Source organism: Parus major, chromosome 7 (assembly GCF_001522545.3).
Source record: "Parus major isolate Abel chromosome 7, Parus_major1.1, whole genome shotgun sequence".
Classification (NCBI taxonomy): domain Eukaryota; kingdom Metazoa; phylum Chordata; class Aves; order Passeriformes; family Paridae; genus Parus; species Parus major.
The window spans coordinates 21124365-21196453 of record NC_031776.1 but is presented as its reverse complement, the minus strand read 5'-3'; the positions used below and the strand labels follow the sequence as shown (position 1 = coordinate 21196453).

Genomic DNA, 72089 nt, shown 5'->3' with positions numbered 1-72089 from the left:
GTTATGAGGCTTATAGGAAGAAAAATAAACTGCCTGCACCTCTCAAAAATATTTTCAGTGAAAATGTGCAATCCCTATTTCTATAATTTTTACTCAGATCTAATCCAGAATTAATGTAAATTACAGTACATATTAAGTAGAATGTGGGTGCAACACATTACTGTTATGATTGGTATTGCCTTACAGTTAGTTTTAGCACTTCACAGTGATAATGCAAGGTGAACAAAAATCAGCCCTCAAAGTGATTCCTCATCCCACAGTGAATCACTCTGAGCAAAGCTTTCCCATCAAGCAAAATACAGGTCAGCAAGGGAAAAACACAGAACACAATCTCATAGAAACAATACTCTGAATATGATAAAATGCTATCCACAGGAAAAATCAGAATGCTGTAACAGTTCTCATTTTCACATTTGTTCCATTAAAAAGAAACACAGTAAGTTTCTTCCTTTTTGCTTCTATATTTCAGAGATACATGTCCTTGTATTTTTTTTTATTTCTAAAAAGTTTTCTCTATCATAATTTGAACTCAAATATTTTTTATTACCAAACAAAAGAAATGCTTGTAAAAAAATAAACCCAAACATCCTATTCCTTCTTTATTTCTAAATACACTCCAGTTTCTTCTTCAGCTAAGGCAAATTATTTTCCTGAGAAGAAAACTGCTTGGAACTTAAGCAAGTTATCAGTAAGCAGCTTACATGTTTCTCCCTTCTCTGTTTTGCTTTAAATTATGTTTCAGATTTAAATTAAAATATATATTTATATATTTTACTTTACATTAAGTGGGAACCTTTTATTTAGAGACTAGCAAACCATTGAGATTGCTTTTCTGAAAATTTAAAATATGTATGTGTCAAAATATTACAGCCAGGTGATGCATTTCCTCTCAACAAAACAGGTTGCAGGTTCCTGTGTTTTATGTCTTTGTGTTTTTGTTCACTGTATGGACACAGGGGAGTCCAATCTTCAGCCATGAGCTATGAAAATAGTTAATACATTTATGCAGCAACATTTTTCATACAATAAGGAGTTACTTGATGCATTTTTTCACACATCTTCTGATTTTAAGGAGAAAAAAAAAGAAAACAAAAAGTAGAAGAAAAGCTTCACTAATTTGTGCAATTACTATTGTCCTATTGTTATCTTTAGAGATGGACAAAATTCTGCACATACAAAAGATGAGGAAAACAGATTTGTTTTGACAGGCTATTATACTACAAAAATATTTTTGAATGTAAGCTGCAGTAAAGTTCAGTCCTAGAAAATGCAAACCCGGTACACTATTTTCACTAATGTTATAGAAAAGTATGGAGAAGTGAATGTAAAATACTCTTTTGGGGTTTTGCTATATAGGTAAGTAGCAGGATAACATTACAATTTACTATTGAAAGAATTTTCTTAAATGTCATAATTTTCACAAAATTACAATATTTCTTGCATACACTGTGAAGTGACCACCCTTTATTTTGCAATCAGAGAGCAGAGCTGGCAGAACTGAAGTGGTTTGGCAGCTGCTGAGATGAAACTGAACTGAACAAACAGTTTCTTAAGTGATGCTTGGATAGAAGAATTTGGAAACAGTTCAGCTTTAAAAAAAAAATCATTTAAATGTGTGAATCCTGCTTGTTACATTCTTGGGAGTAATTTCTATATATATGGCACAGTAGTTATTATACCGCTAAGGAAAGAAAAGCATAAAAGTATTAGAATAAATTCCGGTTGCAGAAAAAGTACAGCTCTATTTACATAGATAACTATAGATAACACATACAGGCAACAATATATAATTTTGGCAATACTTTTATGTGCCAAGTTACCAAGAACAATCACTTATTTCTTTTATTCTGACCCAGGGCACAGTTGTTCATAATAAAGAAATCTCTTCCTGTGCTGGCTAGATTTGAACTTCTGAACATCCATATTCAGCAAAAATGGCTTGGAGGGCATGTTGAGAAATACTTTGTGAGTTTTACATTGGCTATCCATCAAGGGCTACAAGCGACAGCCTCATCAACCACTTTGCAGTGCACCCTCCTGAATAGCAGAGAGCTCTATATAATTTCATATTACTTTCTGCAGTAGGAAATATCTACTGTAGTTTTCAGTGAAATCAGTATTTCATAGAGTCAAATGTCTCTACAGTTCCATAGCTTGGATGCTTCATTTTGATCAACTTCAGTTCTTCATAGTGTGCACATTCTGAGCTTTTCTGGTCTCAAAGGGACAGGCATAATTTATTGCTTAAATTTTCTGTTCTCTTGTGAGTCCAGAAAGAAGAAAATGAATATACTTGCAAAGAGTATCTTTATCTCAACAACAGCTTCTCATTCAGCATGAGGTCTTCAAAGCAAATGAAGATTTTTGGGTTTCTGGCATTTTGTCACCCTAACAAAGGCAGCCAACTGGCTCTGGTTTTAACACATCAAAACTTCTGTTAATTTTTTTTTTTTTTTTTTTAAATCTAGATCTGCTATATTGTTTGAAAAGAAAAAAATGGCTCTTTGGATGAGGCTGATTAATTTCAGCCACCATATTATGGACATTATCAGTGTTATGAACTCTGGACTGTTTACCCAGCATCCAGTATTACGCATTCGTGTCTAGTGCGTTTCAAGGAGATAGACTGCATATGTTTGCTATCCAGAGACACTGGGAATTACCACAAAGTTGACATTAACCAGAGGTCATGGAAAATTCTGGGTCAAAGTTTGCAATTTTTTTACTTACACAAGTTAGCAAGAATTAGTGTGCCTCAAAAATATAATAGCAGGCCCAGCAAATGTACTCCATCATGTGCTGTCTAATATAAAGTAATTGTTCTTCAATTACTTTAGATAGTGAATATACATTCTATATATAAAATATATATATTCAGACACATATGTATATATTCAGTGAATGTATCTATTTTCACCACCTCACTATTTAGGGATTGTGGAACATCATGGTTTCTATCTCACCCTCTTCAATACAAATGATCCTAAATTTACATATTTTTTCATCAGCAGATCTCAAAAGTAATGCTTTCTATTCCAGAATGTATTTTCTGGAAGTATTCGGTAAAATTAAATAATTATAAAAAAAATTATTTCCCTGTGGTATTTTAGATTTTCAATTTTAAGTAGTTCTGTGGATATTGTATCCCATTTAAATTTAATAGCTGAAGGACAGCTTTTTGATAATTTTATTCAGGAAGAATGTGTTACAATCCAGGCCAAACCCTATATATAAAAAATGTTTTAAATGCTTCCTTCCTCTCACTTTGCTGGCCTTTGTACAAAGACATATGAAAAGAGATGGACAAGATCAAAACAAAAAAATATATAGCACAAGCAAATAAACCAAAACAAGCAGAAATGAAATTACTGACTTAGAGAATCTGCAGAAAAATGCACCAGCTTCCTGACAGTTTTAAGGTTTACCTGCATGCTTGCTTTTAAAACATATATTTGTGTTTCTGTGTGTCTGGGCTGTCACCCATCTTGCCTTTTCCATCTCCAAGCACATGTTGCATAGGTTTGGGATAGGAAGACTGGCAGATTTGCTGTCAAAGTTTTCTGGCAATTCTGTGTACCTTTGCACACATCTATTTGTTTAGTGTGAGATATTAATTTTCAAAATTAATGCACTTGTTTTCAATAGCATTGCCTAAAATAGACTACACTGATGGCAAACAACTAAATCCCACAGTGAATAAGTACTGCTAACCTTTTCTGATGGTCCAGGAATCAGCACTACCTGTGCTCCTTTACTCCATCTAAGACTGTGAAGCAAAGAGGATTCAAACCCACGCTCTTTGCTGTGCCATCAAAGACTAGCAAGCACCTACAGACAAGGCTGCAGTAGTAGGTTAGCAAGGGCAATTTGAACAAAATTATCCCCTATATGCTCCTGCTTTGGGAAGGTGCCACTGCCCATAACTGAGAGTGATAACAGTTGAGGGAAAAGGGACAACACTAAGTTAAAGCACAGCACATTCCCAGAATATGAATCTGAATCCTAGATTACATTTCTTTGGTATGCTGAGGACCTACTAGAGATATTTCAATGAAACTTTGAGGAAGGGGAGTAGCACAAAAATCTTTGTCATATGTTAAAAGTTCAGTGCTGTATTTCTTATAGAAAGAGGTAAATTTGAATTATTAATGCTGGAATTGTTACAACAGAGCTGTTTTTCAGAAGATGATGCAAGGCGTGGTATAAGCTTATCACTTATCAAGAAACCATATCGCTTACAAGACCCCATATGTTTCATTCATATGAGCAAAACCAGCAACCGGTTAAGACTATAAAACAAACATCTCACAGACTTTTCCAATTTTGCAATAGTTATTTGAAACAAATATTAAAGGATCATAGGTTCAGTGACCTGATATTTCTCTTCACGAAGAGTCTCCTTTGTAACACAGTCACATCAAGATGAGCATACAGGTCTGTGGGTGGCAAGCAGTAAAGTACTGCTCCAGACACAAGAATTACAAATTCAAGTGGATTTATATGGCAATAAAAATCTCTTCAGCCCTCATTGCTAGACAAACCTAATTTGTATATGTTTCTTCTGCTCTGGAAACAACAGTGATAATTCTTTCTTTCCTAGTGGGGGCTGCCTCTGAGTTAGTTCATGTTTGCTTGACTTTTCTTCTACTGCTGGCAGAGGATATCTCCTCTTTAAGAGGAGCTTGACTGGTCACATTCCTGTGTAGGAAAAACCTCATTTGGTGTCAGTGTTTGGGCCCTAAAGTCTCCTATTCTCCTATATAAAAGCAGTGTGATTCATTCACTTGGTGGAAAAGATGTTCATTTCCCCTTTGGACCTTCCAGCTTGAAAGTGTGCTAGAATCAATAATCTTTCACTCTCTCTTTCATTCTAACTTGGCTGTAGCTTTTATTTTCATTAAACATTCACCTAACTGTGATCATACGATACAAAATCTTCTGAGTAGTAAGAAAAGAAATGAAAGTATTCAAAAACCTCCTGATGTTTACTCAGACACTTTGAGAAATGCCTCTATTCTGAATCCAGCAGTAATATTTTTCAAAGTTGTTTCATATGATTTGGCACAGCAAATGTAGTTTTTAGAATTGGATATTCATAATTCAAAATCCACACTCACTGTTTGACAGTGATTAAACTAATAAAATACTGACTACTGTAAGTCAGTATTATTCTTTGAACAGAAATAGGCAGTTCTTAAAGACTGCAATAATGAAATATTTTCTAAAATGCCACAGGCAAATTTATTCCACCTAATCACAAACTCTGTCTAATATTGTGTGAATATTAATGAGGTTTGTATTCAGTTTAGGCAGTTTTCTAGAGAAAATATGAAGTAGAAGGAGAAATCTGGGAAAATTCTACAGAAATCTAAAACTAAATTGGATTATATTCAGGACAATGACCTATGTCAGTGTGATTTCATTATGTTCTTCTAGAACCACAGCTTTCTGGCTTTGTGTCTCATTTTTAAAAGTATAAGTAGCCAATAATCAAAGAAAATAGCTGTGCAAGGTTGGCACCATCTGCCACTGTCATGAATATGCTTGGCTTTTTGTTTTCACTTCTGTCCTCCGAGTGAAATAAAGGAAACATGCATTTTACTTTTTTTACATATGCAATGAGCTAGTCATCTTCTCCAGGCTGCTCCTTTATCTCTTACTTGATGAAAGAAACCAATGTAGGCAGTAAAATACCAGCTAATACATGGCTGGCAGCATTTCTTGAAAGTTACTTTAACAATCACTTTTTGGTTACAGGCAGATTTACTATAATTACTGCTTTTCTGTACAATTTATGAATACGATTATGCAAAAACTCTCACTTTTGCTGTTATTGATAAACAATTATAGGAAAAAATATTTTGTACAAGGAAGACAGAACTGGTGATCTTCTGTTACATGTCATGCAAGAATGACATGTGGGTGGATGTTGCAGTTCTAACGTTGAAATATCTTTAATTAGAACTGTTGGGACTTTCCCTCTCATGTTTCATTTACAGTTTCTTCTTTCTTTTATCTTTTGTTGCTTTTTTCCTTTTTTCTACCAAGAGCTCTCAAATGTCAGTATACATTGATTTCAAATTACTGAACTAGAGGGTTGTTGTCTTTCATCTTCTATTAGTATGATTATAATGTATGTTACAATTCACATTCCATTCTAGAAATATATGCACATTACTTATAAAAAAAAGAATTATCAAAGTAAAAACATTATTAAATCATTATACTAAATCTTCTGAAAAATAATATGCATTTCACCTTTAATTTAATATTAGTGGAGTCAGTGCTGCACTAAACATGAACCAAATATTCCAGTATTAACAGAAGAATTATGTCTAAAATAACAAGGTGTTAATAACTTAAGATTACTTATATTATATAACTGCAGTAGGCATAGCCAATCTTAAAAATTAGTTTCAAGGCTGTTAAAATAAACATCAATTCTACTGCTAAGTGTATTTTCTTAGAATGTAGTAAAATATATTTACTACTTTTATGCTAACAAGAATATTTATTAAACAAACCATCAGCAGCACAAAGGCAATTATTTTAAAGGTCTGGCTTTAAAATATTCATATTATTTGTATTACTTCATAGAAAGTACTCTTTAGTAGCTATTAGAGATTGAAATTTGAGACTAAATATGAGGTTAATTATGTGATCTCTTTAGTTCAGGTTCTGCAAAACTGCACAGTGGATTAAAATCTGAATCCTTACAGTTTCTAGATTACAGTGTGAAAGTTAAAATAATTCACATGCTTTTCTTTGTCTATCAGAGTGATGAATTGCACACCTCAAAATTTTAATAAAAACCATTTATCCATCCATTAGGATGGATAATGGATATCCTTACAAAGACAACAGTATTTTGCAAAACAATTCATTTAGGAAACAGTCACATGACCTTTTTAACTGCCTTTAAGATAGCAATAAAATTGGCTCAGTCAGCCAGCCCTAATGAGGAAGAGAGAGAAAACATCAACCTTTTCCCTTTCCTCTATCTAATTATAAACAGCATTGTCAACTGACTCCAAGATCAACCGAATCCTAATTGACCTCAGACACCGTACAATATAAGATAATGAGAACTGCCAAAATGAATGTTAAAAAAATAAACTGTAATTAGTGTCTTAACTCATTTTTCATTAAATTTTCCTGCTCTTCACAATCACAGCCCTTTCTTTAAGAGTCATTTTTAGGCAGAAATTTACCAAAATTGGGCACATGCTAGAAAGTCTATATGATGTGTCCCTGAAAGGGAACAGTGAGTGAGACGGCAAAAATTCAGTGGGAGATAAACTATGGTGACTGTGAAGCACATCATTTAATATCTCTACCAGTGATCTATGAAATTATTAACTTTTCTTTGAAAACAGCATGCTTTTACCCAATCCGCCAAGTTTTAGTTATATTTTCAAGAGCTTCTTCAAGGACTGTAGTCCTCCAAATATTTAAATGAATGCCTTAATTTAATTCCAAATTGCTCTCTTGTGCTTAATATAAACTGTTGAAACTATTCATATCAATAGGAAGCATGACTTGGTCCTAAATCTTCACAAGGTTTTACAGTTGTAATGTTTTTAATATTAGTTAATGGAATTGCCATACACAGAATTTATACTGCTAAGTAGTTTACCTAGATTTGTAGCTACGTAGATGAGGCACACATCATCATTTTTATTACATAACTGCATTTGCCATAGCTATTCCAAAGACAAACTTATAAAGGCTGAAGCCTTTCTCAAATCTTGGCTTACAGATGAAATCCTTAACATGGGTTGTATTCTGCACATATTCCCTATATTTACTTTAAATTATATATTTATACCTAATTTAAATATCTGTCTCATACAAAATGAATCTTACCATACGAAAGCTTTTAGAAAGGTTTAAGAAATATAATCATCACCTTCCAACATTTTATTCATCACTTGCACCTAGCATCTATCTTAATACAACATCAAATCAATCCAACTAGACCTTATGCATTTGCAAGATAAACATTGCATTAAGACATAGCTAAGTGTTGACAAAAAGACTTCTTGTTTTTAACTCCAGATCTTAAAAAATGTCTTTTTTTAGTTCTGATCATTAACTGACTAGCCCTCTCAAATTTAGAAATAGGTTGCTGCAATTCCATGTTTTCATCTTAGCCCTCATTACTCACTTACTGTAATGATTTCAAATTTTATATTGCCATCCTCCTACAATTTCATTTGTTGTATTTTTCATCCATTACTACCTGAATCTCATTACATAATTTCCTACATGGCACTTTAGTAATGCAAATCACTCTCCAGCAGGGACAATGCTTCTAATCTCAATTTGCATGATTATTCAGGTTACATGATGATGAGTCTAGAAAATCAGGCTAAAGTGGTCACTCTTCTCTAGCCCTTGAAAGACTGAAAGGAGGGTACATAGTTGAGGGAAAAAAAATGGTAATAAGGAGGATGACAACTTTTTTCTATGTTATTACCCCTTCAAAATCTCCTTGACAGAGTCATCTTCTCTTGATCTGTCATTTCAAAATTTAATTATTTTCAGAATTGCTAGAGGCCCAGCAGAATTCATTTGTTTTAAGATTATATTTTATTTATATTTATATATAGGTTATATTTTCACAGCAAATGAGAGCATAATTTGATAATACATTAAATTTAGCAGCATTATTGGCTTAATACATCCACTTTAAAAAAAAAAATAAAAGGGAAATTAGTCTTATACTCCACAATCAACTGTATTGCCACAACCAAGAGGTGGTTATGGAGCAGGAGCTGGTGATGGTGCAGTCAGAAATCAAACTGCTCTTAGTGCCTAAGGCAACCAGTGCTCAAGCCACAGTGTCAGCTGCAATGGTAATATGCACTACTGTAATCTGCATTATCTTATCCATGTTACTTTACAGAAGTGCAATTGCAAGGGTCCTATCCTTCAGCAGCAAACAAATTAAAAAATCTGTCAGGCTTTGGGGTGGCTAACAATTATCACTTTTTCTGCTGTGCTTTCACCATGATTAGTAGGTCTACAAAATTACATCTACAGGAATAAGTACTCGTTTCATTTATGGCACAAATACATATCCATCTTTCTGCTCCATCAAGCTTGTAAATTGGTTGGGATTTCTAAACTTTAAAAAGTAGGGTGAGAGTGTTAGTAATTATTACTTCAGGCAATAAGTGATTATTGACTATAATTGTGTATATTACTGCTGAGCAAATAAATAATAGCATAAAGAAAGAGGATGAATTCATAGTGAAATCATAAAATGTATATTTCTTACATTAATTTATGTAAGAGAGAAGTTTCTGTAAAAATGCAGATATAAGCGTTTTTTAAATTAAGCACCCTTTTTAAAGCGTGTGTTTTATATGGCTCAAAATGTGTCTTGGTATTTTTAATCTTAGGCCAAGTGGTTAAAGATATTTTGACACAAATGTTTCAAGTGTGAAATCCTCCACATAATTTCTCAACAATCTCTTCTGAGTTTAAAAAAATAAACCCCTTATTTCTATAATTTAAGATGTGCAATACTAAACCTTGTAACAACAAAGTCATTATAGATGCAAAGATCGCTAGATAAATACCAGTCACAGATACTAATGTCAGTATTACAAGGACAGCTAGTAAAATAATTTTATATGAAAATAAAGCTATTTATGAGTTAAAATCTTAGGTTTCACCACATGACAGTTTGCACAAAAATCTTATGTAAGCCACCACTTTGTTTCTTTTTTCTTCCCCCTCTAACGTGACATTCTTAGGCTTATTCTTTTCAAACCAACACCATAACACAAATGAAATTATATGACACCATTTTTATGTTACAGGCTATAGACATGCATTTCTATGAATTTCTAAAATTGTATCTATCAAGTCATATCTAATCAGTTATACTGATTGTAAAATCAAAGCATTTTTTATTATTTTGGTTCTATTTTCCAGTTTATTGCATTGTTTCTTCTAAAAAATCTTGTGATGTACTTAATAATAATGGGAAAAGCATAACTGAAAGTGAAGACACTTTGTAGTTAAAACCAAGGGATTCAGAACACAGAATTTATTTTCTGTGTGCCTTCTCATAGTTCTGTAATGCCAAGTAAAATCACAGCTAAGTATCAGGTAAATCCAAGTTTCTAAATGCTTCCTTCCAAATGGGAGGATAGATGTTATTCAACACTTTTTTTAGTATGATGATTCTTTTCAGGTAGGATAAGGATTGCAAGAAAAATGAATACCAAAATCAAATCCTAGCATCAGATAGAAAGGAATTTTAAGATAACAACCAAAAGAATGACTATGGGTATGTGAAACATTTGTTTGCAAGATACAATGGTGTTTTAAGCACATACCTAGTGCTTTCTCCACATGCTGAGTAACCAGGCTAATTAAAAAGCCCATACAGCTCTTGTTAAAATCTGTTCAAATTTTTGGAGCACCTGTTATAACAGAATGCCCACAGACTTGATAGTTTAGAGCCAAGACACCTGCTACCTTATGTCTCACAGTATGTTCAGTTTTATACTGATAGTGAAAAAAAAGTCCACTTTCTGACATTTAACAATCTCATAAATGATGAGAAATAAATTGCAAAATTTCGTAATTTAACCCTTGAATGTCACTTCTCTTTACCTATAATTTCCTGTGAGCAGGCAATACAATATGCTTTTGGAACTATCTCGTTTCTTTGTTGCTGAATTTATTCTATGTTATGCTACACTGAGCATAGTGTATAATTTGTGCTTTGCTGTGCTCCATACATTTTAAAGGTATGGCTAGTATAGAAGTAAATGTAGCTTATCTGAAAAGGGAATGTGCTTCACACCTGCAGTAAAATCCAGCTAGTCGGTATTTGTGCCTCCTTGAATGAGACTTTCTTCTCCACTAATGATCAAAACCAAAATATGCTAATTAAACAATTACATTTTATTTCAGAATTTTGTTTAAATATGATTTGGCAATATTAATAGAAATGTACCCCAGCACACAATTTTGTTAATAAACATGTATAAGCCCCGATCTCTCGGGAGTGGAAGAATTTTTGGAATTCCAAAAAAAGGGAAAGTTATTAACAAGCAGTTACCAACAGGTGTAAAAAGTAAAAATTTTATTATTAAAAAAAATCGCCACAATAGCCTTTTGACAGTGACTCAAACCTTGTCAATATTTATGTATGTGACTAATTTTGCATGCAAATAGAGAGTGTGAAAAGCTGCAGGATCATGACATTTACCTTTTGTAGGTACCTGTGCCATGCTGGAATCACTTCATGTAACTGATTGCGCTGGGAACAGGATTTCATCTATGGATTCTACAAGATACTGTTGTACTTATGTAGCCATAGCTACTGGTTTCATCTGACTTTAGTATTTAGAGAGAAATTTGGAATGGAGAGACTCCATGAGCACATCTTGAAGTCAGTTTACTTTACTATCCTGTAGTTTAGGCCTATAAAAATCTGGATTTAAATATTTTTTCATATAATAACGTTTTAGATATACTGATGAACAGAAATACAAACCTCTCAGGTTCAGAACTACATTTTCTTGGATGAATATTTGAGAGCTCACACACTAAGTGCTAGATATCAAGCTATTCCCATACTAGAATGTACTACAAACTTGGACAAAAATGTGAAACAACACTCTTTCAAAGCACTTTGTATACCTCTACATTTGTTATTTAATATTTCTATATGAATACAAGTAATAGTGAATGAAAATGTGGTCCTCAAAGCATAACATTAAAAAATACATGAAAGAACAGAAATGAAGTAAAAATGACAGAGTAATAAACCAAATTGCATCGGCACAGTTCTTCAACAGGTAGATTTCATTCACCCACAACATTTACAAGTGCACAGTGAATATTTTACTGAGAATAATCAACTAACACTTGAATAATTATTTTAATTCTTTAAATATTTCTTTGTATTTCAAAACTTATTTTCACATAGTTTTTCTACGTATTAGAAGCATAAATGTTATCGGTTTGTACATCCCATTTCGACTTAGAATTTATCTTAAGCCAGGAAAACTAATTGGTAACAGATATTAAAAGCTCTTGCAAGTTTTGTTAACTGTTAGTTGTGGAAATGGCTTTTTTTTTTCTATACTCTGCCTATTGATTTGCCTTTAAGATAAAATACAACAAGAAAGCAGGTGATAAGCCTTTGTTAATGCCTCTGGGATGAAATGCTGCAGCTACAGATAATGTTGATAAACAGATTTTGAATTAATTAGTTCTGCATAATTATCTGAGTTACCAAGTCTTAAAATTGAATGCAACTGGTCTTCATACATTTGTTTATATACCTCCTGCCAGCCATGAAAAATGCTTTTGTTTTATAAAAGATCATCAATTAAAAAAACTAATTTTAAAGAAGATAATAATAGAATAATCTGCTACTGTACAATGGCATATGGCTGAAGAAATATTAATTGCAGTTATTTTTGTCGAATTCCAGAGGCAAGTAGGACAGCTAGCTCTGTAAAATTCAGGTCACTCTGTTGGCAAATGAAAAGATGGGCTCTGTGCTGGTAATTCTTTTAGAATATTTACATTGAAAAGTGAGACACTTAGACTTCAGAACTGAAGCGAATGAACAGAAAGGCAGTCTGTACTTTATTGACTTGGAAATCATGGATTTGAACCATTTCAGACTGAAGCAATTTTAAAATATTGAAACATTACAGCTATGTCCTTCATACTGTTTTGAAAAATTAGGTGTTTGGGATATTTTGGGTTTGTTTATTTTTCTGCTAAAACCTGACTCCAAAGCTCAGGGTCACTCTTGCCAAATACTAGACTGTTGTTAATATACAAAACAAGAACAGAAAGCTGTATTCTGCAACCATAATCTCCATTTAAAATTGCTTATTCTTTTTTTATTATTTTTTATTTGTGTATGTCAAAGACAAAACATACAGGAAAAAAATAAAAAATTCAAAAGGGTAGAACATAAAACATGAAGTCCTGACAGATATAGGTAAATTGTATTCTTTAAATATTTAAATATTTAAATTTTAGTGTGTATATTGCAATTTATACAAGTTACATTTCCACTAATAATTAGGATTTAAATCGTAGAAGTTGGAACAGCATTTTTGCCCAACTTCTTTGAAAGACCAGAGGAGAAAAGTTTGCTTGAGTTTCATCAATCTCAAGAATTTTAAGGAACCAATGATAACAAAACCCATAAGAAGACTGTGACTTGTATTTAATATAAGTAAGCTCTGAACTTCTCTTTAACACTTTATACTGAGCTTGAGCAATACACATGAGAAACAAATCAGGAAAAGAATCAGTGTTACCTTCACCCCTCATGTAAACTCTAAGAAGAAAATCCCATGATTTATGACTAAAAATTTTGACAGAATGTTTGATCCATTAAGAAACAAACTATTGGGTATACAGTTTCTCTGTAGATCACTTCCCACCCATCTCCTACTCTCAGTTTTCCTTTTCTGCTAATCTCATTAAATTTTCTTCTCCAGTTCTCAATTCTCTGGCTTATTCCAGCTGTTGCTTCCTTTTTCATTCAATTTTTCATCCAGTATTTTCTTCCTTAATATTCACAATTATAGTAGGTGTTTTTCTGAACCAAAAACATCATAAGAGAAATATGACCACACTAAACAAAAAGAGAATGTGCTTATCTTAGGCCAGTTGCACTAGCTTACAACATATATAGTTATTTTGTGGGGATGGATACCAGAATAAATACAAATATAGATGATATTTAAATTAAACAAATTGATACCTAGATTGAGGTGTATTCAAATATTTTAAACTGTCAGAATATCTTTAAAGAACAGTGCCAAACACCAAACCCTATATTTCAAAATCTGCCCATATAACTCCATATAGTCCTCTACTGCGTTAGCTATTTCCAGGATATTATTCTCTTCTGCCAAAAAAGAACCATAGTTTCTAAGCTTCACTTTCAAAAAACTGGGCTTTTCCAATTTTCACTGGGAGCTATTAGAACACAGTGATCCTGGTTTACTTTGTGAAGTAGCAGAATAGATTTGCAGCTTAATGAGGGTGTTAGTATTTGTCATTCAGTGAGATAAAAACATTGCACACTTAGTACACTTTATGGTCTGTAAGTAAAGAAACTGGACATTACATCAATGAGATTTAATTATAAAATTAAGGAAAGATTAGAAAAAATACATTAAAGTTCAGTATTTATACAACTTATGTTGCAAATAATATTAAATTATTTTTATTTTAAAAATTTCACAGTAGTTTAAAAATTTCATAGCTTAGCTGATCAAAAACATCCTCTAATACTGGGCATTCTTAGGTAGTTGTTTTTGTATTTTGCATTTATTTGCATACATTAAACAAATGGCAATTTTGGATAAAGTTCACCCCATTTTCATGAAGTTGGTTTTTAAAAGTGTTAAGAGCTTGAAGTGGTTAATATTTTTTAATATGCCTTCCAAGTTTCCTGAAATGACTGTAATGTGACTATATTTTGGCTTGATAAGAGTGATTTAGTGATTTGTAAGACTCAATAAGAATTTTATAAAAAAATTTGCCTGAACATACACTTTTGCTGTCTTGGTATATGGATACAAAAGACTTTTTGTCCGTGTCTATGGAACATCTCCAGTACTACAAAGCCTGTGTGCTCAGCTGTTACAGCCTGCAGACTCTGAGAGCACGTGCATGGCTAGGCCTGGGCTGGATTTGATGTGCAATGCAAATCACACACAACAGCTCAAAGCCAGGAACTGCTAAGGACAAATAAAAAGCCCAGTTTGAGTGCTAGAGTGTCCACATTCATTGATCCAAATGGAAAAAGCAAAAAGATATGCAGAAGTTCAGTCAAACAGAAGACCCCAAGATGAGGAGCAGGCAGAAATGAAACAGATTTAGGCAGGATGATTCCAGTCAGAATGAAGGCTAAAGGATTAGAAAGTCAAAGCTCTGATTCCAGGATGAGGACTGAAAGCAAATCAGAAACGAACCAATACAGTGAGTCTTTCTCTCTGGGACCTTTCCTTTAGACCCATTTCATTTCTGCTGACTCACTGTGAGGTTTGAGCACAGACATGATCCCGCTGGCTACAAGTTTCTAGGAGCCAGAAAAGAAACTTACAAACAAGAACCCAACTTAATACTAGGGACAAGAGCATTGTCTTCTCTCATGCAGGTCCCTAATCTAAAGGACTGCTTCTTTTTTTCAGTTTCTGTAGAGAAAAACACAGAGGTAGAGTGCAAGTTCTTGGGGTGGTTAGGGATTGGGAGAAAGAAAGGTTTCTTTGAGCAACTTTGAAATTTAGGAACATTTGAATAACTAAACTTCTAACATGGCGGGGACAGAAATAACTCAAATGCAAAGACACACAGATTTTTTCAACAACCTTTCTCCTTTGGCACTAATGTAAGCGTGTTGTCCCATTCTTCATTGTTTTACTTTCCAATTGTGGCCCAGTGTCCCAGCTATTGTGAATGTCATTGAGAGATCTGTATACAGTAAGAACACTTCCCCCAATTTGCAGCTCTTAGATCTTTCTGAGAATTGAGCTACCTAATAGATGCAATACGTTAGCATAAACATCTGAGTCAGCAGCAATATACTGAGTCCTGAGGATTCAATATTTCTCTTTGGAGCTGGATCCTGGGTGCACACGCTCTGGTGCTCAGCACGCGATGGCAGTAGCTTGCTCACACAGTACCGCCTGTGCAGAGGCAAACTGAGTAGGAGGGCAGTGGTTTCCTGGGACACTGAATGTTAGGCAAAGCCTCAGCACTTCCCTTCACATCTTCTGAGTCAGAACAAGAAAAGTGATAAAAATAGGCATGTGGGAGGTAGGGAAAATGCATTATAGTTCTACTTTAATTGAAAATGGATCATTCAAGTCACAGTGCCTTTACAGATATACAATTTTGTATTGTGCAGAAAATAGCAATGGGAGGCTTAAGGAACTGCAGAAAGCAGCAGTGCTAAATGTGGGATAATCCTAAAATGGGTGGGTGTCAAATGTGTGTACAGGATGTCAAGGGATTACAATTTTTTAACAAAAATCATGGTGGTCATCAAGTTGTTCTCTGCTGGTTTCTTCTTCCTTAGAGTTTACACTCACAGACACATAAAATAAAACTAAATACCCTCAACAAATTGATTAATTGCTTACAGTTCAACCTTCTGCTGAGCTTCTGTGTGTCTGAAGTTCATCAGAACTACCTTTAAAATATCTGTGTTTCCTACATTATGTTTTGAAGGTATCAAAATATAATCCCATGTCATTTGGGATTTTCCAGAGGAGGAGATAAGGTATACAGGTTCTTCTGAAGTACAGTGATGTCCCACCACTCAAAGCTATAGTCAAGGGTTTGCTCACAGTAGCTAAAGCCAAACCAGAATATTTTCTGTTCTAGAGCTATTGCAGGTGCAGGAGATTTCTCTCCTTACTTTGTAAAGTAGATCTAAAAGTCTATTTCTTCCCTTTGATATCTAGTAGATATCTAGTAGATAAAATCTAGATAAAAACTGATTTGCACTGTGTATACAAACTAGAAGCCTGTTGTTTATTGAGACATGATGAGAAATAATATTCATCATTTGTATGTGCCGTAAATAGAACATTGTAGCTCAGAGTTAATTATTTGCTACTGAAGAATTATCTATCTAAATTAAATCAAGATCTCTAGCATGAAGCATTAGCCAAAGGAAAAGCAGAAGAAAAGGAGATCAGGAGGAAAAAGTAGTATTTATAGGATAGCATGAAAATTTTATCCTGGTGCTAGATGGCAACAAAAACCTTTCCTATTAAAAAAAAAAAAAGAAAAAGGAAAAAAAAAAAAAAAAGATATTATTTATAACCTGTGGTGACAGTGTGACTATATAAGCTCTTGGTTTCTCAACATTACATCTCTAGCATGTCTAAATATCTATAAAAAGTACCACAAAATTCTGTTGAGCTACCTAACTGAATCTTCTTAAAGACAGACTGCTTTTTTCTTCTGAAAATCTCACTGGAGTAAGAGCTACCAAGTAAAAAATACAGCATTTGAACTTTGCAATGAACAAAAGCACTGTCAGACCTCCCTGTTGGCTTATGAACAAAACTTACATTAAAGAACAAGGCTTGTGCAAGATGAGTATGCACCTTATATTTATTCTAATTCTCACCTGCCCATGTCCCAGCTGGTGTTCAACAGAGTGCTAAATCTCACCTGAGAGTCACCTACACATACTGGATTCAGGTCTCCTTTAATGTCCCCAGAGGTATCCTCACTTTGATTTCTAACACGCGACTGTTGTTCAGTCATAGCTCTGAAAGTCCCTCAGTCACTTGCTACACTCAGCCTGAAAGTGGAGCCCCTGGGAATCTGTACCTTGTGGCAGACAGATCGAGGAAGCTTCTGTGTTTGTTGTGCTTTCAGAAAACTCTTTTGTCTACCTTGAACTTGTCCAAGTACACACCTACAGCTGAATGCAAAGTAGACTTGTGACTTCGAATTTTCATAGCAAATTCAAATAGTTGGTATTGTCACCAGTAATATTAAATTATGAATGCCATAGTAATGACTATAAGATAATAAATGTATATGGAATTGCATCTCAGTTCAGAATTTAGCAATAAAAAGGATTTCTTAATGTATGTTTACAAGTTTACTTGCCATATACTACACTTCAAAAAAATTGTGCTAATTGCTTTGCAAAGATATAGAATTTTTTCAGAGCCCTGGGTACATAAAATACCTGGGTTTTGCAATAGGACTAGCTTTGTTTCAAGTATTTAATTCTACATGCTTAACAATATAACAATAAATCAGAGTCAAACCATCTAGCAATACAAGCAAAATGAGCACATGAGTCTGAAAGTCAAGGTCTGAGGGATATTTCTATTTTAAAACCCATTATTTATTTAGGCCAAAGAATATGCTTAGTGCTTTACAAAATGGAAAATAAAAGAGGTCTTATTTTGAAATAGGCAACAGATAAACTTTGGCTGCTGGAAAACAGAGATGACACAGATTTGAAGTAACATCTCTCTAATCCTGTATTCATAACATTTGACAAAACTTATCTCAAAACGAACATGAATTACACTAACATAAAAATTACAAAATTACCCTCCTGCTTTGTTACATGATTACTACTTCAATTATTATCTCTGATTTGACAGTACACCCGAGGTCTCAGACTCTGAGAGTTCACAAACTCTCAAATACACTGACAACATTACTGAGTGTTCTGAAAATTTTACTTTGATTTGAAGAAAATGTGAAGACAGGAAGACAATAGCAAGGAGTAACTTACTTATGCTGAGAGAGGGGGAGTATTAGGATACATAAAGGTATCAATATATGGCTTCCATGTTCTTATGACCATAATTTCTATGCAGAATGTACATCCATTTCTTGTAATTAATTCATTGTGATGGACAATACATTTTTTTGACAGCTTCTGCTGTTGTTTTTTGTTTGGGTTGTTTTTGTAGAGTTTTTTAGCTGCAATTACTGTTTGAATTCTTATTGATGTTTGCTCACTGCTTTTCATGTCTTACACACATACATTTCTAAATGTCTTGTACTCATGGATAGCCTCCATTTCTGAGGGAAAATTGTATTACAGTGCACAGAAAGTGCATTACAGAGGAGACATATGTAGGGATTTAATTCTTTTGTTTTCTGTTTATTTTTTTCTCTTAATTTAAAGGAAAATTAATTCAGACAGAATGTCTAGAGTTGATCTCTGGTTAGGGAAAAACATGATTATTATTCATGCAGCAGTGTTTATTTCCATCTGTCACCATAGCAGTTCTTTTAATAACTTATTATACAATTAGTTCAATAGCCTTTCTGCTCCTTTGCTACCACTGCAACATGAAACTCTCTTATTCCTATAATGTTTTCACTGTCCACATTATACAATCCATAAGTAAATCTGTTTTCAAGGTTTTATTGATATGCTGCATGTATTTCCTGTGTAGTTTCTGAGATTAATCTCCTAAACACATCTAGAAAGTACATACAAAAAATATGTACATGGTGAACTGTGAGAGATGAAACCAAGGACTATTTCTGGAATCTATTTAAATAGTTCTTACATTTCAAATAAAAATAAATTTTACACCTGCAGAACATTTTTGGAACTCTTCATGAGGACATGGGGGCTTCCATTCAATATTCAGGGAAGTGGCTGAGCTCCTTCAAATCAGCAGATTTTGGAGGATTCACCAAGGGAAAACATAGACCTTGTACTCCATGTCCCCACAGGCTGAACAGGAAGTTTTATAGCAAAGAAAGGGCATTCAGGAGAATCTCATATTTACAGAACCCATAGAACTTACCAAAGGAAAACAACAACAACCAAAAAATGCCTGAAATGTTACTGAGAAAGGAAGGGAGAAGTTGGGGGAGAAGTTGGGAGTGGAGGTGAGAAAGAACATGAGACCAACAGCATCTCTGCAGAAAAGGATCTGGGATCCAGCTGAGCAAGTGGAACATGAGTCAGCAGCTGTGCACTTGTGGTGACAAAGGCTGTATTAACAAGGACATTTGGAAAAGCAATGTACATTGCTGCTCAGAGAAGTTGTGTCAATTGCCACTTTTTGGAGATTTTTGGAACTTGGGTGAGTTGCTCATGAACTGCATTTAACTTTGAAGTTAAATGCAGTTCTTCTGAGCATGAGGTTGGTCTAAATAATGTTCAGAGGCCTCTTCTAACCTAAACAACCCTCTGATTGTAAGTATAATGCTACAGATACATATCTCTTCTCATCATCATATCTCATGTTTTTTGCTAGATCTGCTTCATCAATATTCTTGCCCCTAGAGGAGAAAATAGGAACCTGAGAGTTGACTCTCAGTTCTGTTCCTAATTTCCAGCCCATGTATCCAAAGATCTGAAATATAGAGAATAATTTCCTGCAAAATCTATCTCACAGAATTACAGAGAAAATGAAAGTTTAAAAATGAATTAGCTAAGGAAAAGAATTGTATTCCTATTTGCCTAAAACAGGGGGAGAAGAGGGAGGGATATATTTCCTAATATATTTCCCTTAAAAATGGGGGGTTTGATATAAATGTTTTAAATGAGATCCATTTCAAATCTGTTTAAAATTTATATATACAGAACAAGTGAAAAAGCAGTTGTGCCTGCCATCTGACTAAAAAAAAAAAACAAAAAAAACCAAGAGGCCAGGGACACCCGGGAGATGTGGAGATGCAGATGAACAAATCCAATCAATAGATATTGACATTTCAATAACTGCTATTTCAGTAAAAAAATACAGAAACCTGTTAGTGAGTGTTGTGGTGCTGCTTTTTACTTCTCATTGTAAGGCCAAAAAAACACTGATCTGCCATTCAGAAACTTTAAACAGTCTCTAAACAGGAAATGTAACTAAAAGTTTTATATCCATAGTACAAATAAGTACACTACCAAAGAACACTGAGCTTTACAGTTTTATATCTGTAGTGACTGATTTCTGCAGTCCTGGATGACTGAAAATGTATTAGAATTATTCATTGTGCTTGGTATACTCCAGAAATGGTAACAGGCCAGGTGACTGTGGCTGGTCATCACTGAAGAAGACAGCTTTTCATGAATTTACCCCTCCTCACTCAGTGTTTGAGAAGCACCCCTGACTGCCTGAGATGAAAGCTATGGAATAGGTATGGTGCTCTCCTCCTCTCTCTCTCATAGGTCAGAACACAACACTTAAAGCTGCAGCATATTGCTGCAAAGACATTTCTGTTTTGTTTAGTTCAAAACAATTCAAAACTCATGATCTGAAATCTAAATGTGTTGAGAGATAAGAGAGGAAAGAAACTCAAATAAAAATAGGCATGCTGATAAAATATATGTATAATGTTTCACTAAAAAGGCTTTCTTCCTGTTGTAAAATGAAGATAACCACGGTTTTATGGGCAGCTGGTAGCCCATATGCCAGAACTACCAGATTTGAGTAAAGGAATTTGGACGAATCTAGTAAGTGTGCTATGGGAGAAATGGGGGGGGGAGATCCTGTAGCATTTTATTATACCAAGTGAAATGCCAAGAAATGTAGCTATTTTGGCCTGACCTGAACACATCACTGGGGAAAAAAAGGACCCTGACCATATGAAACTTGATTTTCACCAAACCATGTATGATTTTTTCTCTTCACTCCTTTTGTCAGACACAGATTCTTTTCTTTATCATATGTTACAGGACTTCAGTTCTTTTTGCTCTTTCTGGGTTTGGGGGGAGGGTGTGTTTGTTGTTTGATTGTTTGTTTGTTGGTTTGTTTGTGGTTTTTGTATTCAAGATGTTAGCTTCTTTTCCCCATTTGAAGTATAGAAACAAAGGTACTTAAAGACATGGTATTTATGAATATATAGGCTAGCTTCTTAAAAAAATCCATGGTTTATAGTAAAACTTCTGTGTACTAGTGATTATCTTTGTACAATATGTTTGGATTAAGTGTTTTCTTGCTATTGTACCTCTTCCTGCAGAAGTTCCTTTCAGCATATACCCACAAACCTGACTTCCCACTGAAGTCACCAGCCTGTATTATAATGTGCATAAAAAGATATCTGCAAATAAAAAAAAAGTTCTCTAAATTTCAACATATAAAATGATAAGACAAACTGCTGTACTGAAGAGAAATTATAAACCGATACATAGATTTCTCTCTGTAGAATAATTAATATTTAATAGATGCAACTGAGGCTTGATGAGTGTAAAGGAAATGTTTTCAAAAGCAGCTTAGTCACCAAGAGATTGTACATAGCAGGTAAACTAATTACACAATAAATTTACACCTTCATCAGATATCTTGTGAAGTCAATCATTCTCACTTGGACACTGATTTACAGCACTGTGTTGATGGAGTCTTTTGAGTAGTCTTGACTGGTGCAGGGCAAAAAGACCTGAGCAAATCACAAAGCCTGATTTGCTGATTTGCCTGAAGGTTTCCCTGCTAGTACCAAAAGTATGGGTCAGACGATAGCAATGATGGAGGAACTTGATAAAAAATACTTATTTTTGAGTGGGCCAGAAAGTCAATGGTAAATAATGAACAGAATGTTTTCATTCCTTTGTGAATAAACCACAAAGCTTCCTTTCAAAGTCTGCCCAGATAAAGAAGTTGTCATCATTGATACAGGCACATTGGGTATAGGCAAAGAGCAGAAAATGTAGTAAGCATCAAGACAGAGTATGGTACAAAACAGGGAGTAAACCCATCTGCTGTTGTATATTAAGTTAAAGAGATGGGAAAAAAGAAACCAGAAGAAGCAAAGAGGAATAGAGAACTTCTGTTTTTGTTGTGAGGAAGTGGAATCTATGCACATTTCTGTGCACTAGAAATGTTTGGGATATATTTATACTGGAAACCATAAAGCCATCAAGTCTGTTTGATCTGCAAGCAAACAGAAATCTAATTAGAGTCAGGTAATTCTTGGTTATCCTAATTGGAAGAAATATTTTAATGAGACAGCTAGAAACTATCATGGAAACAAATGGCACTAGATTGTACACAGATCTGATAAACAGTGATGCTCTAAGCCAAGGTTCCTCTTTGGAGTGGCTGCAAATTTTAAAAAGGGCAAAGAAAAGGGCCAGCAAAGCGTGAGACAGTCATGTGCTAGACCTTAGAAGAGTCAAAGCAGCTCCCTTGGGAGCAGGAGTAACTGGAAAGTCAGACAGAGAAACTATTAGCAAACTGTCGTTGTTTATTCATGAAGTATGTACTGAAAAAGACTTTGTATTACCTGACCAGAAAACAAAACAAAGAACCCCAAAACATTCTCAACTATTAATTAACTTCTTCATGTAACAACCAATCAATGTAATACAATGTAATACAAGGTCTCAGAACACTGGTGGTCTGCTTGGGTCAGGGAGCAATAATAAAGCCTTTTGGTAAGAACTACTTGGTTTTGAAAAATTTAGAATACCAGTTCAAACATTTTAAAAGAAAATTTTAATTTAAGACATTATCAATTTTGGTAATGTGAAACTCACTATAAAGCATCTTGGCAAGTTCAAGGCTATCTTAGCTCTCATGAAAAATCACACCGATTATTGCCAAAAGGAAAGATAGATAAAACTCATTTAAAACTCTCTCTTTTCTAGCTCTGCTTTTTTAATAGCAGGTCAAATTCTAAAATTAAATCAACTTGCTTCTAGAACAGGCAGGTGATTAACTGAACAATGTCAGGAGTTGAATCCATAGTTCAAAGGGCAAGTTATATCCAAGCTGATGCCCACCTAATAGTATTTAGTTTGTAGTTCATCATCAATATTCCATGGAAAAGACTCAGTGTGAAATCCAGCTGTCATGTGGAAATATTTTCAAAGCAATTTTTGCAGGAAGAAGAATGATAGGAAGAAAATCAAGAATCCAAACCTATTTATGAAAATGCAGTGAGAAAGACTTATGAAAATTTATTGTGTAGATCACACCATCTTACCTTTTTAGAAATCACGTGTTTGTAAATACCTTGTTCCTATACTTCGAGTAGGAATACAGGTCTGTAGTTCACCAGATTCTCCTCCTTGCCTTTTCAGAAGATGGGCATAATATTTGTCTTTTTGTTAGTCAGCAGGAATTTTCTCTAATAACCATGACTTTTCAAAAGTTTTTTTAGAGACATCTTACACTGAGGAAAACCAACCAACTGCCTTAGAAATACCAGATAAATCCTATGGTCTTAACACATGCCCAGTTTCTCAAGCTGATTCTGATTCAGATGTCTATTGTGAACAGTAACTTTCTCCCATGAACTTTGCTGCAGGGAGCAGAGACCTGTGAGGCCTGCAAGCAGACCTTGCCAATGAAGACAGAAACAAAGACATCCTTGGTGTCAGCCTTCATCGTCAGTATTAGATTGCCTGCCTCATTCACCAAGGGGAACCATTTTCTGAGGTCTTCCATCTGTTGCCAGTGTACCCACACAAGTTTGTTCAGCTTTTTTTGCTGCCCACATTCCTTTCAGTTTCAGCTCAAGCTCTGCTCTTTCTAATTCCATCTTTGCATACCCAAGCAATGCTTCCATATTCATTCTTGATAGCCTGTCCATGTTCATGCCCACTCTACGCTGTCTCTTTGTGCTTGAGTTGCCAAGAGGAAATTATGAGAATGTGAATGGTAATGATGTGGCAATATGAAAGACTAAGAGACAATCCAAGTTTCAAAACTGTATTGATGCAAAATCTGATTAAATCTGAGAATACCTGCCACAGATAAAACTTAAGTACTCTGTATTATTCCTTACACTTTAACAGCTCTATTATAATAAAGTTATTCCTTACACTTTAATAGCTCTGGGTTTCATCTAGAAGTTCACCACTGTCTCAATGGCCTAACACAAAGCCTAACACAAATCCATTATATAAGACAATTATTGGGAAAACCACACACCTGAAATTCTGTGAGCAATCAAGAAGCACCATCTGTAATATTCTGTTAAAAGCATATTATAAGAAAAAAATGTTGAGGTAGCATGTCTATTGTTTTGATATTCAAAACATATGATGAACTCAAATGCCAAACTAGGTATTTAATGAATCATGCTGTTTTATGATATACACACAAAAAATATGAAAATCAAGGTCATAAGAGGACAGCACTTGTAATAATTTCCAAAAATACCTTTTCTATTTAACAGCATTTCAAATATTTTAATGCTTTTGCATTTTCCAGCAGCCTATTTATATCCTTTGTATTATTCATGTAGACATTAGCTGAGACATGCTTACTAGCAATGCATGCACACTCATCCTCAAGGACTACTAAGAAAAAAATAAAAATAATAGGGAAATGGGACCTGAAGCACAGGGGAAAGAACTGGATAAGCTTAAGGTAAATGTTTATCTAAATTAATCCCTGCCCCAAACTTAAAAAAAAAGTCAGTTTTTGTTTTCTAGAAGCCCTTTTTACTCAGCCTTAGCCAAGCTGTTTGTTTGGGTTATTTTTAACATTACCCTACTGCTAAACACAGTCAGATGTCAAAATGAAATAAAGGTAGAGATAAGGAAATAAAGAAATCTGCTAAAATAAGTTAATTTAGTAGAATAAATATATTTGGTAATATAACAATTGTATATTCATTACCCTTGCTGTCAGGCCAACATTTGTACGGCTCTCAAACATTGAAAAAACATAAATAGATATTTGCTTTCAAATCAATTAATTTTGAAAACTTACCAGTTTAAACAACAAGAACAACACTTTGGTTCAAACCCCCATCTAGTATATCCTGAATGCTGAGAAGATTTAAAGGTTCAGTCTGAACATTACACTGGGTGTTCTGAAGGCAGTGAGATCTAACAGTGAAAAATTTGCACTACAGAGAAAAGGCAAAGGTGTCCAGAGAAGTAATGAGTCCTATGCAGGCTAGAACCCAAGAAGTCCTCTCTTTACTTTCTATCACTTCTAGAATCTGCTTCAACATATTCTCTTTTATTTTCCACAATCCGGTGTCCTTTGTTATTTTAATAGTCAAGAGCAAGAGAGCATCTTGTCAAATAGAATTTGTCTTGTTACAATTGCAGCCACTCTTTAGAAAGAACTTATCACAGCTCCTTCAGGTTGCTGGTTGAAAAATCAGAGAAGTTGCAGTGGCTATACCATTCAAAGGCATGGGAGTTTCTGAGCTACAAGAAGCAGAATTAAAAGGAGTGGCTGAGTTAGAGTTGGGGGAGTCTGGAAAAAGGCAGAGCAAAAATGGAGAAACTCTTCTAAGACATGCAGAAGCAGCAGAGGATGAATACAGGAGGATCTAGAAGGAATGGAAGTGATTCTAAGGGAAAGAAAACAAACAGAAATATCAATGCTTGCTGAAAGAAAGAAAGCCTTACCTAGCACTGGCCCATGTTGCTGGCAAAAAAATCCCAATATAGAGTACCCTTTCTAAGATGCTTTGCATATTAATTGGTCACCAAAGGTAGGAATAGGGGTGAAAGCTGTATTTGTAATGCAACAAAATACTACTATTATAGATTAAATAACTGCTGTCTGACATCTTCCCATAATTAACCTTTTTCACTCTACTGTGTATCCATATATAACCTCTCATCAACTGCTGTTTTTTCCTGTAGTGAGATATTATCCTCTCATTTCTTTTAATATAAAAGTGGCCAAGAGATTCATTATCACTGTTTATTATCATTATTCCTAATGATATGATGAGGTATTACCCATGGCATTTTACTGTATGTCTGCTCAAGTAGATTGGGATTTGCAGCAAGGTCCTGTTTAGACACTGAATGAACCCAACAGTCATGTTTAATAAGTCTTATGTTCTGTTAGAAAAAGCAGCTTATTACTAATGAGATGTATTATGTTATTTAATACCCAAATAAAACTCTATTTCTCAAGTATGCATGCCTGGGGCACAAATCTGACAAACACTTAGGGAAGCAAAATGCTGTCCAAAGAGACAGTGATTAATAAAGACCAGTTGGGGGGGGTGTTGTTTCCATGTTCTAAAATACTGGCTTTGATATACTTATTTTTTGGAGTGACTCCAGTATGAGAAAACAGTGTAAGCATGCTAGGGAGAGCTTTAAGGAATTGAGGAATATTCACTGAGCCTACTGGTTGAAATGCTGACATCTTACATGGTATGTTGCTGGAAACAAGAAGAAAGCTTTGCTTAGCTACCGAAGTGATGCCTGGGTGTCTTCAGTTTCTTTAGCTGGGGTAGAGGCATAAATAAGAGTTATATTGAACTAGCATTACATTTTGCTTTTCATTTGTATAACATTTTAGCCTGGCTCCATACCATGGATATGGCCTTTACTCAAAGAGAATTTGCATCATTCAATTAACAACAATTTTCACAAGCTACACGATGGAAAAAAAACAAACATAATTGCTTTCATTCTCTGCTAGGATACTTGTGATAAAACCTAAAACCTGGTATACACAATAATCTTACCCAGCTTTCTCACACCTTGGAACAGTCACATCTACAGACCTGATTACCTTTAGTGGTTCTGTGACAATCATCTCATTTTCCCTTGCTTTCTTTCACAAAAGTAGAAGTTTGTACTTAGCAGAAACCCCGAATTGATTCAGAGATCCTAACAGCAACTAGGAATGGATGCCTAAGGAAGTGAGCTCTAGTCACAGAAGATTCTCTGCATTATTTACTTCACCTTTCCTATTTCTGCTCTATTTTATTTAAAGCTCACCTAAACACACCTGCCAGCTGTCCAGAAAACATAGTAAAGCCCCCACCACAAAGGAGTCAGAACAGAGGAGAAATATTCTGGGAGAAATACTCAGTGAGTGAAATTACTGATAATAGCTATTTTCAGATTACTTCCATGTAAAAGGAAAAATTCTGACAGAAATGAAAAGAAACAGATTATATATTCTATAGCAGTTACTAAAAAAAATTAACAAAAATAGAAAAATACTATAATCTACTTTAAAATTATATGAATATGCATAATTCTCTCCTATTTAATTCCTCTACAGAAAATTCTACTTAGAATTGTACATGAAGGTTTGTAACTTTGTGGTTTTTTTCCTGTTTCCTAATTACTTACAAATTACTCAAATAAGTTTAGTTATATTTTTAATTATTTTGAATACCGATGTGAATTAAGTTTCTTCTTGAGACTGTCCTTTTTCTTTTTTGAAAAAATGCTGAATTTTAACATTTATCTTGTTATCTATAATCAGTATGATTGTATTGGCTGATCTAAATATTTTTTATTGATATGACAATTTAAAAAATAAAATAATTAATCCATACATTAATTTTTAAATGGCTGGCTTTTCTCTTGACACAACAGAAAAAAAACCAGAATAATTATGTCTTTGCAACACAATTTCTGTAGTCAAACATTTGGGTTATGAGTTAACACACAACACACTGTCTATAAGTGGCTTTGTAGTGGATAAAGAGGTTTAATACTCGAGAACAGGAATAGAATGACTCTTGATTCAGTCTGGTATTGCCCAAAACTAAGAAGGAGTTGACCTTTGGACTTGGGAAAGCAGAATGGACCGTGCATAAACTCTGGGGAAAGAGTAAGAAAGAGGTTGCACCAATTTTGATGTTTTTCATCGTTCACAAATGAATGAATATTAATTGAGAAGTGCTGTTACATATTTTGTGACATTCTGAGTACACGTTCTGAAATCCCATGAGGCCTTGTTTAAATACAAATTAATCCTAAACTACACTTAATTAGCATTTCTATAGTTGATTTTGTTTTTTCTACTGCAAGGAGGAATACAGTATCTCAGACTTTTGCTTTTTTCAATTGTTAAAATATATGATGGAGGTGAAGAAGTGATTTCAGAGCTGAATGACTTCCTGGCAGGAGAGAATCTGACAGGATGGCATTTTACTAATTAAGAAGAGTGCTGGACTAAGCAGATGGGAAAAATACATACTGAAACTTTTTTCATTTGTTAGTTCTTTTTTTTTTTCATACAATACAATGTAAAAATAATCAAGGACAATGAAGGGCACACAAAGAAGAGCTGGTAAGTAATGAAATTTTCTAACATGAAATATACCTCCAGAAATCAGATAGTAACCAAATAATCCTGCTTTAGTAAGATCAAAAATTAAGCAGGAATCGGAAGCTACTGATGTGAGCAGTACATTTCCATGCTTCAGACTCATCTCTAACATAAATGCTCAGTGTGATTTCTGGCAAGTCAGGACTACATCTACACAGACATTTTAGCTCCTAAATCTGGTATTTAGATATCACAATGATCCTTGGAAAAAAAAAATAAAAATGAAAGAGTTTAAGAGATTTTCCATCTCTTTAGAGAAAGAGGAGATAACACAAACCACCCTAATGTTAGGGACAAAGTAAGAAATACACCTCAAAAAATTCCAACATGCTAAATAACAATAAGAAAGTTTTTCTAGGTAAATTAAGGTCAATAAAGTTACCTACAAGTGTAAAAGAATGTAAAAAAATGGCAAGTCAGAAAAGTCAAAATGGGATAAATAGCAATGCAGAAAAAAGATGTATTCCTGTAACACATTTGTAGCAAGACAAAGACAAAGGAAAGGGAGATCTCAGTGGAGATCAAAATACTACTCAGTGGAGAAAAAAATATTATTAGAGATGATGTCAAAATAAGTTGGTATCTTTTTTACTTTTCTTCACTAGAAGGGTCAGCCTCAATCAGCTGGCTAAAATAATTAGTCTCAGAGACAAGGAGAGAGAATACAGGACAGGACAATAACTTAGATAAAATATTTTCAAACCAGCTGAGCTCAAACAAATTCCTTTCAGGCTACTTAGTGAACAGAATAAAGACATTTTAGAGTCATTAACAACAATCTTTGAGAACTTGTGGTGAACAGATGAGCTTCTAAAAGAATGAAAAAGGACAGATGTCATGTTTATCTTTAAGAGCAGAGAACAGAAGAAATCAGGAAATTACATACTGTTCTGTCTTGCTTCCTGAGAAAAATACTAGAGCAAATAATGAAACAAGTTTGCTTAAAAGCTTAAGGTTTTGTCCCATTGCAAGGATATAAAAGAGTCAGCATGTATGTGTTGAAGACTATGGTGGAAAGTCAGCTGGATCATGTTGTCCAGTTTATTCATTGTACCTTGTGGAAAATGTGGTTCAACTGAAGAATAATTAGAGATTTAGAAAAAAAATCTGTAAGAAAGAACAGAAGGTCCCTTGGGAGGCTGTGAAATCTTTATCACCAATATAGATCTTCAAAACAGGCAAACATATGTTAGAAATGGTTTAGGTAAAGCTGATGCTGCCTTTGGCAAGGATGGTATCTTCAGAGGGCTGTTCTAGGCACCAGTAAAGTAGAAAATCAGTCAGTAAAACTGATTGTCAAAAGCAGAAAAATGGGAATGACCTTCTGCCTACTGTGCCAAGAAACACATAAACATTGTTAAAAGGAGACTGGAACCCAAAGATTGTTGTAGCTAAGTGAGAAAAATAGTCTCTGTGATCTGTCCCAATTAGTCCATGCAAAATCTAATTCTCATCTCCAGGAGATGTGACTAGAAAGGATCCAGAACTACAGAATACTACCCAGAGACAGCAGCTATGCTTAAAACACTGCTTTTCAGTAAGCTCCACATTCTGTGTATCAAAGTTATGTACCAGAGGCTGTAGCATGAAGCCACTGGTACCATAACCCTAAATTACTTTTCTGATTCTTGTCTTTAGCTACTCCACCATCTGACAACAATGTAGGAAGGGATAGGTTGGAAGATACAAGTGTGTGAAGGTTGGGACTCATAGAACAATATTTTATCTGTCCATTGCCTCTGAAGAATTTGGAGAAAAAACCTGAGAACCTTTCTTTAAATTCCAAGCCATAGTGTAGGTTACATCTTTTAAAAGAGAGATTAAAGACCGTTGTCGGTTTGTCTGTACTTCAGAGTATGGACAGAAAGGTAAGGCCAAGCACCAGGCAAGGAGGTGCTCTGGTACTTCATTTTCTTACTCCCAACTAACCTGACATGTATGATTTTATCTTTTCTGGTTTTATCCCTCATATTAAGAGCTGCCTTTCTTTAATGTTCTTTTTGCCCGATATCCTTTTGCAATCTAAAACGCAGTTGTTTCTCACTGCTGCAGGAACTAATTTTCCTGTGTAGAATTCTCCCATTTGATTTAATACACAATAAACTGATTGTTGTGCAATTTAAGAGCACTGGCAGTATGTGATGATGCTATGGCAATGGCCAAAACCTGTTCAAGTAAGAGTATTTTCAAATGATACAAAGGCAGAAAATAATATGAGTGAAATGCCACTTTCAACGTGTCATTTGAGACCCTTGGTGTGTATCTAAAGAAGTAATTCATAAATACAAATTAATGTATAATTGCTTTTATAAGACTGTTTTGAATTATCCTGTTCTAATTCAGATCTCTGCTACAAGCCAAAATTCTCCTACATCGTTTGCTCCCAGAAAGCCAACAATAAGTGGATACAATGCTAGAAGAGCAGGTGTGTTTTCACTCAGAGGAAGCAGCTACAGAAAGGAAAATGTCTTAGCAGCTGATGTATCAGAAGACTGAAGCTGTGCCAGACGAAGTGAGTGTGTGCATGTGTGTGTGCACATGCGTTTTGCCACTAATTATGCAAAAAGGCCCAAACCCATTGATCATGTGTTTCTCTCCCTACTTCACCAGGAATATATCCTGAAATGTGACAGTTCTTCCAAAAAGTCAGAGTTCTTACCAGTGATGTAAATTCTATATTAGAACTGACAACACACAAGGAATAATACCTTTTTTGTCTTTATGTTTTCTACATAAATTCCGGCTTACTGCATGATCGGTACAAATATCATTTGCAAGAAGCTGGTCTGAACTTCTATTATCATTAATTCCTCTTAGCGTCATAGATACTGAGAATTTATTCAACCCAGCACAGTGTCAACACACGATAAGCTACACAATACATGGCTTCAAGTCTTCTTTGCTTAAAGTTGGGAAAGATTTACCACAAAATTCAGCAGGCACAGCTGCCGATTTCTCTTTGGTGCATGCAGAACTTGAGTGGCCTGCCTGACTGCTCAATGACTGCTCAGTTTTTTTAATTTTTTGTTGTTGTTGTTTGGTTTCATTTTTGAGTTTTTGTTTGGTTTTTTGGTTTTATTGTTTGTTTGTTTACTCAGTTATAGAACTTCACTGCAATGGTACATTTTAAGACTTACAGAAACTCATCTGAGCATCTTATTTGTCTTGCCACTAATTAGACAAGCTCAGATCAACCAAACTCTCATAGGAAGATTGTGAGTAAGAACCAAGAGAAGTGCCTTGAAGTCACAAAACCACCTTTTAATTTATAAAAAGATTTAAAAATTAAAACAAGGGGTTAGAAGAACTATATCACAAAGCAAAGATGACAGAGATGAATAATTCTAAATCTTTTTTTTCACTATGCAGATAAACAGAACTATGTATTTTTAAATTCTACTATAATACACAATCAAATAATGTTGAAAGAATGTATATCCAATCCTTGTGTCAGGGAAATTTTGGATATAGTTTCAGTTGCTCTGTCATCCTGTAAAATATACTTAAGGAGGACTAGTGGTTTTGTTAAAATGTTACACGGGAGAAGAAGGTCACCTTGCTGTGTATTTACATGGACATACTTCTGTTAAGCCTTGTGAGCAGCTAGAATGATATTGTGCAGCCAATCTGTTGGTCATCATAATTTAACTAGAAACACAGTCAAATTATACACAGCATCTTTGAGAAACTAGATAAAACTGATTATCTTCAATAAACTTGCCCAGAGGTTCTATCTTTTAAATCGATATTCTCAAAATATTCAGAAATAATTCTGAATGGATTTTCCAAGATCTTTTAGAGCTGCTGCAATACTAATGTTCCCTATACTTCTACAGAATCCTGTCTTTTACAGGAGGTTGTTTAATGTAGAGAAATTCCTACACATTTGTATCAGCATGAAGTCATTAACGTAAGAACATATGCCACATTGGTTCAGACCCATCTTCTCTTCAGCAGTGGCTAGAAATCAATGCCCTGGGAAGAATGAGAACAGGGCAAGCATATGTAATACTTCCTCAGAGTCTTCTCCCAGCTGCCAGCTATTTTCAGGTCAGAGAACTTCCTGAGATTGATGCTGCCTGTCTCTTTAGTTTCCCTCAGCTAATCTCTCAAGTATTTACTTGATAATCTACCCCTGAACACCAAAATTTTCACATCCTAAACAGTTCTGACAAGAAATTCCATAGGTATACTAACACAGGTCCATCAACATCTGTCTCCTCCTCCCCAAACTTTGGAATTTTATGACACTACAGAAACAAAAATAATACTGTAGAATCTGTGGTCTTGCTGCATGACAGAGCTCCCGTTTTTGTAGAAGAGGAAAAGAGATCATAAGATCCCAGAAATTTAATGTTTCATTTCAAATATATCTTCCTTGACTTCTTCCACTCTTACTCCACACTGAAAACCTAAATATAGGCTTGGGATCAAAAAACATTCAATAAATAGTGCAAAGGCTCTGTTTATCAATCATGTTTTCTTAAATTCAATACTGCATATAATGTAGTTCTATACAAATCAGCTACTAAGATAAAATGAATTTTAACATAGAACAAAGGGAAAAAGCCTATGTAACATAGTTGATATCAAAATATGTCACTTTTTCACATTAACTGATCTAAGGAATTAATGATTATATGTTAAAGTTCCTGAATACTTATTTCTAAGGCAAAAAGGCTATGATTTTTTCAAAGTGTTTTCCTTACATTGTTCTACATAACTCAGTTTCAGTGTTTTGAGAGGATGTGGGGAGAGACAAAATTATGATAAAACAGAGCTCAAGGGTCTGTCTAACAAAGTTTCTTTGGAGCTTAACTAAGAATCAGTGGATTGGCTATTCTTCACAAAGAAGCATTTCACTCCCCATCTTTTACTCCCTCTATATGTAACACAGGTTATATTCTATATAGAGGAAAAACATTTGTTTTCCAAAGCTGTTGCTACTTTCTTTAGTGTCATTATCATCACCGTTTTTTTCTTCACAACATATTAAAAAGCATGTATAATGTTTGGTACAACAGTTGCTCTGTATGTTAACTGCTCCCATGCATGCAGGGTTGCCTGTTCATGAACTGCTCCCTTTCCATGCAGGTAACCTTTCTCCAGGGTAGGGAGGCTCCAGAAATCATTGACATCACTTAGGGAAATAAAGAATGTTGCACTGGGTCCAAAACCAGTTTGCAGGCTGTTTCTGCTAAAGTCTCTGTTTCGGAGAATGACTGTCTGCTCATAGTTGCATTTAAGGAAGTTCTTCAGTTGGGTATTTCTCAGTGGAAGTTCCCAGCTAATATTAGTCATAAGAAACACAAAACCACATTTCATAATCCTGTTGATACTCCTCCAGGCAACATAGAGATTTCTTATGCTGTTACCAAAGAGATGAGAAAAGAAAATCCAAACTTTTTGTTCCTACACTTTGTAAAGACGAGGACTAGAATAAAATTTTAGGTTTCAGAATTCAGATACATCGAAAAAGTATAAGATATTACTTTAGACATTGCTTTTATGTTGCTTATAGTGCTCCAAATCTGTATGTCTCCCTTTTGATTTCATATCCTTTAGTTTCTGCAACCCAGAAACTAACTTTGTCTGTTACAACTTATAAGTAAATTACATTCTAGGCTTCACACAGGCTCATCAACTTACATTGACTTACTATTCTTGATGTTGGGAAAAAATCATCAGCCTCACCTTTCTTCACACTAAGGAACGTCAATATTTTGTCTAAATTAATCCACAGTTCTCATTTTCTGACCAGGACAGGCATTTCAAGACCAAAACATGCTTTTTATTTTGTGAAAGCAGAAACAGATTTAAAGAACGGCGAAACACCCCAGAGCAGCAGACTCTTTTAGCACACTATCCTTTGGGACCACAGTCTCTGTTCTGGAAAAGGTTTAACATCTGACGTGAGCCACCTAGTGTCTGAACGAATGGCTACATTAACAACTTGCAAGAAACGTTTTAACCTCTTTCTTGTAGAAGCCAATTTGCATTCATAAGCCTAGAGAATCATAAAAAGGAAACAGATGAAACCTTTGATGAATTACAGTCTTTTGCAAGTTGCTCCAGCAGCAGCATCTCCTGAAAGCAGTGAGCTCCTCCCCAGACCTCAGCACAGCGTAACCAACGAGCACACTCTTAACGCATCAGCACAGACTAAGGAAAATTCCCTTTAAATATCCTTTTGGAAGTAATATGAAACAGCAAACTGCATATAGATGATGTAAGTATTTAAGTAGGCTGTTTGAGCACAAACTTGAATTTTCACTATGAAAAAGGTATCAACTTGCTAATTGCCAATCACCAATAAAAAACAAACAAACAAACAAAAACCCAAACAAAAACCTCCTTCCAACGACAAAAAAACACCCCACTCTAAGTTTCTAAGTATAAGTAGTCAAAGTATGACTTTCTCTGACTTTGAACACTAAGTGAAATAAAATAGTAAAACCAAGAAACCCTGCACTACCACTCCCAAACCCTGGATAAGCGGTTTGCAACTGTTTTTAAGATCTGTAGATTCCTAAAATCCAAATTCATTTTTAAATACGCTGATAAGTGCTTCTTCTTTCCAGCTGTCTTGTGAGGACTACTTATAGGAAAGCAATCCTGCCTTGACAATGACATAAAAGTGTGAAATACTGATGCGGGGCAGAAACACTGAAAGTTGTTCCTGGAATAGCTGTAGGGAAGGGAATACAGAGAGAGAAGAGGAAGAAGCAGAAAAACAAAGAAAAAGAAAGCAAGATGAGGAAGAAAAGGATAAAAAGTAATTTGGTAATTGACTGAAAAGCAGAAAATGCTCTAAAATATCAGAGATCAAGTTAGCTATGAAATAGAGGTTTTGTACTATTTTCGTGGGTATTTCTCTTCTATTTACCTTACTCAAAGGTTGAAGGTCTCTAAGATTATCAAGATGGGTTACTGCAAAACTTGTAAAATACACCTTATTTTATTGAGGGAGAAAATGTAAGGAAAGAATGCACTACATAATGAAGATAGGGGAAAAACCAGCTTCTCCCATGTTTTACTGTGAAAGAATATTACTGATAAAGCACTAAGATTAATGCATGTGATTTGAAAAGTCACATTTGTAGATGGTTGTCAGTTTTGAGTTGCTGATTTTGAGGCCTTCCCAGCAAATATACATTAAGTACATTCCTAGAATTTAATAAACAATTTTCCCCCTCTAAAGCAACTAACATGCAATAACAGTATTTCATAAGTGGTATACATGTTACAGCTCTATTTGAATTCAGGTAGCTATAATCTTAGTTGAGGTATGCTTATCATCAGACGACACCCAATTGTACTTTTCTGCACATTATCCCTTTTTAAATATAGCATCAGTTACATTATATTGCATCTACTGATCTGAATTTAAGAAATGCAGGTTATATTTCTGCTGAGAAATCCATTATAATTTTAAGTGCATAACTACTTGTGAAAACTGATGAAAAGTGTAACATGTAGAATTAAAAGAGTTTTTTGCTCACACCATATTTTATTTTTTTAAGACCCCATTGGATGATACCTTAACATGGACGTCTCAAATGCTGTCTCTGAAAAATTAAACTGAAAACCCCTTTCTTAGAAACGTGCTAAAAGAGCAAACTCTCTTTGAATCTTAATAGTTCATTAGGACCTCACCTGAAATTCTTCAAAATGGCCAAACAGGAAGTATATTTATAGGTTCCTTCAGCTATCTGCCTGTAAGTCTCTTTAGCCTTAGTACAGGCCAAAACAGACCAAAAGAGTTGCTAAAGTCTTTGAAGGGAAGACACATTATAATAGAAATAATCTTCAAAAGAGCACAGAGAGCAGCACCTGGCTGCTTTTTCAGTGGCTATGTCTGAGCTCAGTCCTCAGGCTTTCAAGGGCAGGGGCCCAGGGTAGGTAGGTTGTGATAGCTGTAATGCAAGTTCAGATCTGTGAGTGGGAAAAGCAAAAAGCTCTGCCCTAGAAGAAACACCGCGGCTCGGCTGCATGGATATGCTCAGTGGAGTTCAGAGACAGCCGAGATTAATTCAAAATCTGTAGTGCTTCTCTGCCGCTGGCTCTGCGATGGTATCCTGGGTAAATATGTAACAAATGTCTCATGTTCTCCCATCAGCTCCCATCCTCCTACACACCTTCAGGAAAAAAAAGTTGGACTTCAAAATGTGACCTAAAGAGAGAAGGGCTTGTAACAGTAGCAAAATTAAAACTGTGTGTTTCCATTATATTCTTACCTATAGTATTCATTGCCTGCATGAAGTTAACGGAGGCGGGAAAATGCCTCTGTAGTAATCTACAACAGACCCTTCAGACAGAAACTATCCCGAGCATGAAAAGTATAGTACTGGGGTTAGTGTATAACTTTTGTTATTTACAAATCACTCAAAGTCATGGAAAGATAAATAGGAAAGGGCTGTGGACGTCGGGAGCAGCACAGAGGGTGCTCGAGGGGTCTTTTGCAGCCAGACAGAAGAGGCACAGCCCGATAGCCGGAGGCGAGCGGACAGGCTCCCATCCTTGCGCGAACCCGCCGGCTCCGGCGGGCGCTGCCTTGCCCTGCCCCGACCCGGGCCCGGCGCGGGCAGCGCCCCGTCACAGGGCGGGGAGAGGCACAGCAGGAAGTCGGTTCTGGTTCCTGGGTTAAGGCGCCCAGGCAGGAGCGAGCGCCCTGTGCCGGGAGCGGCCGCGGGCTCCGTGAGGCGCTCGTAAGTCTGAGTCGCTTTGGAAACCACGCGCTCCTCGTTCTCCCGGGAGCGGCGGGGCCCGGCCCGGGACCGGAGAGCGGCCCGGGGGATGCCGGGCCGGGGGCTCCCGGGCCGCGCTTCCGCCCCCCGCTCCCGGGGCTGCCGCTTCCCCCTCGGCGCCGCTCGGCCCGGCTCGGGAGCGGGGCCGGGGCGCGTCGTTGGCGTGCGGAGCGCTCCGGGAGCGGGCGATGGGGGACGGGGTCAGCGGGCTCGCTGCCGGGAGGCGGTGGCCCGGGCGGGCGAGCGCAGGAGCAGGAAGAGGCGCTACCCCCGCGGGCAGAGGCAGCGCGGGGAGCGAACCCCAGCGCGCCGGGAGTCACCGTCCCGAGCCCTGAACGCACGGAGGCTGCCCAGCTCTACCGCTGGTGCGCCGTCAGGGGCTCCTGCAGTGCTAACGACGCATCCTGCCCTCGGGCAAAGCAGGAATTGTGTCTGCTCAGAACAAAATAAGGGAAAAACAAAACACAAAAATGTTCAATGAGCTCTCAGTCTCTCACAAACTATTACCTCCACAGGCTTCCAGTTCCCAAGATGATAGCAGTATAATTTACAAAATATAGCAATCGAAAAATCTGTTTTGAAAGCAGAAATATGTAGAGAAGTGCTTGTGGTTGGATAGCACCTGTGTTCTCATCTCTCGTGAAACTATGAGAGGTAGGAAAGTGTATTATGAATTAATGTGCATATACACATGATTAGCTAAAACCTTTCTTTCATAATTTAAGGTAGTTTTTGAGGCAATATGAAAACTAGTAAGGAAACTAGTGAGCTGTGGAGCTGGGATTGCAGCCGAAATATGTTGCTAATCTGTGTTGGAGCTTTTTTAGCATTTGACTAAGAAAATGCATATTACTATTTCTTTTTTTCCCACCACCTATTCAACAAAATGTTTCTGTTCTGAAGCAAATTATTTTAAGACAGTCTGGAGATTTCAATTCGTGTGTTTACTTAGAAGTTTGTCTTGCAACATTAGCTGTACCCAGTGGTTATCCAGTGTACAAGTGAGTCAAATATGAAATTCCAGTTGTCATTGCCATAGGTCCAGCATCATAGTACTCACAGGTATTCACGCTTGCAGGACAACCTCTGTAACTAATCTCTTCCTCTAGTTCTGTCCCTGTTAGAATAGATACAGCATTTTGTAGTGCTGCATCTCTGCTGACTACATATTGCTGTTAATGATTGTGAAAGTCTTTAGGATCTAATGATGTTACATCCAGAATGTAAATTGCTAAAGATCAGGATTGTCAGCTTTGAGCTGAATTATGTTCCAGCTGCCGTTTGGATACAGCATAACTAATCATAACTGATTAAAATAGCGGGGATATTTGGGTTGGGGTTTTTTGGTTTGTTGGTTTTGGGGGGGTTTTTTTAGGGCTGTTGGGAGGGAGTTTTTTCCTCCTCATTGGATTCAGAGAGAAGGGTAAATGACAAGGAACAGTTGGCAAATTCCCTGATAAATATTGATGCCTATGGAGGAGAAGCAGGAAAATGAGCCAGTTTTTCTAACTGCAAGGAGTTCTGGATATGAGACAGATAACATAAGAAGCAGTTATTTATTCCAGCAGCAGGCAACCCGGGGTGTGACTACAGAGTAGTTTAATCCAATCTAAATCTAGACTGCGGCAGTCCTGCCCACGGCTAGTCGCATGTTCCCACTGCCTCCTTGTGCTGGTAGTAGTGCTCCAGCAGCCTTGCAGAGAGCTAGCTCCAGTTTTAATTTCGAGGTTGGTTTTTTTAGGGGGTTTGTTGTTGCTTTTTTGAGGAAGTAGGGAGCTACTTTGGCATTCTCAACTTGTAGCATAGAAGTACTTATAGTGGTACCAGTAAGCAGCAAAAATGCAAGGCCAGAGATGGGGGAAGGCTAGCCTGTCCTTCTCAGTGGCAGTGCATACTTGTGACATTGTTACGTAACTGTGACTTCATGTTACACTTTAAAGCCAGTGCTGCTGTTGAGCACAGGAGTTCTGTCTGCTGCTCGTGGATTTCTGTCCCTGTGCAGGCTTCCTTGTGGTATCATGCCATTTGAAGGGGTCTGTGGATCTGACCTGCATTAAAACTAAGGCAGCAAAAATACATTTCATATTTCGTTTTAAACTGGATTGGTTTGCTGGTACGGTTTACAGAAAGGTTGCTTGTGCTGGAAGAAAGGGAAGGGTAAGGTTGAAGAAGAATGTCTTAAGGTATGAGGTGAAGACAGGACCAATTCTTCTAGTTACAGTGCCATCTTAAAGTGTCACTAGCAATGACTTTCACTGACCTTTTCTTACTGCATTTGAAAGTTTAGGGAGCTACCAGTGAGTTATTTTTCCATACCAAGTAGAAAATCAGGCACTGTTCTGCCTGTTGTATCAATTACTTTTGATACCATCAGTCCAGACGACAGCAGCACTCTATATTAATGTTCCCAGTCACGATGAATGACTAAAAGGCTGGAAATTAGGTAGAAGTTTTAAATACTGATGTTCAAATGGAGGTTTGAGTTCGCATGAATGAATTAAAACCTTCATTTTCTGTGAACTGTGAGTCACATGAAGCTGAGCCCTATTCTCTCCATTAGAAGCTGAACATAATTTCTTAAATCCCATTGCACTCATTTTTTAAGTTCTCTCTTATATGTACAGGACATGCCATTTACGAGGTAATTTGTTAACAGTGGAGGATTTCAGAAGAGTACAAAATCAATACTGATGCAAACTTTGCAAGCTTTTAAAGATTGTGAGAACACACTTTCAGTCACTTTCAGCTATAACAATGCCCTCTGCAGTTTAGCACCTGTCCCTAAAGGCAGATATAATATCTGATTTTATTCACTGAACTACACAGAACAGTCCTTAATTTGAGAAGGAAGGAAAGCCTACCCATTTAGTTAAAGGTGTGCCCCAGATATGAGCATGAATATTCTGTTTAGTGAAGGGATACTGTTTGGGAAAGGAAGAAGGTGGATGAAGTAGCCTGTGTTACTAACAATGCTTTGAGACATGAGTATGAACAGTTAGAGATTATAAACTACTGAACTGGTGTTTAGGAAAGCAAAACAAGTCAAAACAAACAAAGCCTTCCATGTGAAACAATGTAGGCCTTTTATGCAAAACTTGTAAACCTGGATTTCAGTAACATTTTTTACATCAAAGAATCCCTAAAAAATTCCAAGTTATTAAAGAATTTGTTCACTTTGCTGCTATTAAAGTACAGCATTCCGGAGGTGAGATAGAATTGCTTTTCCTGTAGGAACATATCAGTAAAATAAAATTTGCAGGACAGAAAAGTGTCCATACAATATTCTGCTGAATCTTCTAGAAAAGTAAGATCACATTTCTGTATTCAAACTCTATGATAGGGAAGATATTCAAAAGCAAGGAAAGATGAACAAAATCTTCAAGCTGCAATCTTCAAAATTTTGAGCAGTGTACAAGGCAAGTTACCCTCATACTCTTCTTGCTGGCTTATCCTCATGTGACTTTCTTCAGCAGTATTTGTGGTTTATGCATAATCCCAGGAGACAGTGAGAGATGATAGTAGCAGTCCAGACTGCTTTAAATACCAGGAGAGATGAAATTGCTATTTTTTTTTTTTTTCTTAATGCTGCTTTTTGGGAGGGGGCATGGGGTGGGGGGTTGAGATTTCACTATCTTGTTCTCTACTGTACTTGTATGATGCTAAATTTTGATATTAAAATTAGTATAATTTATTACTATAGAAGCAAACAACCTGTGTTTGCAAAGATCTTGAACTTGGAGTCTGACTTTTAATAATGTTCTAGTCTTATGTGTCAAAGTTCATGTGCTGTAGTTCTGGGAGTTGTTACTGAAATTGTACACAGTGTAAAAAGTTCTTAATATTGTGTGAAAAGGTCCAAGTCTTGATAATTCATACTGGTTGGTGTCACTGATATTTTGATGAAAGATGTTTTAACTCTACCTTAGGGTAGTTTATGTTGACATTTTCAATTTGACACAGAATAGGATACGTTTGTGTGACCTAGTTGAGTTTTTATCTTTTTATTTCTTAATGCTGTTGGGAAAGATGTGTGCTAATGTCTTTACAAACAATTCCATGGATATGGGTGTTAAGGTCTTTGAAATAGATCTTACTGTCTTTACCAACTTTAAGAAGCAGGTTTGTTGCAGAGCCCAGACAGTTTGACTCCTGAAACAGACAAATGGGTCCTTACAAGCCTGAATTTCTGAACTTTGGGGTAAAACGACAGGTTCAAGGGGGGATATGTGGTAGGCAGTTTGGGAAGATTGCACCTTCCTAGTACCTCAGCCAGCGGGAAAGGGAAGAGGGTAATGTGTGGCCAGGAGTTCAGGATAAAAGGAGGTTTTGTTGCCAAAATCAAGAGACAGAAAAAAACCCACATTCCCCAGTGGACTCTCTTCCTCCCTTTATTCAAATAAAGTTGCAGGACTCCTCTGTTTCTGGACATTGGCTTTTTATAGCACAATGCTAAAAGCTGAGTTTAGCTTTGGTTATTAAGGCTGTCTTTTTCTCACAATTATGCGAATGTTAAAATTTTGGTGATGACATAAAATTAGGCAACTGATAATCTGCACCAATTTTAAGTCTCAGTCATAAACACTGTAACTACAGATACATTTATACATTCTATACATCCAGAATTTGATTCATAATTAAGGTACTTTTGTTTGTCTTTTGTTTAAACCTATCCATGAACATAAAATTAAACATTGGGGTGATCAGAACTATAATTCAAGCTGTGCTGTTAATGGTCAGACATACTGCACATATCAGTTAATACAACAGTGGTATAAGTCATGCTTATATATGATTTTAGTTACATAATACTGTTTCTTAGTGTTCTTTTTTTTTCTTTCTGATTACTTTTCAGGTCTGTTAACTTGACCATCTTTCCAGGGATGAAACAACATTGGGAATTATGGACAAAAACATTGGAGAGCAGCTTAACAGAGCTTATGAAGCCTTTCGACAAGCATGCATGGAGAGGGACCATGCTGTGAAAGAACTCCAGCAAAAAGTAGGTGTTGGATTCTGAATTCTATCTTTAAAGCCATCCTTCCCATGAAGGATGGTAGTACATGTAGATACCAGTTTCACTTTAGCTATGCACTCTTTAGTGCATCTGTTAAAGTTGGAAATTGCCATTATGAAACCATGCCAGTACATTGCAAAGTAACTCATTAGGCTTTGAATTTAGTAGGTGGGATTCTGGTTTTTGACCTTGGATTTTTTTTGTATTTTTTATTAGTTTTAAAGGTTGGGAAAGTGTTGTCTGTTTTGGAGGATTAATGAAGTCTTCTAATGTAAAGACAGCAAAGATGTACATAAAATACCTAACTTTAATGAAGTACTTGTTGGAATTTAATTATCATTCTTAAAAATAAATTATTATATTATTAGTATAAATAGTTTAAAATAGACAAATTTTTGTGACAAATGAATCTGAAAGTTGTTAGAATAAGTATCCCTCTTTTAAAAATAATAATCTGTACATTTATTCTTTAATGAAGTAACAGATATTTTCTGGAGGCATTCTGACCAATAAGAAGCGCCTCTGAAGTTTTAGTTAATCTGTTGCAGAAAACATTAGCTCAGTCAAAACTCCTCTAGAACTTCCCGAGTAGGACAGCATATTTGAAAGCTATCAGGTTTGGGCTTTGTCACAGTCAATTTATCATGCATATTCTGCCCAGCAATGGAACCTGTGTAACAGAAAGGCTTGAATGTTTTCGTTGCTACAAGACTTTCTGATACTCAGTAGAACTGGTAGGCTGGGACTTTGTTCAGGGGCCAATGAACCATAATCCATGTAATGGACTAGTCGTGGAGCAGTAGTAGAATTGGAAGCAGGGAAGGATATAATAGAGAATATTTGGATATCTGGGTCCAATCTTGCCATCTCCCTGCATGGCAAAATAAACTAGCCAAGGCATCACAGAACACATTCCAAGTCAGTCATGTGTGCAATCATCCACTGTGCAGTCTGTCTCTATTCATAGTCTTGCAGCAGTGCTGGTGTAAATCTGTAGAGGTTTCTATACATAACAAGCATAAGTAGTGTGATTTTTGTGCTGAAATTGCAGCTAATTAACAAAAGGCAAGAGATTTTAGAATGTCTAGGGATCTTTTAAATTCTGTCTCTTAGGATGAACTATTAACTATTTGAAGGAAAGCCTGTTAATACTCCTGAATCATCTAAAAGTACATAAAAGAATCTTCTGACCAAGAAACAAGGCATTGAGTATAAGATGAGATAGTCCTAAGGTCTATACAAGAAAGCCAGAGAAGTGTGAGGTCACCAGTACTAAGTGAACTAATTGCTTGCTAGATTGTTCTCTACATTTTCACTGGTTCCTAAATTAAAAATTTAAAGCCTTTGATAAAGGATTACTACCAGTTTAAATCTTTGTCATAATCAAACTTTCAATAGTTGAATTTTATGATTTCAAAAGAGGACAAAAGTATTTTTTTCAGGAGTTGATATTAAAATTACTTTAGTTGTTTTATTTGTGTTGCTTTTTTTTAACCAAACTCCTCTTTTTTGAATGACCTTTGTACAGTGCTTTGCTCTAGTACCTTCCTCTGTTCATTGTGTGGCTTCCACACACTGTTGGATTGTCCACCATGCTGTTGTTAACAGTTTACTACTTAAGTTACCGATAGGCCACTTGTTTTGCCAGTCTCTAGAGCTGGGAGCCATGTCAAGCACACAGAAGCCAGAGTCATCTCGGCCAGATGGTGTTTGATACAGATGGATGGTTGGTTGTCATGCAGATCTTCTAGTTGGTAACTTGTTGCTGCCATCTGACTCAAGGAATAATTTGTGCACACTGGCTGTCAAAAGCATCTTCTCTTCTGTCTGTTTTAGCTGTCATGTCTGTGCTCTGTACAGAAGTGTTGACAAGACATTGCTGTTGTACATTTTCAATTTGGTTCTCAGTGATTTTTCTGCTTCATGAGGTCTCTTATAGCTGCTGGAGTGTACTGCTCTTTGATCACTTTTTTTTTTTTTTTTTTTCCAAAAAGACACAACAGAAAATCCTCTCATAGTACAACTACTACCTGGCCTTTTAAAATCAATTTTGCTTGTAGATTTTTTTCCTGCCTGCTTTACAGACAAACACAGCGGACAGTAGCAGGGTATAGAATTTAAACATGGCTGAGATTTGAGAATTAGATAGCACTATGTATAAACTATGAATAGATGTGAAAACAATGCTAAGTCCTGTCTCAGATGGTGACAGGTGGTGACCTGTTCAGTAACAGACATATTCCTAATTTCAGAAAAATTCAGTGCTTTCCTGAAAGTTTTCTTCTTGGGATTTCACAAGTTTTCTTGCTTGTTTTTAGCACTGATGTAACTGCAGCATTAGGCATGTGCTAATGAAACAATAGTTTTGAATATTAGCATCTTCCTGCCATTCATTCCATTAATGGACTGTCTAGAAAAAATTATAGTTTGATGAAATACAAACAGTAGTATTAGAGGAGTCTGTGTGGCCTGTTTGCAGTATGAGTTGTAGTATTGGAGACAAAGCATGGGGCTTTTTGCTTACCTTCCTCCCCAGCCCCATTATGTAAATTACAAAAACTAGTCCACTGCATTCAAAGAAACATACAAAACTGTTCATAGGCAGTCAAAATGGTTTGCAGAGTATCTCTTGTATGGAATAAACAATGTTGTTGCTTTCCATTTAAAAACTAGCTTTTAAAAAGTCTATTTTTATATAATTTGTTAGAAAATATGGTGGGAAAATTACTGTTTTCTATAGATTAACTAGCTGACAAGCATTCTGAAGGATACTAAAATTTTAATTTAAGCCTGATGTATTCTACATCTGTAAGTGAAGAATCCTAACTTAAAAGTTATCCTTTACAACTGCCACAGCTGAGTTAGTAAAACTCAGGGTTTTTTTCCTATAATACCTTTTCTAATCAGTACAGCCCCAAAAAGATGGACTTGCCAAAGGTTTTTACACAGAGGACCACAACTATAGTTATCTTTAAAAATCAGAACTGCCTTTTACATGCCAAATAGGAGACCCCTAGTCAAAACAGAATTAAGATTAATGCTAATTAAATTATATTTGCAGACAGAAAACTACATGCAGCAAATACGTGAACAGCAGGAAAAGATAGAGCTTCAAAACAGCATTATTGCAAAACTGAAATCACAGTTGGCTGCTCTGAATGCTAATAGAGGTATGTACTCCAGTTTGCACATTATTGCTTTTTATGCTGTGTTGCACTGATGAATAGTTCTGACTTTGTTGCTTCAGTTTTTACAATATACATATTTCAAATGAGTATCATACTTTCCTGTGAATGTGAGAGTTAACACAAATGTGCTGTTTCAAGATCTATTTATAAAATTCAACACTTCTGGGGTCTCTCTTTATCCTCTTCAAGAAATGGTGAGATTTTCTATAGAGGTAGAATCTGCTTACACTGGAGCCAATAAAAGTTATGAAAATATGGGTTCAAATCATTCACTACAATTGTTTTTTTTAATTGTTGCATAATTATTTTATACTTACCTGTTAGTAAGTTTATCTCAGGTTTTTCTAGATGTGAGTGCTATGATTATATGTCTTTTATGTAAGATGAGTCTTGTGATGCTAATTTTATTGCATAACCAGAACTTTATAGGCAGGTAATTCTCTTTCAAATCAAATAGTCATTGATGGATAATTTTTCACTGTTTGACTGTATTACACAAATAAGAGAAAAGAGTCAAAGTAACCATGTGTTAATCTGCCATGCTCATTAAATATTTATTCACACTAGCCTAACACTCCTGGTTTTCATAAATACTAGCAAAGTGGCTGACTTTTATTTTTAAGAGTACATGTACATTTCTTTATTGCCGATTTAGTCTTGCATTGTCTCTAAGCACAGAATTTAGCTTCTCGTGCTTGTTTAATATGAAGGCTTACTCAGAAAATATAAAGAAGTTAATATAAGTCTAGCTTCTTTTAATTTTGCTTATACTTAGAAGTTGACTGTGAAAAATGCAGCGATAGTCAGTTGCTTTTTTTTTCATTTAAGGCAATGCGCATCCTTACATTCTGATGCATGAAGACATTGAAACATCCAACTTACCTTTCAGCCAGCTCTCTGAAAAACTGAACATAGCAAAGCAAAGAGAAAAACTCCTAAAGGTATGTCATCTGCAGTAAGTTCACTTTTGTGCTGTGATTATACTATGAGAACCTATGTACTATGAGAACTTATTAAAAGTGAGATTTTTAGTGGTGCCTTTGGACTGCACATGAAGTGTGTAAGTGTTGTGCCACTGAAGCATATCAGTGCAGTTCAGTTCACATTAGGTGTAGTAAGCATCATCTTTGGTCCTTCCCAGTAAAATCTCTGTTTGACCATCAAGCTCTCTAGAACAGTTTTGATCATAAAGCAGGAACTTAGTTGCTTATTTATTTCTTAACTTGCCAAAACCCAAAAAGGGGCTTTTTCTCTCTACAAGAGCATTTCACATTGCAAAAAGTCTCTGTATTTTTACAAGAGATGGAGAATCTGCACTCAAAAAGTGATGGAGTGGGAAGTGAATGGTCCATTGCTCCAGAGATGCTGATTTGTTTGGATTTTTTAAATAGCCAGTGTTAAGATGACGTCTCTTCTGCAGCCTATTGAGTGTAACCAGAATAAGAGTAAAGGAATACCTCAGAATAGCTGGGAAATGTCTTGAATGGATTTTACATATTGAGGAAAGACTGTGACAGATGCACAAAGTTGCATTGTTCTTATCGTAAATAATGTGGTTTTTGAGAACTGTCTTGTAACATAAAGTCTCTTATTTTGGAATGTGAATCTCCATAGCTCCATAGCAGAGACTTTCTAAGAGTTGTAAAAAGACCCTTGTGAGAAATCAGACATAAGAATTAAAAACAATCACTTTCAGGATTTATTTCCTAAGCTACAAGCAAATTAATTTTGCTAAATTCAGAGAAACACATTTTTTATCAGAAATGTAATTCCATTACATCCAAAAAGAAATTTCATTGGATAACTGGTACTTGCTTAGTTATCCTGAAGGAATCGTACATGAGACTAAGTCTTTGAAAAATTTTAAACATACTGTCAGCAAATATTTATGTACACTTCTTTTCTATTTAAAAGTCTTTATATAATTTTTGTACACCAGAATCTGTAATTATAAAATGTCATTTCTTTCCTTATCTTTGCACTTACTTGGATTAAAACATAGCTGAAGGGTTAATTCTTTGATGGAACATCTTTGCATATTTTTGCAGTTTGCTTTTTATGCTGGATAAAAATTATATCTTAGGGTTGCACATGAAGATCTGACCAAGTCTAGTATTTCATACTCTTCTTTCTGAATGCTTACTAAAGAAAAATAGTTTTAAGCAACTTAGTCATATAATGAGTTAGGAATGAAATGAAGCTGTGTTACCTGATTTTCTTATTGGTAAACACTGAAATAATGTCATCTCTACAGGAGATGATAGGCAATGTATGAGAAGCTGGAATCATTATTTCTGGAGCTACTTTCCTAATGGAATGTGCATTATTTTTTTTATCTGCATATTTGTTCTGTGTAGCCCGTTACTGCAGTTACCTCTCAGCAACAGGTATTTCATCTGGATATTGCTTCTTCTGTTCCATGAACAGAAATATTTCTGAAATAACTCCATGCACAATCAACTATATAAGTCTGTCTGCATGGTGGTGCATTTAAACCCAGGCACATTGCTATTCAAATAAGGTCTTTTAGGAGGGGATGTGTAGAGTTGGGTTGACCTAGCCTATTCTATTACTGTTCCTGTTACCGGGAAAAAGCATGGAGCTTGAGGAAAGTATGTTTGTGTGGACAAAGGCTGCCTTCTGCAGAGGCACATGGATATATTTGCACCATCCTCCCAATGCAGGGAGGACCCTAATGTTTGCTATTGTGTCTAGTAAACTTGCAGTGATCTGGCAAGTGATACAAAAATGTCCAGATAGCACAGCAGAGGCACACACACTTGTATAGATCTGGCTGTGTCTTGGCCATGCAATTATGGCTACAAGTGAAGATGTATAGCAGTGTCTCTACACAAGTTATCATTTTATTGAATAAAAAAAAAACAAACACAGAAAGCCAATGGAATTAATGCTTCAAGGGAAAATTGGACAACTCCACGGAAGAGACATCTGTTGAGAGTTAATAAATAGATAGAAACTATTACTAAGAAGATCTGGGAATTTATTAACAGATATATCATGAATGTCTCCTTTTTTTTCCCCAGATATCATATTTTGAGATCTCTTAAACTGAAAATCCACCATCCTGTCACTGACCCAGTATAGTTTTCTTGTATGTAATTCAATAAAGTATTGGCTTTTTCAGGTATTGAAATTTGGAAGTTTAAATATTCTATTTGAAAGCTTGTATTTTTCTAATCATATTCTATCCACATTTTTCTCTAAACCACATAAATTATTCCTACAACCATTGTCCTCTACAGTGTCCCTGAAGTCTAGTCTCTCCCATGGCAGAAGATGCTTGGGTTTATTTGTACCTTTTGAAACTGAAATTTACTAAGTCCAGTGGGATTCTTCAGTGGACTGTATTCTGTCCCACTTAAGTTAATAGAAATCCTGAATTGATTGTAATAGGTGCATGATTACAGCTTAAATTTCAGAGGTTTAAAATGAGGGAGGAGCTATATTTTCTTTGTTTTCTAGTAGGTGGCAATACATGTGTTGTCAAGGTCTGTTGTCTGTGTGTCATAAAACACTTTAGGATTTCTTTTTTTGTTCATGTTTATCTTCACTGAAAGAGGTGAGTGGGCCGGATCAGCTTGGTGGTCAGTACCAAGCTATATACAAGATAACCAGAATTTTTCAGCCCTCTGTTTGAGAAGACCAAAGAGCCCTATATTGCTGTCTAGTTTTGAGATCCTGGCTAAACTTTGTTAAGTAGGAAGAATTGGGATCCAGCTACTGTTTCAGAGCCAAAGCTGTGCAGCAAACCAAAAACCATAGAGATGAGATGATGTCAAATTTCTACTTTTTAGTACAATCAGACATCAGATCCTTGTGAATTCAATAAGACATGAAGCTAAAGTCAATTCCTGTGACAAGAAAACATGCTAATGATCCCATTTTGCTGGTTCAAGAATTTCAGTATTAAACACTGGAATTTGTTCATCAAGAGTGTCTTATGCCATGAAAAGGAAACTGTGTGTCAGGAATGAATGCTGCAAATGTTCTACAAACTCTTCATCCTGCGATAAATGTTTAGCTCCTCTTTTTTGTGCAGGACATAAGCAGAGGAATGGCAGGCATATAGTAGCCATCTTTACATTCTAAATTATGGGATTAAAATTACTTATACAACTAAGAGCAGCTACTGCAGCTGTTTTATGGAGTTCTGTGTTCCAGTCCATACCAGCTTCGCTACTGTCACTTTGTTTCCTATTTTTGTTACAAAAAAAGCTATATTTGATTTTTTTGCTGGCTGATAATATTGTGCACTTAGCTGTTCTTTGCTGCTGGTATGATATATGCAGTAGGATTAGCCCTAATATAAGCTATAAGAAATTCTGGTATCGATGGACTTTTCTTCTATTGATTCATCTGTTTAGTCTATCTCTACCCAATAATAGAGAAGAGTTTGTGGGAAAACTGTTAAAAGTCACAGTTAATATCCCTTGAGACCACTTACAGTTAATCAGTTGAATTGTGTTTTTCCTTGAAACTACCTGACCATTTGTTTGTTTTAGGAAGCCACTGAAACAAGCCATTGTAGCACAGTTCAGGGAAAAATAAAGGGACCTGCCCTATGCTGCAGTACAGTCTGGGGGCTGACTGGCTGTGGAGCAGCTCTGCCGGAAAAGAGCTGGGATCTTGTTAGATCTTGAGCACGTGCCAGCAGTGTGTCCTGACAGAAAAGAAGGGCAACTGCTCCCTGTGTTATATTAACAGGAGCACAGCTAGCACACCCAGGGAAGTGTCTCCCTCTATTCAGTGTTCACTGGACTGCATCTAGAATACTACATTGGGCTTAGAAACTTCCAGTACACGAAAAACTGACAAACTACAATGAGTTCAGCAGAAGTAACTGAAGTAACTGGGGGCTGGAGTACATATCCCATGAGAAGATGCAGAAACTGCCCTTGTCTAGCCTGGAGAAGAGGTGGCTTCAGGGAAAGCTAATAGCATTCCAGTACCTACATTCAGGTTATCAGGCAGATGGAGACAGGCTCTTAATGGTGATGCATGGAAGGAGGACAAGAGACAATGGGCAGATGAAACAGGAAAGGTTCAGGCTGAACATAGGGGAAAACATTACACCATGAGGACAGCCAGGCATGGGAAAAGGTTGCCCAGAGAGATTGTGCAGTCTCCATCCTTAGGAAATTCAAGATGAAACTGAGTAACCTGATCAGACATTATACCTGACTCTGATTTGATAAGAAGCTAGAGAACCCTGGAAGTCCCTTCCAATGCTGGTTATCCTCTGATCCTATAAAGCCTCTGCAAAAAAAAAGATACTTATCTGTTCATAATACATATGTAACCACTTTGCTGGCAGCTAATACCAGCATGCTTAAAAGATCCATTTTGTTGCCAAGTACTTAACTGAGCAGATATGACCTGTGTGATATATTTATAAAGTTTATAAAGCTTATGAAGTTTATCAAGCATTAGCTTTGTAGTCTTCAGCCAGTTTATAAGGGTTACCACATCATTGCAAACCACCAGGCACAGTATTGGAAACTCTTTAAGATCATCAGGCTATAAAGGGTTGTATTATTGAAAGATCCCAAAAGGTGTAATTGTTTCCCCAGTGTTTTTTCTGGAGAACTACTGGCCATTACTGCAGTGCCTCCAGTTATCTGAAGGCCTTTGAAAGCCAACATGTGAACTGGAGCTGTAATAGTCTCAAAGAGATAAATTATGCTGTATCACAGGCTCAGTGAGTTATTTTAATGTCCTTAAGATATAACACTTGCTCCTCAAGGGCAAGTGTTACCTTTGATGAAAACGTTTTCCTAGGTGTTTGGATTTCCAGCAAATAATGATGAAGGAAAACACAGGAGAAGCTGTATACCCTTACCTTATTTAAATGGGAAATTGAATTTTCTAACCTGTCAGAAATGAAAAGTGTAGAAGAGTTAGGATGAAGGAGTTTTGCTGGGATTGAAACATGCCAATTTTAGACAATGTTTGGAAGTCGCTGAGCAGAAGAGGCTTAATCTGGATCCTTAAGATACCACCCAAGTCTGGAGTTGCATTGAAGCTCTTACTGTAGATTTGCTATTCAAAGCTGTAATTGAGACTATAAACCAATGCCTTCAAAACTATTTTTCTGCAGGTTTTTCTTCTTTATCCAGCTAGTATAACTTTCTGAGGCTAAACACTTGTGTCAGCTGTATGTAGACACATCCATGCTTAGCCAGCTGGTGTCTTGGTAAACCAACTCTGGACCTATCCCTGCATGGCTGTCTTTGTCTAGTAGGGTAGCCCCTACCTACCTTACCTAATCTAAATGCACAACCTCACTCCATGTAAGTTCCATTTGAAAATAAAACAAAAGGTCTTGAAAAAGCACTTAGTTGCTTCTTTCCTCTGCATCTTACCCTACCTGTCTACAGACTATTTAAGTGCATTTCACTTACATTACTCTTAAAGAGTTAACCCTTTGGGCATACTTCTCTTGGAAGTATGCCCAAAGGGTTAACAATCATGGGGCTTGGGGACACTTTTTGTTACACTTGATACAATTCCCTAAATTTCATAGAGATTTTCATAGCAGCAGTTTTTAACTGCAGGGTTTTCCTTGGAAACTTTTACAGCTACTATCTTTGAGCATATTAAAAAAGTGGTTGGTTATTTTCTTCTTTATTCCACAAAAATCCCACATAGTTAAAAGTATCATTAATTACTAGATGGATCATCAAAGTGAGAACAGCCAGGGCATTTTATTTCACAAATCTTTACAGGACTGAAATATTTGCAATACAATTCTGGTTACGCATAAAGATTGGAGGATGAGAGGCTGGAGAGCAGGCCTGCAGAAAGACATTTGCAGTTTGGATTGATGACAAGTTGACAGGAGTCAATCGTGTGTCATGGCAGCCAAAAGGGCCACCTGTGTCCTGGGGGGCATCAGACACAGCATCACCAGCCAGGCAAGGGATGGGATTGTCCCGCTCTGCTCTGCACTGGTGTAGCCCCACCTCGAGCACTGTGTGCAGTTTTGGGTGCCACAAAAAGAACTTCACACTATTACAACATGTCCAGAGGAGGGTGACCAAGCTGATGAAAAGTTTTGAGGGCCAGCTTTAGGAGGAGCAGCTGAGGTCACTTGTTTGTTGAGCCTGGAAGAGAAGGCTCAGGGGTGACCTTATCGCAGTTGACAGCTCCCTCGAGGGCAGCAGTGGATGGGGAGGTGCTGCTCTCCTCTCCCTGCTGAGCAGCGACACGACATGAGGCAACAGAATGAAGTCACATCAGGGGAAGTCCAGGTTGGACATCAGGAAAGGGCCTTTCACTGAGACAGTTGTCAGTCACTGGAACAGGCTCTCCAGGGAAGCTGTCATGACACCGAGCCTCTCAGAATTCACAGTGTCTGGACAATGTTCTTAGTTCTGTGGTTTAGGTTTAGGTAGTCCTGTGAGGGGGCAGGGAGTTGGACTTGATCCATATGGGTCCCTTCCAATTGGAGATATTCTAGGATTCTGTGATTGTGTTCTCGGGTTTGCTCAATTTGTGGAATTATCACCATATTCAAAATGGTATAAGATTGAAATTAACTAAATTCTATTTTATGTATTATATATGTAAAATATTATACATAAAATGTTAAAGTAAATGATACAGCAAGTGAACAAAAAAAAAGTCTTTATTTTGTATAAACACTAGTATGACTTTCAGAAATTCAGAAGATACAGTTGTTTCAAGTAATCACCTGTGATGAATTACAGCTATGTGTAGTGGTAGAAGGTCTTTACTATCAATTGAAAATTATTATTGTAATAAACAAGACTGACCCTTACCTATGATGCAAAACCTACATTTACCTTATTATAGACTGCTGAATACTGACATTCCACAATTTATTATTTTTACTGCTGTTTCTAAAATTATTTTTTAGGAACAGTTAGACAGTGAGAGCATGAAATTGAAGCAACTTGAGGACAAAAGCAATCAAAAGGAAAGGAAGCTTTTATCTATTATTTCCAATCAAGATGATAAAATAAGAAATCTGGAAAGCAAATTGCAAGAATTAAATGAAGCGCAAAAGGGTATACAGATGCCAACGTATAAAAGGGAGGTAAGATAAGAAACCAAGTAGAGATAAAATAAAAAAGACAAACATTTGTAAATTATTATTTCCTTCAAACATTAAATGTTTGGAATTTGTACTAATTATTCTAATAAACTTATTTTAAATTTCATCATTCTGTAATTACATGGAAATTGTGAAATTACACAAAGCACATAGGGTACAACATTAAATACATATTGGTTAGTTGGTATGTTAATTATTTTATGGCATGTCTCGAAAAATTTCATATTTGTGAAAACTCCAAATTAGCATTTCTGGTTTATAATTTTCAGTTCGAAGTTTTCACCAAAACTGAGTTGATTTTTTCATTTTTATGCCACCCTATTTTTGTTACAGAATAGCATCCGAGGTGCTATTCTGTCCTTGTGGGATAGCTAGAATATAGTGATTGATGTGAATCTAACCACATATTCAGATATTAGCTACCTAACTTAGAGTGGACACAGGTAAGCGTAGGAGCACAGCAACACAGAACTTGTTGCTATTAGACTTCCTAAGCATTGCTTAGCTTACTGTGGCAAGGACTTGTATCCTGTGTTGCTGAGGGTAAGGCAGCTCAGATGCACCCACAGGAGCTGCAGCCGCACCTATGAGACACACCTGTGGTTACAGGCAATGTATCAGCTTATACAGATTTCTAAGCTTACACATATTTGAAATCAGCTGATTTGGCAGGCATGCTCAAGTCCGTGTCTGACTTGGAACACATATGAACTACCCAGGCCATCTGGTAATGTAGCTCTAGTGGAACTGAAGCTTAGTGACTGGTTATTATGAAAACTTCCCTTAATGCCTGGCAGATGTAAAACTATGTAATACTAGAGTGAACCACACGGTGGTAGTCAAAGTTAATAACTTATTTAAAAAACTGCTAGAACTCCTGACATATGAGCTTCCAATGTGTTCACTGAAATTTTCAGTGAATAAATTGATTTTTAAGAGGTAAAATATCTGGGTAACAAGCTTATACAAAAGACAGAATCTTACCTTATACATGACTGAAAATGAATTACAATCAAGCAATATTCTTAGAACTAGTTCCCTTTCAAGGGAGTATGAGCAGAGAAATTCATAAATGAGTTAATAAGTTAACCTAAAAGGAACTAGGAATTTCATACAAACTGCTTTTGTCATTTTGACAATGCTTTGACAAAGCTTTTGACAAAGCTTTCAATGGGACTAGGTGAAGGACCCCATGACATTTTTACTCATATCAAGGTGAAGCGCAAAATTAATATGCTAATGTGCTCAATATTTTCATATTTTATTTCAAGGTGAAAAGTAAGAGAGTTGTTCCAGATAAGCCTGAATTATCTCTAGGGATCTCTGGTATTTCACCTGAAAGGTAAATACTTCTGCAGCATTTTTCAAATTCGCTTTTTGCTTTTCTGCAGTTAAGTAAGGCCAGCTATTGCCCTCTTTTCTATACAGTACCTTAAGAACTGGCTGGGAGGGGGAGCATCAAAGGTTAAAGAGCTAATGCAGGAAAATAATAGAGCCAACAACTATGTGCAATCATAGCTGGGACTTTACAAGTATGGAGGGTTAAGCTGGGAGGGAGAAAGAGAGCTTCTTGGTTCAGCAGGAGGTTAAACTCTGGGAAACAGCAGTGGATGTTAATGCTGGGGTTTGGATAAGTCCTAACTGCCTTGCATTAACTCTTCTGGACAGGAATGTACAGCCATTATGGATTAATTGATGGCAGCACAGCAAAGGAGCCTGCTGTGCTGCCAGGAAGAGGTCTGATAGGCAGCATGAAGAAATAATTCTTGGCCTGATCCATCCTAAATGAGATAGTTTGAAACCAAGTTTATCTGTAAGCTGAAGCTAGGAAGCCCCTGCTATGACTAAGGGGTCAAAAAGAGTAGATTTCCTCTTCTGCCAGTGATTTTGGAAAAATATTGACCAAAATCTTAGGTTTGCATTTCTCATAGGATTGGAAGTAATGTCATTTTTAACAACTTTGCTGGGGTCAAATGGAAGATTCTCTAAGGTGAGGTTAGTGGAGTATTAAGAGAAAGTATCAAACTCTTGCCTAGGCATCTGCTTTGAACCACTCCCATACACAGGCTAGGTGAACCACATGGATCTTTAGTCTGGCTCAGTACTCTTTTATGATAAGAAAGAGAGGAAATTAAGACTGTAATATGAGAAAGACTTGTTTGTCTTTTTGATTTATATCTAAAAAATGAAAAACCTTTACATGTCTTCTGTCTCCCTGCTCTCAAATAGCTTCCTTACTGTTTTCTTGGAAAGAGGTATGTGACTGGTAAGATTACTGGTAATCATACACCAGTGAGATTATACTATCACAAATGTCTAAAATATTCAGACTGCTTCTTCTAATCATAGCTATATTTTAAAGTTCTGATTAGAAACTTCAAATTTGTTTATTTCTTCTTTATCAAAACATCTGGAAAATCATCAGAATGTGTTAACAGTATCAATTTTAAATACTTCTGTAGATTTTTTTCAAATAGATACAAATGGACATTTGTGTCTTCAAAAGGAGAAACGTGACAGAAGCAGGAACACAGTCTGATTGCTATATGAATAAGCAATAAAAAAGGAAAACAATTCACTGGATTAAAAAAAATCCCTTTTGAGATCTTTTGATGTAAAGATGCAAAAGAGAACACAAATACAACTTCACTTTTTCATCTTTGAATTTCATTTTATAAAATCCATTATATTGTGCTTAAAAATATAAATTACTCAGCAAGTTTATCGAAATTTCACAGTGGAATTTTATAGATGCATCAGTAGCTTAAAAAAAGTGCCTTTGGACAAATAAACTCACACCAGCATGAGCTATTTTTACCATTCTCAGTGCAGATAACTAAATATCTGATTCCCATATGATACTCTAGAAAAGATATAATACAACAAATCCCTCAGAATAAAAAGAAAAACCATATGATATTGTATGAAACCAGAGGGAATGAGTTCCCAAACTCCTCCCCAAAATGCCAGATTGACAGAGAAGGAAAGAGCCATAACAAATGCTTTTGTGTTCCTTCTTCTGCAGTCTGAAGTGTACTGGCAACAACAAAAAACAATTAATGTTCACAGTGGCAGAATCTTATTTTCCCTAGAATTAAGGTGGAAACAGTACCACCCTTGGAAAAGGTAAAACTCTTCCACAAAATACCTGAAAGACTGAAAGAACTGAAAGGCTGGATTTTTGGGGGTGGTCCTTGCAGGGTCAGTTCCTATATTCAAATATAGATGTATGTGATATGACTAAACAACTCTTTGACAAAATTTCCTTTTCCTTTTTCTGCTTGCCTTTACTGAGGAAAATAAAAATATGTATACATATGTTGAGGAACAAGATATCCAAGAAAAGTAGCTTATACTATTGTTTTTCTCTGGTTTGTGCGTATGACTAGATTAAAGGTCACAGCAAGCTGAATTTGTTGACTCTTTAATTTACAATTTTGATCTTCCAGAGAGAATCTGGAGACTATTTTCCAGGACATGAAAGAAGAGTGTCATCGAATATGTATGCTAGCCAGAGAACAAACAGACCAACTGAGTATATTTAAGATAAAGCCAGAACCTGAAACTGGTAATATCATACTTAAGCTCTTATTGTGATTCAACTGTTTGAAAGCTTTGCTTTATATTTGAAAATACTGCAAATTACACATACATAGAAGTACTTCCACTGTTTACCATCTGCCTTTTTCAAGTCTGTTCACATGGTGCTCAGTATTTCACCAAGAAAACGCACCGCCAGTTTTGGCATTCTATGACGAATGCTCCAAATCACATGCTATAAAAGACAGTCATCACATCAATGGCTCTTGTAATTGTTTTGTCCCTTGGAGTGAGAGGCAGGCACTTACTACATGTGATATCCCATCATACTGTGTGAATGACAGCACTTGCTTGCTTTTAATTTAGCTGTCAGTTCAAAAGATGTCTGCTATGAATGCCTCTAGCCCCATATCTGTTAGAGGAAAACTGCAGGACTGAGGAGACTCAGAGGACTTATTTTTTAGACTTTCCTGTGCAGACTTTTAAATACTGTTTTCTTATATGGGACAAAAGCTTAATCCAACACTTCCTGAAAACAAAGGGAAGGCTTGATTTTTGTTGAGACTGTGAGAGATCCTGAATGTCCAGTTCTGCTAATGCTTACCTTTAATACAATATAAGCTACTATGGGTATTCTCTACTAACTTTTCTTAACAGTATGATCAGACTCTTAAGTGATTTTGATGAACACCTGCCAAATGCACACAGTTGAAGTGAAAGATGCTGATTTAAGCACTTGATTTTAATTTAGGTCATCCATTACTGAAGTTTTGTTACATGAAATGCTGACATATATGTTGTTGCTTCAAATTGCTCTGTCTGAACTGTACTGTGATAGTCTGATTGTATGCTAATAATTTCATTATTTGGGGGTGGGAACTAGGAAGTGTGTTTGGCAACTTACTTTACAAGAATGGTTTTGATTTCCCAACAAAGTGCCTAACTCGTCTGTATGAAAAGCCATACATGATGTAAGCCATATAGATGATAAAAGAGGTGCTTAAGTCAACGGTGTATAAAGGTGTACATGACAAAAGCTATCTAGATTTAACATTTGATTTGTTACTTCTGTATTCCACTGTCAGAAGGCTGCTGTACAATCAGTTTTTACTAAAGTTATTCTAAACTAAAGTTAGTTATTTCTATAGTTATATCTAAGTTATTCTATACTAAAGTTACTCCTGGAAAGGAGTAACCATTACCATTTTTATTAATATAATGCCAAAAATTAAGGGTAAATTCTCCAAACAAAGGGAAAACATGATCCCATTTCTGAATAGTTACTCAGTTTAAATATTTAACTAATTTGGAAACCAGTGGGAGTTGGGTACCTGAATACCTTCTAAAATTGTGCTCATGGTGCCTAGCATGTTCTTGGCACTGTGTGAAATGGTTTGGGTTCCAGCTTCTATTTCTGCCAGAACACTTCAGTAAATATGCAAGTATGTGTTAAGAGTATGGGACAACATAATTTTCAATAAAATGAAAATGTTTATAGCCAGAAATCAAAGAGAAATATAATTACTGGAAGAGAGTATTTCCTTTTATTTCTGTTCTGATAGTTTTTGTGTCAGAAGTAATGTTTGTGAAAGAGAACTACTCAAATCTCATCTGATCTCAATCTGATTTTAAAGAGAAAATAAACAATTGAAAAAGCAGGGAAGGAAGACCAAAAAAAATACCCCAGCACCACATTTTTAATAACTATATTTCAATGGACTATTTAATATTTTCTTCATTCTTTCTTCACAGAAATACAGTTTTCCATGCCGATACAGTGCACTGATAAAACTGATGAACAAGCAGAAGAGCTTTTTAAGCCTCGGGTTATAGAGGATATAAATAGAGGTGCATCATGCATCACATCTATCACACCAAGAGGAGTGGGCCAAGATGAGGACAACAACTCTGTAGAATCACTTTCTAAATTTAATGTCAAGTTTCCACCTACAGACAATGACTCTGCTTTCTTGCAGAGCACTCAGGAAAAACCAACAGTTCCTTGTACTGGTATATCTGAAAACATGCTTCAAGATCATCATTTTAACCTGGAGCACAGAGACCGTGCTGTTAACCTCAGTAAATTGGAACCTAACTCATTTGAAGCTCATGGCATTGATCTCATGACCTCAGCTTTACAAAGCTTGACTACTGTTGACAAAACAAACCCCTCAGATCATGCAAAGATGCCCATAGAAAAGATCTGTGACAAACCAGGTTTAAAAACAACAGACAGTGGTTTCACATTTGTACCTAAGCACACAATCCAAGGTGTACCTGAAGTAATTTTTTCTTTAGAAGCTGCTGGAACAACTGTCAGAGGTCCTCATCAGGTATCTTTCTATAAATATTCTACATTTCAAAAAACTGTAATGATTCAGACACACATTTTGCAAAGATCTTTGAGACTAGATTAATATATTCTCTAAGAAACCTCATCAGTCTTTTTTTAAGACAATCTCTCTTGTCATTTCTTCTTCCTAATACTGCAGAATGTGTTCAAGATGCTTTTCCAGTGAAAAGTCAGGAATATAAGCAGACGTAAGCCCTAGATGCTTTTACAAATTTCAGTTCATTTAGATATTAATTGCTTCCATATCTATTTCAAAGCTGTCATTAGTCCTAAATTGTCCCCTAGATTGCTTTCTTTCTACCCTTGATCTCATTCGTATAGGGCACACATTTGTTTTAATTGTTTTTCATGTACAGCAGAGAATAGGAAAAATTAACCAGTTAAAAAGCTAAACAGATGAATACTTCCACTATGAAAAAAGTAGCTTTTTGTCTCAGTCTGAGGTAGCAACCCTATTCCTCTGCTCTAAAAAACTTAAATTTTTGTCATTGTAGGAAAAAAAACATAATTATTTTTTCAAAAGAAAGAAAGTTTGCTAAAATACTATTTCTTAGGTTTATGTATGTAATTTAGGCTTAAATTTCAGTTATAGCCTGAAGTCCATGGAAAACAAGTCCCAGTAGCTGTAATGCAGAAAAATACATTGGCATGTTCTGACACTCATGTCTTTGAATACTTTGCTTCTTTTGTGTAACATCCTGTCTCAGCTAAAAGCTGGCAAAATTATGGAGCTTTATAGATTGACTTTGTGTTTGGGGTTTTTTTATTTCTGTGTTTTTTCTGGTACCTTGTGAAATGACAGATTCTCAAGAATAAGCAAATATGATAATTAGGAATTCTCTGAGGGTGGAATTTTTACTATTTACATGGATGAAGTTTTATGTTCTTTCTTAATGGCAAGGTACATGCAGCAGAAGAGCTTTACTTCTCCATTTGGTCACTGCATGACCTGAAAAGCCAGCATTTGGAAAGTGTTGAAGGACATGATAGCTTTGATGTTTTCTTCTAAAATTTACCCAGTCTACTTTAATTTTCTATTGCAAACCACTTTTGAATGAAAATTTTAAAGTATTGAAAGATTGCTGCTATAAGCTTGAGTTTTTTCAGAAGCTATTTTAGATATCTATTTGTAATGTAGGAGACCTCAATTCTTTACCAACTTACTAATTACAGTTTTTATTGTATTTTTCATTGGGTCCTCAGTTAAAGTTGTGACTAAGTTAAACAAATTAAGACATTTATTTTACTGCTAGTAGAATTCCTGTGGAACTTCAAAGAATTCACTCAATTTCTTGTTACTGTCCTCCTTTTCTGTATTCCCTCTTCAGCCTATTCTTTTACTAGTTAGTCTGTGTATTCATTTTTCAATAGATGGCACCCTGCATTGTACATTACAGCAAGTGAAACAGCTGGTATGTGGTTATAAATTGGTAGAGGAGTATGCAGATTAAAAAGGACAGAACTGTGGTTGAATAGCGGTTGAATAGCAGTAAGTCTTTGACCATTGGTATTTCTGCAAAATAAGGAAATTAATTTGGACCCAGCAATTAAAATGTGAATGATTTGTTTTGTGGAGAAAAATGCACTAAGGCTAGCACTCAGAGAAAAAGGTAATGGTGAATTGTTTAGTATTTGAAAGTCATACATACAACAGCACTGCATTGATTAAAATGTTATTTCTTATCCAGAAGTTTGTTTGAAACAAGCCCATATTACTTTAGAATCCATTAAATGTACATCTGTGTGTATAGTATATTTAAATATTCATCACCTTTATTCAGCTGCTTCCAAAATACATTTTTAAGTATTTTTCTCAATTAATTTGACTCAGCTCTAGTTTTTTCTGACTGTAAATTGTGCTAAAGATTTGGTCACAGATAATATATATGTAGATTAAAATAGTAATTTTTTTTAAAGTTACTTATATACATGCCCTTTTCACTGTGTTAACCTTAGCAAAATTTATGCATAAACTTGTTCTTAGTATTTTTGCCACCTTTCTAGGGGGAGGTTATGCTGCTTACAGCTTCTATCATCCTTTCCAAAAATGAAGGAAAAGCCAAAAAGGAGAGAATTATATACCTCTTTTTTTTCCTAGTGTAGATAAAACTTTCAAGTATTTACTACATATGTTAACTTATAAAATGGAAAACCCCATAAATGCAATAGATTTGGCAACAGCAAGTTCTTGGAACTGCTCTCAGTTGGTGTAATAAATTTAGCTCTTTCCTTCTATGTGGATACTAAATCTAAAAACTCAGTACTGTTTTCTTAGAATGTAACTTTAAAAAAAAAAAAAAAAACGTGACTGAAAAGAGCAGTAGATTAAAATAAACATGGATATTAGTGAATCTAGGATTTTACAGACTGCATTTAGCTGAGACTTTCATATAGATGCACATGTTTATTGGTATTTGCAGTTTGAGGGAGTTGTTTCCACCAAAAAATACTTCTAAGTATGTTCATGATTTTAAAAGCAAATCAGTAGTCTATTAATCTCAATATTAATGTTTTTGAAATTGAATGTCTGCTTAAATAGATCTCTGTTCTGACAAGGATATTAAACATAAGCACAGCGCTCAAGAAGTGGAAGTTAAGTGCCTGCGTGTGTGGGTAGCTGGATGGGTACCTCCCCTTGTTATGTTTCCAGGATGACAAATAGTTTTTACAATACTATTTTATCTTTTTTCAAATGGTGCTTTAAATCATATCAGAAACAAATAATTCTAAACACATTTATATAGTGTGTTTAAGTGTGTTAACTTGTTTAAGTGTGTCAGTGTCTAGATAGATTTAATATGCAATTTACACCAGCAACATACAATAAGTAGACTCTTTGAGTTGAAAAAAGTGGTGTGATTGCACTTAATTACTAATTAGTCAATTTAATTATATGGATTGCTGACCATAATGAAAGACAGCAAATCTGCTATTGCTATGTGATAAGCTAAACACTGTTTAAATACAGAATGGGCAGGACTCCCCAAGAAGTTCAGGGTGGTTTGAAAAGAAGGTTTAACTGCTGTGAAAGCCAGCTTAGTTGTACAGTGGGTTGTTATGAGAGAAATAAACAATAGATTCTAACTATTTGGCATGATGAATTTTAAAGAAGAGCTGAAAATTAAAAATCTTGAGTATCAGTAGCAAGAAATTTAAAACTTCCAAAGAAATGACTTAGCAAAGTATTTTTCCTTGCCTTCCCATGTGTGACTGAAGCAAGAGGAAAAAACTGAGCCAAAAAAACCCCACTGTCTTCTAGAAAAGTTCCATCCCCACATAGAGCTCATACCAGCTTGCTGCCATTCTTTCTATTTTGTAGTCACAACAGGATGCATTTGGTTTTCAATTTACTCAAAACCTGATTGTCCTGGCCATGTAACGTAACTATTTGATCTTGTGTTGCTAATGCTAAAGTTATGGAACTTAAGTTTTAACTTTACTTCGAAAACTGATAGAAGATTTTTTGGTTCCTAGTTGGTACAATTCTAAATAATCTAAACACTTAGACTCTGGGTTTAAGTGCCTTGAATTCCAAAGCTGAATAAACAGACTTGCTAGCTTGAAACTAACTAGCTCAAGGAGCTGGAGCAGTGCAGCTGATAAACCAAATACTAGGTAGTTTATAGAATTGCCTGAATTCATGGATAGATATTCAAATGGTTCCAGTGAGTTTGATGCTGTCATGGCAGGAGGAATCCCAAACAAGATTATTTGTGACACAATTATACTAAAAGGCAGCCAGAGCAATTAAGTGCCTTAAGACATGACATGACATACACGGATGTAATAATTTTGGAAGTAAACTGAAAAGTAGTTATATGTCAATAAGAATTGAAATAAAATAGAATCATGTTAACTTTGTACAAGAAACATTTTATTCTAAAGTAAAAATGTATTTTCTCATTTCTGCTAAATGGCTATTGTGTACTATGACTTCTACAGTAAAATACTGAAATGCAAAAAAAAGCTTCAGTACATACCAGACTGATGTTACAGACTTCTGCTCATAGCAATATTTATCATAAATAGATACCAAGGTCCTATCTTGCTTTTCTTAAATGAGAACTCTCTACTTAACATCTCTGGCCAGGCAGGTGTAAAGGAATCCTAATTTAAAGAGGCAGGTATTTTTGAAAATATAAACTACAGCATAGTGTAAACCACATTGTAAACCTCAGCAATAATAATTTTCTGTTTCTTTTAGCCCATTTGGCAGCCTCAAGACAATGATTTGCTGGCACAAGCATATGCAGACTCTGAACCGAATCAGTGTGGAATATGTGAATTCTGTCGAGAAGTTTTCCCACCATCTCTAACATCTAAGGAAGATTTTCTTCGGCATCTCAATTCCCACTTTAAAGTACAGTCTTAATGTATGAGAATTCAATGGTTCACTGTTTTTGCATACATTTATACATTTTTTTATTCAATAGATATAAGAGTTTAAGAATTAAGACTTCTTGTAACAAGAACTCATGACTGAAATTGTTTGTCACATAAGCACATTTGTCATTGTCTTTTGATAAGGCAAAATGAAACTAAGTCACTCAGTGCTGTGATTCACATTATTGCTTGTTACGCTTCACTATTAACTTTAAGAGCGATGTCAAACACTTTTTCTAAATAATCTTTGCCTGAATAGCCCTGAAGTTGTGACTGTATTTATGAATGTAGACTTGCAGGATTAATGCCTTAATCTGGCTGGCAAAAATTGGTATAATGCCAGCATTTTTTTTTTTTTTACAATATCCAGTGATGTGATTATGTTCTCTCAGAAGTACATGGGAAGTAGGCCCTCATTTTTCATTTATACTATAAAATTTCCAAATTTAACTTACAGTAGTGAACTTAATTCAGATTCTTGTAAAATTACCATAATAGCTGAATCCAGGTGTGCCAGAATTAGGATAGGCTTCTTTACTAGTAACAGAAATGAATGGTTGACTTTCCCAGATAATTTTTTTACTAAAGCAAGTAATCAAAAGTAACACATAAATGACCCTTTTGCCAAAATGGAACAGTAATGATTTTATGTATCTGTTACATGTTTTAAAAAAAAATAATTCTCTTGTTCATGTACCTTTATAACATTAATAATTACTAAAATGCTTTCAGGGAACAAGTAATATTAATATGAAGGATAGAAAAGTTAAACTTTCCCCAAAACTAATGATACCAAAGATTATTTGCCTTCCCTTCTTGTCTGCTATGATAGATTGCCCAAGTCTGGTACAGACTAGAAAGGAAAGGGAAAAACCTAATCACCTGAATCTCAGTGACTTTATTTTTAACCTGAATATGCTTAGTGACTTTCTCAATGCAATTAAAATTTGTGTTTAGTTGAAACGTTGAAGTCTGATAAAGTTTGCACATTTTCTGGATTTACTGATATCAAATTTAAAAATAGGGGTGTTGCCAAGTATTTTAAATTAATGATAAAGGGTGCTTGCTTTTTGCATTTGAACTGAATATAGAGTTTAGCCCTGATATTGATAATTAGCATTAATATTTTCATAGAAAAGCACAACACTTTTATCTTTTTAAAGATTTGTTTGGAGGTGACAAATTTCTGGAAGAATTAACAGCTGCATACTTTTTAGACTTTTCTGCAATTATTTTCTCTATTTTGAACACGTCGTGTTTGTGACGGGCTGTCAGCAGAGTGTACTGTAATAAAGAGCAGTGTACAGTGCACGTCTGCAACACGACCTGGAGGAAGAGTTTGTTACTCTTCGGAGCTCTAAACGCTGCCTGTCCGCAGCGCTGAAGAGGCGATGCTCGGCCGCGGCCGCGCCGTGCGGAGTGTGAAGCACTTCCCCGGAGAGCACGGCTGGGGGTGGTGCCCGGGAGAGGCACAACTTCCAGCCCTGGCAGCAGAGAAGGGGATTCGCACATCTCCAGCCAGCCCGACACACGGCACCGACTCGTCCTCTCAAGCGTGAAATTCGAGCTCAGAAGCTCGCGTTATTAAGAGATGCACAAACTGAGAATCACCTTTGAAGAAAATAAAGTAATCTGTTTCTCCCCCCCGCCCCCACGGGTGGGTGCGTTTTCCCCAGGAGCCCTAGAGCTGGAGAGCCGGGAGCCCTGCTCCGAGCCCCAGTCCCGCACTCTGCGGCTCTTTGTTGCTGGAGGCAGTCTGGGCTCCCCCGCAGCCGGGGCACAGCAGGGAGGGCGGCAGGAGGTGGGGAGAACACGGCTGACCAAAGTCTCGTCGACCAGCAGAACCCATCCGTCTCCCACTGTGAGGGCTCCTGCCTAGAGCGACGTTTTAGGAATCTGTTTAATCCTGCGTGCTTAAAACTCGCTGCCTGAGGGCATCCAGATAGGCTCACCGATCAGACCGCTGCGAGGAGCACTAGTTTAGTTTTTAAATAAATAAATAAATAATAAATAAATAAATCTCACTCTAAGCAATTGTGAGCGACTCGAAGTGGGAGGCGAGTGCAGTCCCTGAATGGGTCCCCCTTATACAGTTTTCCTGAAGGCGGCTGCTGCTGCCAGCAGGGACATCTGCTTTATTACACTCACCAGAGGAGGCTCAGTATTCCTCCCCTTCCCTGCCTCTTCCACACAAGCTCAACCCGGCAGAGGCGGTTGAATCCAAGTGGGAAGTAGAATGTCATTAAAAAGAATAAATATGGTGGAAGGAACTTGAGAGGACAGGAAGAGCAGCAAACTCGTGCCAAGGTGTTCTACCGAATTCCTACTCCGCCAGGGCCAGCGGAGCCCTCGCCGGGGCAGCCCCGGGGCTGGAGCAGTTTCAGGGTTCCCGTACGAGCTCACTGTCACCCCGCCCCGCGCTGACGGTGCGCGACGCGTGAGTCCCCCGCGCTCACAGCCAGCGTTCGCGGGAGCGCTCGCAAGGAAACAAACGCTCTCGGGGACACTGCGGCCGTACGGCTGCCTCAGCCTGCTGCGAGGGCTCAGTGCCGGCGGCCGGGTAGAACACATGTAGCTCCTCTGTCTCTCCGGCTAACTCGACATCTGCTCGTAGCTCCAGTAATTAGACTGTCACTGCTTGTTAGGGGAAAGGAAAACGCTCCTATGACAGATTCCACGAGACCTCTGTTTTTTAAAATCTCGCAGAAATCACCAGAGCATTAACTGAGATTTCTTATTTCTCTACAATCAGAAGGAAAGAAGTTCCCTCTCCCATCTCGCACTCCAATCAGATCGCTCTTCCGACTCCCATGAAACAGTGAATTCACTATAAGAGGCTGAGGAAGTTACCTTCCTTTCCCTCCCTGCCTGGAAGAGGGAGCTTCCTGGCCTTGTGAACTTGCTTTTAAAATCCCTTCCCTGTATGGCTGTATCTAACCAGATAATAGAAATGCAATCTTTCCTCCATTAATTGAGCGGAGGAGTCGCTCAACACACGATCCTTCCCCATCCGAGACAATATTAATTCAGAGGATGCTCAGGAGAGGCTGTTCCCCCTTACGAACAAAAGCACTGGAGGATCAAACCGAGATGCTTCTTCCCCCACCCATGGTTCACTCAGCAGATGAGACTCAGAGGAGGCGACTTCTTCTCCTCCCTACCATACATTCCCCTTTCCCCCGCAATCATACAAGGTTAACTCAACAGAGGAGTCTCAATCCAAATGGCAACTGGGATTGCATTTAAAAAAAAAAAAAAAAAAAAAAAAAGGGAAAAAAAAAAAAGAAGGAAGGGGGAGAAAAAAAAATCAGAAATAGGGAAAGAAAAGAGAAAAAGCAGCAGGCTGATTACGAGGTGTCAAAACTGCCAGGAGCAAGAAGGTGATAGCAATCAGGGGTGAGAAGAGTGCGCCATTCGTGCGGGGCAGCTAATTATCCGTCTCATTTGAGAAGAGCAGCATTCGAGGCAGCAGCGTTCGCCTGCTGAACGGTGACAGATTGGCGCGGAGGAGAGGGGAGGTGTTAAAACAATGGAGCCGGGCTTGCGAGCGCTGCTGCATGCTAATCAGCCCGGCCTCCTTCCTTCCTTCCCTCCGCCTGCCTGCCTGCCGCGATCCCTCCTTCTCGCTGGCCGCATGGCAAACCCAACGCTACCCGGCCCCTCCGCAGCAGGCGGCACCGCACCCGGCATAGGTGGTAACCCAGAGAGAGTTCCAGCGGGACCGCGCAGCGGGGCTGGCGGCACCCGGGGGACCTGGCAGGCTGCTGGGTATCAGTGGTAGATTTCAGAGCTCGCCCTTGGCGCCCGGGCTGGCAGGAGCCCGGCAGTGCTCTCCCCGCGAGGGGCAGAGGCGAGGAGCTCCTCGTACGAGTCCTGCGGGTTCCCCGGGCTGACCTGCCCGCGCCGCCGCCGCCGGAGGCCAGGCCAAAGCGGGCAGCGCAGCAGCAGGTTGCCCAGTGAGAGACAATCTATTGCCGCACCCCAGACCAGGCCGCCGAGGTGGGGGAAATGCAGAACCGTGCCAATTACTGATGGACTCCAGGGGCTCCACTGCCCTCTCAGCTCTGCACGGGAACTAGAGACCGGAATGCTAAGACATGCAGTAAGCAAATGGTACGGCCTCTCTTCACCACTGCTTTTTGCCTCTCGGATTGCTTGGCCTTGCAAGCCTGAATGACTCTGCGTGTACACAGTGTGTGCCTTGTGAAGAGATACTAAAAGGCCTGGCCTTCTCTCAGACCAGGAACGACCATTCCCTTTCACAAACAGTGCAACAGGGTCTACAGAGACAGCAGAAATTATTTCTGAGGGATCTCTTTGGCCCCAGCTTTCCCAGGAAGTCCATGCTCCGCAGGACTCACAGGGCAAACCCCCAGGCTGGAGCATTAGCAGCCCAGCCACAGTAAGTGCTCCGCTCTGCCAGGGAGAAGCAGAGGAATGAGCGTTGGAATGTTTACTCTCCAATATTTCTCAGTTTCCATTCCATCCTGCCCTGAAAGATTTTTGATTACTATACACTTCAAAATAGTATTTATTACAGATTTACATAATCTGTATGTTTTATGTTAAGGCAATAACACATTGATGCTGTACTACTGAAAGGAGTTAATCTAAACTATGTAGTGTCTGTTATAACAGAGTTCCAACTAAAACATATCCTTGCTTTCTGGCACTGACAAGAAACACATATCCAGAAGGACATTGCCCAGCACATTAGGTAAACTGCCAGGTGAAGCTGTTGCTCGACTCCTGAACCTTCACTGGGTTATGGATCAGAACTTGGCCAAATTAAATGATGTAAGTCTGTGTGTAACCTCACATTTAATTAAACAAATGTTATTTCAAATAGCATGTGCCTGGTTTACAGCAGGATTCATGGGAAAGAAAACACTAAAAGGGAATAAACTGGTTTAGGCCTGAGGTAAGCAGCATGATAACTCAGGTTGAATGCTATTTAAAATAGATTTGAGTGCATGTACAGCTAGGCGGTAGTAATAGCGTTTAAATTTTGTTATTCTAAGTCTGTCGTTGAGTGTACTTGATGAGATTGTCCATGAGCATACAGATGGTGAGATTTTCATGCTTCTGTGGCATACTGACATCTCAGGCTGTAAAAATAAATTCCCAGATCGCTGTAATACCTAAGAAATAGAAAAATGAAGTCCACCTTAATGCTCTGCATTTTAGTCCTTTATGTTTTAAGAGATTTTATATACTAGATACACAGATTTGTGCATATTAGGAAGACATTTACAGTATACAGCAAAATTCGAGATAAATTCTGTACTCTTTTTTATGTGCATCTGAATTTAGAGATAGGGGGGATGGAGATAAAAACTTGCCTTTGCTGTTATCTGTATTTTTTTTAACTGTTGTCATGGTTTGTTTGTGGCCCCCTGCTACCAAAAAGTAGGCCGTGCCAAATCAATACATTTGTACATAAGGATAAAAGGCAGAAATAAGTTTTCATTAGGTCAAGTTTACTTTTCATTAAAAGATTCTTGGATTGTTTCTTGACTTCAATATAATTTTTCAAGCTGGAAACAAACTATTATATCTATTTTGATAATTTACGCTGCACTAAAAAGGAATTTGGATCAAAGATGAATGCCGAGATATCTGCTCTAATATAATAAATTTTATCCTGCCTAAGATGCCATAGTGTGGAGCAATCCATGCATGCAGCCTGTTCAGCCTGGAAATCAACACTGATATTGCTCATAAATATCCAGGGTAGGGCATCCCTATTGGTTACTGCCTGGCCAAAGACAAGGTGCTGTGCTTATCCAGGTTGCTGAACTGACTGAATTAAAATTTTAAATAAAAATATATAGCAGGGTGATATGGTGCAAATGAGCTAAATGAAAAACGTTTTTCAGAGACAAGTATATAGTTTAAAAAGGTTTAAAATATTCAATTGGTGTAAAAAATAACTACTTGTAAAAACGTGTGTATTTTCATTATGCTTAATTTGCCATTCAAAACAAGTTTTTCTTAATAAGCTCTATTGTTTCTATCTGTTTTGTGAAATGTAATACGTGTGAGACAGAAAGCAGACTCGGAATGTGAATGAGTCTTGTTTTCTCTTTCTCTCTTTCTTTCGTTTTTAAAATACAACTTTATTCATATTCACAGGGATCTTTAAGTTGAGAAAAGGATTAATGGAAGCGGCATGACACTCCTGAGGTCATGATCTGAAAGATGAAACATGAAATTCTATCTGCTAGTCTTTTCCTATATCTTATTTGCGTGCAATAGAAAAGTCTCCATAAGCAAAACACTCTATAGTTAATAGTTATGTTTTCGCTCTCAGCAATGACACAAGCTTTGTCAGGTTTTCGCTGTTTGTATAGTTCATTAAAATACTTTAATAAATTACTCGTCGTTTTAAAAAATCACCACACTATCACCCGAGTAAAAACATCTATATCCTCCCAATTTCTGCAGTGTCAAAAGTACAGTCTCTGAGGGCAAGAGGTTATGGAGCCTTCATAAAGGTTTCCCATCTGTCATCAAGCACAACATCGAGCCCTCTAGGTGCTGTGAAAATGATTTTCTCTGGAATTCTCCAGCCCAAAGATGCCATCCTCTTAATTACAAGCTTTTGAGATAAGGAACGACACTGAATTCCCTGGAGATTCACAGAAGATATGCAAAAATAATCTCTTCTCTTGCTTGCCTGCCAGGGCTTCTGTACCTGCCCACAAGCTAGTCGGCTCATTTGCTAGGTAATGATGGATGAACCCAGGCAGTACATCTGCACTGCTGCCCCTCCTATCCTTGCTGACATGCAGTCTTTCGAAGTTTCTTCTTTATAACTGACTGCCAGCAAAGGAGTGACAAATAATGGTTGGGGTTTGTTTTTTGGTTTGGGCTTTTTTTCTTTTTGGGGAGGGTTGTAGTTTGTTGGGAGATTTTGTTTGTTTGTTTGTTTGTATGTTTGTTTAATTGATCAGCTGCCCTTCTCACCATCACAAGCCTCCTGTACATTGGTTACTCCACATACACGGGCTAACAGAATGAAACAAGTCCTTGATCTTATGGACTATAAGATGTTCTAGTAAGAATATCTGCTTATAACAGCTGCCCTGAAAAAACACAGAAAGTATTCCTGGGGTCAGTGTGCATGCAAAAGAGTATATGGACAGACAGAGTGTGGAGCAGAGGCTTGGTGTGACAAGCCCATGCCTGTACAGCAGAAACTGAGCCTCTGGTCAGGTGACAATCCTATCTACAAATGTCCATTAGCACTTTTTCCAGTGGTGACAACCAGGTGAAAGGCCATCTGACCTACCAATTTATAAATAGTCAAGTGTTGGAGGTTTCTGTGGGGTTAAAGGGACTACAGTAATTGTAGGAGGAGGTACAGAACATGAAGTAAGCAGGAAAAAATGTCACTGTAGTTTTATACAAGTTCTCTGCCAGTATAGAACCAGCCCAGAGGAACTAGGTGGCTGGAACGGTACCGTTCAGAGTGCACACAGACAACGGTCTATAGTCATAGTGCACATGGATATGTCTGGAGAGGCTTAGTGTTGTAAATCTGAGCAGTATAGAGTGCATTTTTAATATGTGGAAACGTACATAACTCTGGACATAAGGGTGGGGGCGTAGAAAAAGCCACGTCCAAGCTCAATAGGATCACGGGAGAGAAACCTCGGGCTCCATGCCATCCGAGATGTGAAAGCCCACAGAGACTCAGCAGCCAAAATCGCATACACTGATTTTTTAATAGAGTTCTTATCCATGTGTCCATTTAACTGCAGTTAATACAGATCAGATAAGCTTGTTACTTATAGATTCCCAGTTGCCTCAAGTGATACAAGACAGCAGCAACAGGAATATCCCTAATTAGAAAGGATTCATCTGATTTCTTTATTCAGGGAGTTTAGTGTCCCTAAGTATTCAAAGAATGATAAAAATCTTCCAGAATAAAGCTGCTAGGTTTAGACCTCCTTCTGCCCAGGGAAGAGGAACAGCAGGTTTACTCCTACCTTTAGTTTACTTGCTTCCATACTTCTACCATTAGTTCTAACATACTTCCTCTCATTCCTATGTATAATTTCTGAAATTTCTTTCGGCACACTACTTCTTGCATTTTTCCAAAGTTTTTATTCCATATAATTCTGTGTACACACCCAGGCATTTCAGGCAAGTAATACTGAGAAGAATACGTGGCTGGAAAGTAATATGAAATGTTATATCAGTTGGTTATGAAATGTCTTCCTACACCTTAGCAAGAAATTAAGTTGTCATTTTAAAAT

General features: G+C 36.7%; 1 protein-coding gene across 3 annotated transcripts; it reads left to right on the top strand.

Annotated features, from left to right (window-relative positions):
* Positions 1 to 37081: 37081 nt before the first annotated feature.
* On the top strand, positions 37082 to 65845 carry TANK (TRAF family member associated NFKB activator). 3 transcript variants are annotated; one of them, XM_015635290.3, is made up of 10 exons: positions 37082 to 37210; positions 37765 to 37903; positions 42102 to 42248; positions 45325 to 45433; positions 46280 to 46392; positions 53352 to 53531; positions 54821 to 54891; positions 56999 to 57117; positions 58842 to 59422; positions 63647 to 65845. In XM_015635290.3, exons 3-10 carry the CDS (start codon positions 42150 to 42152, stop codon positions 63812 to 63814), a joined length of 1440 nt encoding a protein of 479 aa, XP_015490776.1. In that variant the 5' UTR covers positions 37082 to 37210; positions 37765 to 37903; positions 42102 to 42149; the 3' UTR covers positions 63815 to 65845. The 3 variants fall into 3 exon arrangements, with proteins under 3 accessions (XP_015490776.1, XP_015490775.1, XP_015490778.1); XM_015635289.3 differs by lacking the exon at positions 37765 to 37903 and having other exon boundaries at positions 37086 to 37210; XM_015635292.3 differs by lacking the exons at positions 37082 to 37210; positions 37765 to 37903 and adding an exon at positions 43517 to 43518 and having other exon boundaries at positions 42111 to 42248.
* Positions 65846 to 72089: the final 6244 nt, after the last annotated feature.

What these genes read in the sequence shown, in the direction of transcription:
- TANK (XM_015635290.3), top strand. Translation starts at nt 42,150, where the DNA reads ATGGACAAAAACATTGGAGAGCAGCTTAACAGAGCTTATGAAGCCTTT. An exon ending in TGCCAACGTATAAAAGGGAG is followed by an intron (nt 53,532 to 54,820) that starts GTAAGATAAGAA and finishes TTTTATTTCAAG; the next exon opens with GTGAAAAGTAAGAGAGTTGT. An exon ending in AAAGCCAGAACCTGAAACTG is followed by an intron (nt 57,118 to 58,841) that starts GTAATATCATAC and finishes CTTTCTTCACAG; the next exon opens with AAATACAGTTTTCCATGCCG.